At 35.9% G+C, this 72,089-nt stretch overlaps 4 protein-coding genes and 1 long non-coding RNA gene across 12 annotated transcripts; 2 read left to right on the top strand and 3 right to left on the bottom strand.

Annotated features, from left to right (window-relative positions):
* Positions 1–7,461: 7,461 nt before the first annotated feature.
* On the top strand, positions 7,462–9,843 carry LOC116164665 (probable phosphoserine aminotransferase). Its single transcript, XM_031478865.1, has 8 exons — positions 7,462–7,702; positions 8,356–8,486; positions 8,539–8,654; positions 8,704–8,865; positions 8,914–9,008; positions 9,056–9,225; positions 9,279–9,545; positions 9,593–9,843. The coding sequence occupies exons 1-8, from the start codon at positions 7,625–7,627 to the stop codon at positions 9,723–9,725; spliced, it is 1,152 nt and encodes a 383-aa protein (XP_031334725.1). The 5' UTR covers positions 7,462–7,624; the 3' UTR covers positions 9,726–9,843.
* A 3,278-nt stretch (positions 9,844–13,121) lies between these two features.
* On the bottom strand, positions 13,122–18,901 carry LOC116162928 (pyruvate kinase-like). Its single transcript, XM_031476701.1, has 8 exons — positions 18,765–18,901; positions 18,554–18,716; positions 18,264–18,487; positions 18,025–18,211; positions 17,754–17,963; positions 17,519–17,700; positions 13,453–13,924; positions 13,122–13,402 (listed from the first exon to the last, which is right to left on the bottom strand). Exons 1-8 carry the CDS (start codon positions 18,798–18,800, stop codon positions 13,212–13,214), a joined length of 1,665 nt encoding a protein of 554 aa, XP_031332561.1. The 5' UTR covers positions 18,801–18,901; the 3' UTR covers positions 13,122–13,211.
* Positions 18,902–20,599: 1,698 nt separating this feature from the next.
* On the bottom strand, positions 20,600–46,581 carry LOC116162926 (pyruvate kinase-like). Of its 7 annotated transcripts, XM_031476694.1 has the most exons (7): positions 30,348–30,485; positions 30,142–30,274; positions 24,533–24,756; positions 23,655–24,479; positions 21,823–22,045; positions 21,613–21,769; positions 20,600–20,875 (listed from the first exon to the last, which is right to left on the bottom strand). In XM_031476694.1, exons 1-7 carry the CDS (start codon positions 30,387–30,389, stop codon positions 20,863–20,865), a joined length of 1,617 nt encoding a protein of 538 aa, XP_031332554.1. In that variant the 5' UTR covers positions 30,390–30,485; the 3' UTR covers positions 20,600–20,862. The 7 variants fall into 7 exon arrangements, with proteins under 7 accessions (XP_031332554.1, XP_031332556.1, XP_031332555.1 ...); XM_031476696.1 differs by lacking the exons at positions 20,600–20,875; positions 30,348–30,485 and adding an exon at positions 46,455–46,581 and having other exon boundaries at positions 21,499–21,769; XM_031476695.1 differs by lacking the exons at positions 20,600–20,875; positions 30,348–30,485 and adding an exon at positions 39,943–40,104 and having other exon boundaries at positions 21,499–21,769.
* Positions 31,063–31,729, top strand: LOC116162929. The gene is made up of 2 exons (XR_004143650.1): positions 31,063–31,483; positions 31,538–31,729. It is a non-coding gene; the product is annotated as an uncharacterized LOC116162929 (long non-coding RNA).
* Positions 46,582–58,343: 11,762 nt separating the features above from the next.
* Positions 58,344–70,671, bottom strand: LOC116164226 (tumor necrosis factor alpha-induced protein 8-like protein). Of its 2 annotated transcripts, none has more exons than XM_031478369.1 (4): positions 70,531–70,671; positions 66,278–66,432; positions 65,809–66,226; positions 58,344–59,405 (listed from the first exon to the last, which is right to left on the bottom strand). In XM_031478369.1, the coding sequence occupies exons 1-3, from the start codon at positions 70,604–70,606 to the stop codon at positions 65,813–65,815; spliced, it is 645 nt and encodes a 214-aa protein (XP_031334229.1). In that variant the 5' UTR covers positions 70,607–70,671; the 3' UTR covers positions 58,344–59,405; positions 65,809–65,812. The 2 variants fall into 2 exon arrangements, with proteins under 2 accessions (XP_031334229.1, XP_031334230.1); XM_031478370.1 differs by lacking the exon at positions 70,531–70,671 and adding an exon at positions 66,686–66,852 and having other exon boundaries at positions 58,696–59,405.
* Positions 70,672–72,089: the final 1,418 nt, after the last annotated feature.

Below are 72,089 nucleotides of genomic sequence, written 5' to 3'. Positions count from 1 at the left end.
TCTCGTATACCTACCTAAATTAGTAACTGGTATGTGTAACAACTTGATTACAAAACCATACTTCAAGTTGACGCACGTAAATAGAGGACAGACGAATTGTTTAAGAATAAACCGATAATACAACGAAATATCGAAGGATCCTCAGTATTACAATGACTTTTAGAGACTATTTATTTTAATCTTACAAAATACATTTTATAGTGGGCATTCAGATAATGCTCTTAATCGTATTCCCTAATGATCTTGGTACATGAATAACGATTTTGACATGTTTTGATCAAAATCCATGTGGTCGCCAAAAATAGATGAAATTCATGTTTTGGTCATTGAAATAATGCTCTTGGTTTTTTTCCCAACGATCTTGGTGCATATAAATAACGATTTTGACATGTTTTAATCAAAATTCATGTGGTCTCCAAAAATGCATCAAATTTATGTCTTTGGCATTGAGATTATGCTCTTAGTTCTTTCCCAACGATCTTGGTACATAAATAACGATTTTGACATGTTTTGATCAAAATCCATGTTGCCTCGGAAGAAGAGTTTAACATCTCTGAGTCATACACACACGGATATCATATGTGTATGTGATGTGCTCTTTTACCATCGAGATAATGCATTTGAAAGCGGGCATTAGAGTCATAGGGAATACCGAATAATCTAGCGAAAGTCCGAACTCGATACATGACCTATAATAGGGAATGAAATATGTTGATTTCTATTATATTGAGCTCGCAGTTTTTCCTGTTCCCGATTCACTCGAAGTCCTATAACTTTTGTTTCTATTGAACCAGCTTCCTGAAAATCAATCCTTAATGTCCAAAGTACCCGCACACCAAATTTCAACACAATCGGCCAGTTTTAAAAAGAGTAAAAGAGCACACACGGACGGACGGACAGACGGACGGACGACAATACAAAACTATCTCTGAGGATCCTTAATAAATACAGAAGTGAGGGATAGCAGCAATCTTACAAATGTTGACAAGGTCACTCTGACCAGTAACAATGTTAAGAGTTATGAATTCTCCACACGACAAAAGACACAATAAATCCAGGCAAATTCGCTTTCCGCCAACCAACCAAAATGATGACGGACGGACGGACCCACGGGCGGGCGCAAAAAGTGGCTACAATAACACATTTCTTATTTTTGTGGAAATGCGCTAAGACTTTGGCTCTGCGTACGCGCAATCCATTTTATGTTGTAAGAAGTCTCTTCTGTTAAAATTTCAGAATATGAAAGAACCTCGGAAAGAACTGACGCGTTCGGACTGCTTGGACCCGTGCCGCCGCACCCACGATGTCGGGATGACGTCACATGTTCTGTCTTTCAAACTTTCATCGTTAATAATTTGAAAACTACTCATCGTAGAAAACTCCGGTTTGAAATTTTGTTCTTAGATTTTCTTCTACAATTTTTTTTATTTTGGGTATACTACCCCTTTAAGATACGCGTTTTGACAAAATGATGATTCATGCAGAATACATTTTAGGTTACTTCTGAAAACTACCTAACTTCATGAATGCCATAGGCGTAAGTATTTTAAATCTACACTCAACACTGCTGCCCAATTTTCCGATGACGAATCTCCGGGTGCAAGTCCTTGGAGCAAAGTATTTGGGCGGTGCCTATTCCGCGCTTCAATTCTACATGGAGGACAAATCTTCCGGTGCTTCCGAGTATGAATTTTGCTGAGGCGAACGGGTTGGAATTTACAAACTCAAGTTTTCCGGGGCGAATTTGCCACACACGATTGGTATTGAAAGTAGTAAAATCTTTCCCAACCAATATGCAAGATGTTGGAATTTGAAATTATATCTGCGACAGGCTAATGCCCGCTAATCCATCTACGCTCAAATGTGAAGTATTCGTAGAACAAGTAAAGAGTAATGATAGTTTATTGGAATACTTTATTATTTAAGAAAACGGAAAATGCATGTTTGTAAACATTTAAAACGTTATAATAGTTATTTATGTCTTACTAACCTATAATAGCACATTTTATATCTGTGATACGCGGGCATAAAGTACCACTTTATGCCCTAGCTAGGGCATTAAGTATCACCATAGTAACTCATTTATACTTAATGACAAAACGAACAAATATTTGCTGGTCATTGAAAATTAGAAACGTCAATTATTAATTGTCATTACCTACTAAATCACAAGATTGACCTTATTTCGAATAGTTTCTGGAACTTCTTGCTCATTCACGATAAATTGAATTATTTAAAATTACGTTTGACGTTTGGATGGTTTCAATCACATTAACAAATTCGAAGCACGCATACTCGATCAAACATAATGAATTATTTTGTAAACGAATTTTGACGAAGAAAACTATCGGGCGATCAAAAATGAGTGACTGTCGAGTCGCCTTTGAAAGTTGAAGTTAAGTACGATTTCCCATGTAAACAAAAATTCCAAAGGTGATTCGACGGTCACTCATTTTTGATCGCAATGTATTTGTAAAACATAAAATTGTGTATGTACCACGGGCATAAACTGATGTTTATACTCTCGGGCGACTAAAAAGCTCTCGGGCCGTCGCCCTCGAGAATATAAACATCACTATTATGCCCTTAATACATAAATAACTATTATGCATCAAGGGCATTAAGGCGATATTTATGCCGAGGGCGACAGAGCCCGAGGGCCTCCGGCCCGAGGGATTGTAAGTCGCCCGAGGGTTAAATATTGAGTAATGCCTGAGGTGCATACAACATTTTATTTTTCATCATTCCAAAGAATGCATTTCCAATATACAAATGTCATGATTATTGTTTGCCCAACATTAAAGTGCTCCATACGAATCAAGTTGCATCTTTTTTATGACATAATATAACTCCGTCAATCAATTTGACAGGCCATTTGAGGGCATAATGAGATGACAATCCATTATGCCCTCTCATTATGCCCTTGCGGGCGTAATAGACTGCTTCATATATCACATATGACAGATATAATTGACATATAATAGGCAAATGAAAAATAAAAGTTTATACAAACTCGTATAGGATATGGAAGTAGTGAATTTACATATCCTATCCGATTTCGTGATTGTGATCAATTATGTGTAATGTGAACATTGCACTATCCTCATTTCCATTTTCAAAACATTGGAACCAAGTAATAAAGGGAATTTTGGATACAAACAAAAAATAATGAAAAGTATGAAATATTTTACGATTTTTTTGGATCTTGGTAATTCCGTTGGACAATCCAGTTTGATTTTGTAACTTTTGAATAATCTTTGATCCAGTTAACTGCATCTACTTCGCAAAATTCGGGTCTAAATTTTGTTCGCAGTTCTACATTTTTCTATTTGCGTCTTCTTTACTGCACTTCTTTTATAACTTGACACTGTTTATCAAATATGCTATATGCCGCTAGCAAATCACGAAATCGGATAGGATATGTAAAAACATTCACTGCTTCCATATCCTATAAGAGTTCGTGCAACCGATCACCATCTTGTATAGGGAACGGAAATTTGCTATCGGGACGTGTATACCCACAGCGAAGTACATCAATGCTCGCATTAGTTGTCTGTAAGGATTTTCCTCTTCGGTATTTTTCTCCTTCGATTTTAAGAGTTGCCATCCACGAGCCATAGACGTGTCATTTGGTTTGCAATTTAACATGTCGAACTTGTGTAATAGTTCTTGTATATAACCGCTCTGAGAAAGTTGAATGTGATTCGCTTGCTGCTGTATTTCAATTCCCAGGCAGTACCTTGCAAGTCCCAGCGTTTTTTAGGTTGATGCAACGATTTCTTCATCAAGGGTTTCCATAAATTTGTGTGAGAGTTAATTTTTAGGCTATTATCCCTCAGGTGGCAGAATGTTTTTTTATTTAATGGTATAGGTATTATAGCAATGCAATGCAACTGACACCATCGTAGTATAGGTATGCAATCTGATGTAGAATATGAGGTGCACGTTTGAAGTTCTTGGTAACTTTCTCGTGAAATAAAATCTGGTAGATTCCGTGACGCTGACGTTATGGAATCGTCATACTTTTATCGACTTGCTAGGTCAACAACAGAAAGAAACCGGGTTCATAAAACTCGCTAATCTATCACATAAGTAAATTTCCTCATTGTGCTCCAATTCTATGTCATAGATATCATTCGACAACAAAATCATTTATTATGCTATTTTCTTTCGCAACTATAAAATAGAAATTTGTATATTCCACTTTCATGGGAATCATTCCACTGGCGTCATTTGGTTGTACACTACCTACTAATGATAAATAGTTTTCGAATATAAAGGTTTACTTTTGATAGAATTAATTATTTAGTATAATGCAGGATTATAAATTATTCTAAAAATAAGCGAACAATTAATGAGCACGAGACTGAATCTGATATGATTACTCGTTTGAAAAATTTCCAAGTACCTACCTACATAGCACGTCATAACATCATTTTCATAATCCTGTAGTGTAGATACTTTGGTCATTAGTGGATTGCTTGTTCTTTTCTACATTTCTTCAGTTTGTTGCGCACCATCGATCATGATACCTATTGATAATCTTCCTCTTCTTCCTTTGAATTTCCTGGAGAAGTTTTATGTGTTGTGGTTGTGGTGATAGTCATTTGGGTATTCTCTGGCACAGCTTTTTCCTTCCATAAAATAATCTTTTTTGGTTCGATCTTCTTCTCGAAGACGGCATCGCACATCTTTTTGGTGCATTTTTAAGAATTAGAAAAAATGTGCTATTTTTACGTTTTGTCTGTTCGTCCATCCGTCCGTCCGGACTCACTTCTGCTGTTTCGAACTACTTCTAGGGGAATGGAATGGTCCTAGAGTCCTGGAATTGTTTGCAGTATAAGCCTATACCTTGAAGGTGTGCCAGACGGCTATCAAATTTCGCTGTCTAAAAGGGGAGCCCTCCCCCCACGAATTATTTCCTGAGATGCTGTTTTTGAAAGTGAAACGTCTAATGAAAGGTCTCATCGAAATAAATTGGTTTGTACAAAAACTATAAGTTTCCCGTGCGACTCTTTTTCGAGAAGAGGGAGCGACGGGGCTGAAGGGGGGGGGGTGAAAAATTAATTTTATCTCTCATTGTATTCTAATTACCTAAAGGTCTCAACGAAAGGAACCGTTTTCTACCAACTACTGCCCTTATTTCTGTCCTCTTATCAAACTACGAGGTAGAGGGGGAGGGGGGGAGTGGAACTAGTTTTATCCTTCATGGTACTCTACTGAAAGGTTTCAACGAGAGGAATTAATTTCTACCAACCATAGCCCTCCTCCTCGACTTCTTATCGTGATCGGGTATATTCCCTTATAACCTCAAGAATGGATTGTGGGAAGAGGGTACCACAAAGGGCGATTGACTATTGAGACGTCTGCAAGAAATATATCCATTGGTGATGTCAAAACAAAAGCTATTTCGGTTTAAAAAATGTGCTTTATCTGCACAAGAGTTGTGCACAATTTATATTTGTAGCTGGAACGGCATCGATAACCAAAATCGCGTGCCGCCTGGGCCCTTTCGCACGATCCGTTTTTTTAGGGGACCGGTAAACTGACGGACCGGTGAAATCACCGGACGCAAAACGGATAATCCTTCACACGTTTTCGGTGAATTTGTTTTCAAATCTAGTTGAACAGTTGTAATCAGCCGTTGAGGGCATCCATAAATAAATTATGTGCATATGTATCAAATTTCATTTAAATAGTGAGTTGGATTGTCTATCTGCTCAAATTAACATGCATGCAGGTGATCATAAATTACCAATTCAAAGATCTGCAAATAATTGCGATTTATCAAAATCCACTTGGCCTCAGAAAAATAATTTAACATCTTGGAATCACACACATGCGGTTATCAAATGTGCACGTGATGTACTCCTTCAGGATCAAGATAATGCGTTTGCAAGCTTTTACAACTCCAAATTCATGTGTAAAGAATAATTTTGGGTACATTTTGCTCTAAAACTTTTGACCTAGACCACATAGAAGAGTATATTGAATTGTTACACTTCTAAGAGTCATAGGGAATAATCTAGCGAAAGTCCGAACTCGATACATGACCTAGGGAATGAAATAAGTTGATTTCTATTATATTGAGCCCGCAGTTTTTCCTGTTCCCGATTCACTCGAAGTCGTATAACTTTTGTTTCTGTTGAACCAGCTTCCTGAAAATCAATAACGTCCGTCCTTAATATCCAAAGTACCCGTACACCAAATTTCAACACAATCGGCCACTTTTAAAAAGAGTTAGAGCGCACACGGACGGACGGCAGACGACAATACAAAACTATAAGAGATCTGAGGATTCTTAATAAATAACCGCGAATTCGGCTTCCGGTTTCACAAACGAAACTTTTTCAATCTTTAAACTCACATTGAACGAAAACTTTCAATGCTGGCTGTGGCTTCAAATGAGTACTAACTGGCCATAAATCAACGATGGAATTTGCAAGGAGCGAAATAAATTCTCCAACAAAACGTAACTCGATGCTGAACGTAGCAAAAAGCTGATTTAAAATTTTCCACGAGATGTAACTCTGCTCTGATTGTGGCTAAAAGCCTATTTTCAATGAAACGTAATTCTTCGTTGACTGTGGCTAAAAGCGACGCTTTTCTTGTTAACGTCCTATTTACGGCGAAACCCTTCTTCCGAAAATCAAAATTATATCAACTCATCATACACAGTTGACAACAAAGACTATCCCCTCAACGTACTTTAATAGACCAAAAAGTAGCGGTCGAATAATTTTTATAAGTCAATTTGTTATCAGACATTAAGAGATAAATCCAAACTTAAATTCTAGGAAAAATAAAATTTCATCTCTTTTAACTGCACAGAAAAAACGATAAATCACATCCACCTGTCAATTAAATTAAGCATTTACAATTGATAAAATATAAAGGCCCAGCAACACCCAGAAATTCTACGTTAAATTAAATAAAAATGTAAACAAAAACAACCTTGACCGATTTCTCTTATGACATTTATGACACAATAATCCCTATGCCGTTACATAGACCAACGACAAAGTAATAAAATGTAACTACTTACGAATGTTAATTACACAAAAAAAGGGACCGCCCTTGTCCATCTTAATTAAGATTTCCTAAAAATTTCTTCCTGCCAGACGAAATAAACACAGCAACATCTAAATACCAAATTTCATTAAATCCCGAAATTTTGTCCCCTGTCTCTTGGGGGGGATTTGCTAATTGGATTTATTGCGTAATTTTTGATAAAGTAAAATAGGTACCTATAAAAGGCATTGAAAATAATAAGCATATGATACGATTAACTAATGATCACTTTTATTTGAATAAATCTAGGAATAAATCATGCTTTCGGAATAATATAAAAAAAGAAGTATACGCCAGTCTCGTGTAAGGTCGAGATATCATTTTAACAATAATAAACATGTATCTATTTCAGATTATCGGGGCTCATAAGTTTGATTGACTTCATCAATCAATGCTGATGCAAGAACACCCCACTTTAAATTCAACGTTTTAATCAAACCCAACCGGACTTATATAAGTATAGGTAATCAAACTTCACAAGTGCTTAGTTTGGTGTACCTTTGAGTCGATACCAAATACGTGATACGTTTTGTGTAATTTGTGACAAGTAGAAATGGGGGCCGGAAGTGCGACAACAACCAGCAACAGATCGTTAAATTTTGGAGCGGGTCCTGCAAAATTACCTTTGGAGGTATGTAGGGTTACAAAAGTCATGAGCGCCTTTATTTGATATTGTGTCAATTTCTTATATATGGGGTTTTGCAAGAGTTTAAACGTCGGATATACCTACCGGTCTCACGCGTTAGGCCAAAGTCCTGAATCCATTTTTCTAAAAGAAATAAAAAATATAAATTTAATTATTTTTTATGAGCTTAACTCTTAGACATTTTCTGGCATTATTGAATGATTTCAAATTGATGCAAACAAGCTAAACGTCATTTGCTCATTCGAGATGATATTTAATCTAGTGGGACCTTTGTATGTTTATCTAAATTAAAAATTAATTAAACACACTCTTTTATCTGGCGCGTTCACGGACAGGCACGGATTGTGCTATCGTGACATTCAAAATGTAGAGCATTTACAAAATCTTACCATAGACGCTTATCTTATTATGTTAAATGTTGTGTTGTATCTAAAACAGTCTTTCGAGATCGGAAATATTAACTATTGTTTAAAAAAGTAGATCTGATACTGATCACATTGTGCATGCATTAGTTGCCTTTCTTTATGCACTGCACCTTTCTTGGTTTGGCTTAGGGCGTCACTTGTACTTTATATCTCGTTTCACTAGTTAATACACATATTACGTTGGTATTTTATGAACAAAAACTTCTTCAACAGGTTTTGGAGGAAGTGCAAAATGAGCTATTATCCTACGAGGGGTCAGGAATGAGCATAATGGAGATGAGTCATAGATCTAAAGAATATGGGAAAATAAACAGGGACGCTCAAACTGCTGTTCGGGAGCTACTGTACGTTGCGTTTATATCAACTGACGATCAATTCACAACTTCTAATTTTTAGAAATGTACCGGACAATTACAAAATACTGTTCATTCAAGGTGGGGGTACCGGTGCGTTCGCCGCCGTCGCTATGAATTTGTTAAATAGAACCGGAACGGCCGATTACTGCGTTACGGGTAAATTAACTGCAGAGTGATCAATTGGACACTTCTTTTCATCTTATAGGAACTTGGTCATCGAAAGCTGCTAAAGAAGCGGAGAAGTATGGCGAGGTTAGACTAGCATTTCCTGTTCCAAAAAAATTAGGAAAGATTCCAGATCAATCGACTTGGACTTTAAATCCTGACGCTTCTTACGTCTATTATTGCGCAAACGAAACGGTCGACGGTAAGCTATTTCAAAATTTAAAGGGATCTTATAAAGAGCGATTTTCAGGTGTCCAGTTTCACTTTATCCCAGAAACGAATGGAGTTCCTCTTGTAACGGACATGTCGTCGTGTATTATGACAGAACAAGTAGATGTTTCCAAGGTATTCAAATCGCAACGTTAAATGGTTCACATTCACATTACTTTTAGTTTGGATGTATTTTCGGCGGTGCCCAGAAGAACATTGGTCCTGCAGGAGTAACGGTGGTTATTATGAGAGAAGATTTACTAGGAAATCCCATGAAAATATGTCCTTCAGTATTTGACTTCACAAATGTTAACAAAGAAAATTCAATTCATAACACGCCCGCTACCTTTTCGTATGTATCCACCATATAGTTACGTTTAAACTATTAAGTTACCGGAAATATAGGGTATACGTTATGGAGCGCGTTTTCCAATGGATTCAGAGGAATGGGGGCATTATTGCAATGGAAGAGCAGGCAATCGCAAAGAGTAGTCTGTTATATAGTACAATTGAAAACTCCAATAATTTCTATAGTTGCCCCATTGATAGAATTGCTCGCAGCAAAATGAACATTCCCTTTAGAGTAGGGGGTGAAAATGGTGATGAGAGGTTAGAAAAACTATTCCTAAAAGAAACAGAGGAATTGAGGATGTTTCAACTCCAAGGCCACAGGTTCTAGATTTGTTACAATTTTAACACTTTTAACTGTTTTTTTTCAGATCGGTAGGTGGAATGCGAGCTTCGCTGTATAATGCTGTTACATACGAAGATGTGCAAACGTTAGTAAATTACATGAAAGAATTTCAACGAAGACATGAGCATATATCGACAATGCAAATTAGAAATAGTTAATTTGGTACGGTTAAGGCAGGTACCTATATTGTTGAATAGTTAAGTAAATTATTACATTTTTAATTAATTTAAGTAAATGGAAATAGATTTAATTAATAAATGATTTATTACAAATTTACATCAATTCTTTATGGATTTGGTAGCTATCGTCCTATATCAACACAGACGAATCTACCCACATACCTACTTCTTTTCAGGAAACTACCAGTAGGTACTTCAATGCCTAGTGCTAGAAAAGTATTAGGTAATTACTTGTAAGTTGTGAGTAGACGTTATTTACTCAAATCATGTATACGGTGGTAGGAACTTCCACAATCCACCCAAAGATCAGCCTCGGTATATGGGATAATCATCCGTTTGTGTCCTTGATTTCAAACGACCGCTTCAGTGGAGCAATCGTCCGTTCCTCCATTTTCTTGCACGCGCTGTAAGCCTTTGCAGGAATTAATTGTCCTATATAAGGCTGAAAATAAGCTGAAATGTTCACAGCACATTCTTCATTACCAAATGAAGCCTGTGATGATTAATCATTAATATACAAAAGATATTTTGAAAATGTTGTTTTTTTTATATAATTGGAAAGGGTAAAATTTTCGTGAACCATCCGGGAAATAGAGACTGAAAATGGACCACTTCCTGCAAAACGAGAAGTATTTCCAATTTTTTTGTCATGAAAGAATGTCTGGTGGTTAAGAATCCAAGTTTCGACCTCCCACCCCTGTGCTTCCCCCGTACCACCCTTAAAACCAAAGAAATTTGGTTGGTTTTTTAGTTTTTTAATCATATATCTTTTTATAGGTTCGCTTTACAAAAGCATATTTTTATTAAAAAATACGTTATTGGTACTTTCAAAGCAAGCAAAAAATATCATAAAGAATAAATTTTTTTCATAAATCAATATTTAAAAGAAAATTCCCTCTTGTATACCCCATCGCTTTACACACTGTATATTTAGAATTCTAAAATTTGTACCTATCTAGATGTTTTAATCAAATTTTATACTTTATCTCTATAATTAAGAGTTTTATGAGAAAATAACTTGAATTTATCGTGGTATAAATACCCCTACCCTGCACCCTTACCAAAGGGGATGTATAATAATTCAACTATCAACCCTTGCTAGTGGGGATATTTGAATCACTGTGAGATTGTAGCGCTTTCTAATGTACGTTTGAAATTAAGAAATTGGCCCGTATGAATAAAAGAAAGCATATGCTTATACTTGCAAATTTCAAAGTAAATACTCGTAACTGCCCCTTCATACTGGCATGTTTAGCATGATTTAGCAGCGCTGCACTGCATCCTGTCCTGCTGCTCAGCAGCGCTGTTAAGTCGCCCAGTGTGAAGGAGCCACGAACTTATAAATTAAGATGGACTGCTAATGCTGAATTGACAAATGACACCTACATGGGGGCAGCCATGATGTGCACTCACTTGGCGCGAATTTCAAATCAACTAATAAACAAGCATTGATCATTAAGCTGGATTCACATGCATACGAAACCCGACGATACTGTAATCCGAAAGGCGTGATTGGCCAACAATTTCGAATTTGCTTGACATTTGAAATTGTTGACCAATCATACGCCTTTCGGATTACAGTATCGTTGTATTTCCTATGCATGTGAATCCAGATTTAACCTCACGTTTTCTAAATAAATTACTGTAACACATGTCACTTTCCAAGGCTGCAATAGTCTCAAAACTTGAGCACTAGGAAAATTCCCCTACAAAATAACTAAAAAGTGCATATCATGGTGTCCATCTTAATTTATAAGTTCGTGGAATGAGCACTTCCGAGTATTTACTTTGAATTTTGCAAGTATAAGCATACGCTCCCTTTTATTCATATGGGCCATTGTCTCACTTCAGTTCAGCTTCATCCTTCCACCCCCCTAAGTCTTTTCTATGACAGTCTCAAATCATGTCTAATCGGACAACTTCGGACAGGCTCGTTTACCCTGAAACTCACATACCCAAGCGATGACCTTGACCATATTGTAGTTACAATTAGCACTCCATATGGGCTATATGGACTATATGGTCTAAGTAGGGTTGTCAGATACCCTATATTTAATATGAGTCTCATATATTATGAAGAAGTTTCCTATCTCATATTGAGAGTTTTAATATGAGACAAAAACTCATATTTTTACCCAATTCTGTTTTGCTATATAATTTTATTCAAAATTCAAACTAACTCTGCATGGTGCATGGTACTTAGCAAAGCAAGGCGCACACGTTTTATCGGATATAGTACGTAGCTCTTGCTCGTCCGTGACGTTCGGAAGGAGTCCGCGCTGATCCCTAATTCATAACTGATTATTTCTGAATTTGAATTTTATGTTCCTAATTCCTATATTATAATAGTCTTTAAACTATGTTTGTTTCTCTTTTCATAATAAAATTTCATATATATTTTTTGAAACTCATTGTACAGAGTTCCCTATATTGAGTTGAAAGAAATCTGGCAACCCAGGGCTAAGTGAATGTCATCAAAGACTATCATCATAGTTCATAAACACATAAAACTCTTTCCTTCTCTAAGGTCATAAAAACAAATATTTTTTCAATTGCGCCAACCCAACAGGGCAACCAACATTAATTATTTATTTTCTTTTTACTAGCAACTTACTTAAACCGTACGTAACTTGGAAAAATTTTCAATTTTTGCGACTATGCGCAAGACTTGTATATTGCTTACGTATACGTACGTAAAAATTACGTTCATGAACACCTTCGTATGTTTCTATAGTTCAACTTTGCGAAATTTTTAAGTTCTATGTATTTCTTACGTATACGTTCACTGTAAACAAGCACTAATATGAAAACTAGATTACATTTGTGCAAATTGCACAAAGTTATTTTGGTTGCATAAAATTAGGTGCGTTTCAGAAGACTTTATCATTTGAAAATAGGCATAAGAAATTCCTATAGGAAATCCCTATGTCTACTTGTAACATGAATATCACTGTTAGCTTTGCTATGTGGGATGTAAACACAAACAGGATTCATTTCCACTATCGGAATTCACGTCCGAGATAAAATATGTCGTACCGGTCATACACAGTATTTCCTATCGTTAGGGTTAAAAATTTGGATGTAAACGTTTCAAAGCCTCGGTGTGGTCAAAATTTCAAATGTGTTGAAAAAAGATACTCAAAGACAGATTAGGAAGGTAAGTAGGTATAGGCAAAGTAAATGATAGTTGTGCTATCGCTAGTTACACCAACTCAGTCACACCGACTTCGACTTTATCGACTTTTGTATAGTAAAAAGGTATAGGTATTCATTTATTTAAAAAAACAGTTTAGTACGAGTATATTCAAACCATAAGTAATTTCGGTTGAGAAAGCAAAAGCGATGCTTATGCTTTCACAAATAAACTATTTTTAATGTAGTACCTACCTATAAATTGGTCCGCTAGACAGTTTAATTATGTTTTAATAGGCTACACAAATTGGGTGTTTATTTGAACGTCAAATCCTAACTGGGTATGGTATCAAATTCAGATGCGTATATTACTTGGATAAAGTTCGTAAACCCAACACCTGGTCTTGCAGCCGCTAATATTACAATGGCGTCTCCTACACGTATAAAACCATTCACTTTTCCCCAGGTAATTCCATACTGCATACGGTCATCTGCATCCCTGCACCAACAGAAGTGTGTTGGTTCTGCGGAAAAATCATGTAGAATTAAAGTTTAGCAAATAAACAATATTCACTTATGTACTGCAAAGGGTCTATCCCGCGATACAAATGCAATTGTCTTGCAACATGTCCCAAGCGAGTAATGGCAATCACGGGACAGCGTGGCCTAAATCTGGTTATAATTTTTGCTGAGCGACCACTCGTCGTTAGAACGACGATGGCGGCTGCATTGCATTTCTGGGATACTTGCACCGCCGATATCGCCAGCGAATAAATGGGTTCCAAAGGAACTACCGCCGTATCGGATAATTCCGAAAATACTTGCTTTTGGTAAACAGCGGCCTCAGCTTCTCGACATATGGAACTTAATTTTGATATTGCTTGAACAGGATCCTCGCCCATTGAGATTTCTCGTGACAGTAAAAAACCGTCGATGCCATCTATAACAGCATTAGCGATATCACAAATTTCTGAGCTCGATGGTTGCGCTCCGGATGTTATCAATGATTCCAAAATCTGTGATGAACATATTACTGGTTTACCTACCTGCAAAAAAATGGTACATTTATACATTTTGAAAGTATGCGTGGCCAATGCCAAATAGAAATCTGGACGATAACACCATAACACCATTGCGATCGTAAGAGGCTAGATCAAGATGATGGATGGTAATATAAGAACGGGCTAAATTCATTAAAAAAAGGCATATATGGCAGAGGAAATTAAAAACAAGCGGTTTATGCTGCCATTGTTTGGTGGGTCAAACCGTAGCCGACCGGTCCTTCACCTCGTGGAAATTTTACATGCATATTGTGCTCGAGCCTCGAGGAGTGCGAACTATTGGTGTTCGTGAAAAAAGCGGCTTGTTCGATGGAGCGGATATAATACAGTAGAGGTGAAGCATGAAAAACAAGTGGAAGGTGATAAACGAGCGAAGAAAGAGAGAAAATGGAAATCGTTGTTGATCTTTCGTATATATATAGGTAGGGACATAGAATTACCAAGTGATTATAATTCTATGGGTAGGGACATGACTCACAGTACTTATACCGGGTGGTGACTTGAACAACGCACCATATGAATTTCAATAGCATTTTTTTCATTTCCGATTATTGGCTTCCTTAATTATTTTAGAACTAAAGTCGATTTAGGTTTTTTGTAGAGAAAAAAATTACGAATCCGTGCATACTACAGCTTTTAATGTTTTGAACTTTGAAACCAAGAAATTGGATAACTCAAAACTGGCGCTTAGCAGTTTAATCAAACACAGCTCTTACTTAAGGGTACCTCTCACTATACTGCCCTCCTAAGACAAAACGTCGTATCTGCAAAAATATCGATTTTGAGTGAAATGCATATATTATCGTCTGGTAAGCTCAAAAGTCGTATCATCATAATAAGTACGGTATAATTCACTAAAAACTTTTGTTGTATCTGCATTACCTGTATCACTTCCTAAGACTAAAAGTCGTATCTGACATTAACTTAAGCTGAAACGTCGTATCTGCGCAAATACAGGCAGATACGACTTTTGCACAAATTGTTCAATATCCCAAAATTGCAGTTTTGCAGATGCGACTTTTTGTCTTAGGACGGCAGTATAAAAGCGGAACGGATTTTATTTAAAACATAGTTTTAAATGAGAGTGCACACACTTGTCGGAAGAGCAGCGATGGACAGCGCAACTAAGCGGCCTTTTTCTATTTCTTCGCATAAAGCGGAAATTATAAACACATCTTCCTCATCAGATCTATGTGCGTGTAAGCACTGAAATGCGTTCCACTGCGCTGCCGTGCGCTTCGCTCTACTGAGCTGTACTCTTTATAGTAAGTAATAAACGTAAAACTAATGGCAAATGCAGGCCCTTTTCTTTGATTTCATAATTCCATATATTCCATATCGACTTTATAAACACGACAGTTTTCTTATGTACGGATTCGTAATTGTTTTCTCTACAAAAAGACCTAAATAAACTTCTAAACTAATAAGAAAACCAATAATAGGAAATAAAAAAATTGCAATTGAAATTCCTATGGTACGTTCGTCAAGTCACCACTCCGTATACATCTTTATAGGTATATACAACTCTACTGTACTGCGACTGAACACCTTCTAAACGGCTGTAAGGAGTACGATGGAATTTTTTATGTGTCTCTGTGTGTCCCCGGATAGATTAAATTCCCGATCGGATTATAGGTTTTTTAAACGTCTTTTTCGGTTGATGTCGCACTCTACTATTTCGGGTACCGATCGATACATGCGCCAAACCGCCACGTCACTTGCGTCGTACCGTGCCGTCTGCCGATGTGTTTACATTTTTATATTCTGCACGCTCGGTTTCCATTATCATATATCCGTCAAGATCGAGCGTACGAAGTCGCGGAAGAAAATCTAGTAGCGTAGTAGCTAGAGCTAGTAGAAAATGTATGATGCAGCGATTCATATATTCGAGCGAAAAAATATCGCTAATAGAAAAGAAAAATGCGTTCTTTACAGTACGAAACTGGTTCACTTCAAGACCACTTTCTTTCAGTTTGATCTACTTATTGGTGAGTATTGGCTGGTATTGGTATCGAAACACAGCAGCAGTGGTCAAAGATGTTGTGTTGATGTCCCTTGCTACATACACTTGGTTCGAATGGTAAGGGCATTAAAAACGATCACAATAGAAGGATTACCTATTACTTAAGTTTATCTACTAGCTAGTAGCTAGACGAAAAAATTAAACGAAATACATAAGCCATTCTCCGTCGACAAAGACAAGCGATTATCACCTGTGTTGGAGTAGTCCATTCTGACGTTTGTGGGTCGGTATTTTGTTACTTTTATAGACTACTAGCATTGTATATAGGTACTACACATGCTACTAATCACATTTTGTGATGATCTTTCCGTTGGACACCAAATACTGAAGCGATAGAATGACTTCCAAATTGTGATTGTGAAAATAACGCAGTCAAATTTTATTTTAAAAAAATCTAGTTATAATAGTGACATTTACATTTTTGAAATTAGAAAAAAATGCTTTATCAAATTACACAAAAACTAAAATGACTTCCGCAAGAAAAATAAACAAGGTTGATGATGTTGGTTATCCAGAGACAAATCGTCAGACTTAAAATTTAAAACTAGCATCTTGTAGAGGGAAAAAAGTGGCCATAATAATGTGTCATTTATTTTGAAATATCTTTTTAAATTTCGGTAAAAAATAAAAACGATTTTGCAAAATTCCGTTTTTTCAAGATCAGGATTTCCGAAAGTAGTCGTCACATAATATGACATCACATGATGAACTACATCAAACATTGTATTTTGTATGTAAACTTAAAAAAAACATGCGTTTGCAACGCTCAAGTATGACGACCATCAAAAGGTATCAACGTGCAACTCCTCGTGTCATTGCGGTTATCTTGTCATCCTGCGCAGCGGCAGCATGATGAGGTGGCATCCTGTTGGTGCGGCGATACCTACCGCACATATGTCACTGGTACCATTTACACTACCATGTGATATTATCACCCTGTCAAACAGGAGCGTTTTAGCTGGAGCTGTAAAAACGCATAGTGTGACTGTGACAGCACACTAACCCAAAAAAAAATAGTGGACGTTACGATCTGCGTCAGTGGACGATGTGATAAGCAGGCAACGATGGAAGTCGTGACTAAAAGACGAAGAAATCTGTACCGCCAACGGCACGGCGTGGGGGACTTGAACAGTAGCCGTCGGTACATGACCAGAGATGGAGGTTGTGAGTAATCTTTGAAGAGGACGTTTTATGATTAAAAGGATTGAATAACAATGCTAAAAGTTAATGTCATGAAGTCGAAGGTGTGGTTAGTGTAAGGTGGTGGACGTTGTGACCAACAGACGTTACCTCTATATTACACCTATCTTATATCCAAGTTCAAAGTATCCATGTCAACAACCTATGGGCCTATATATACGAGTATTTAGACGATTAACAAGCATTGAAAGGCACACATTGGAAATATTCGGCAGTCGGCACAAATATTTGTTTAAATAAACAGTGGATATATACCTAGTGTATTACCGTTAATTTCTTTAGACTATGGTATTACTTAGCAAACACTACTTCCAGAAAATAGCTAAGTAACTATTTCAGAAAAATACTCAACCTACTTTATTGCAATATCCAACTATTGACTTTTGAGCTAAAAATACTTTTTCTTCTGGAAGATCAATGGCAAGTGCGATTCTATTTATGACTACGCCATCCGATTCATCCACAATACCTTGAACATTTAATAAAGCTTGAAAACTATCAATTTTTGATATGATCATGATGTGTTGCCCTTCGCTGCCTGTAATATGAACACTTTAGGTACTATTGCACAGCAATATATAGCTACAATACCTAGAAACGCTTTTAACTTTTTAACGGATTCCCTCGTTTTCATACCGGGCACAAACATAATGTCAATCTTTTCATTTATAGCGAACATTATATCTGATAGATCTTGTTCGCTTATTTCAGGAACATCTACGGGAAAATCGGGAAACCGTATATTACAATTAGATACTAATTTTCCTGAAGTTTCCACAAAACACTTTACTTCGTCCCCCACTGCAATCACCACATCAGAAATAAATAAACATTGAAATTAGTAGCCAATAATCTTGATTACCAATTTCAGTAACAGACAAGCGAATCTTTCCATTGTTGATATATATCCTGTCCTCGGGCGCAATAAGCTCAATCATATTTGGGTAATCAACATAAATCATTGTTTCTGTAACTAGCTCTTCATATCCCGGATCTACTGTAAGACTAACTGGATTTCCTTTTGTTAGTGTTATCTCTTGTGGAAAATTCTAAAACGCTTGTGATTTTGAAATGAAAATGATACATTGTATCTATCATCACCTGCTTTAAGGTGCCAATGCGAATGTCAGAACCTTTAATCTCTATACCTATGGGCAATGAGTACACACAACCAATTTTTGTACTATACTTGTCTATAGCCTCCCTAATAGTTTGTATAACATCATTACATTCAATGTGTGTCAAATCGCCAATTTTTATTCTAATGGCACACATTCCCGCCTCCATCATGCATTGAAAATTTTCTGCGCTGTGAGTGTTTCTGTCTATAAAAAGCAAACGGTTTTATTTCTACCGCCTTGCATTTAACGCGCCAGCATTAGATCACCTACCTACTGTACAGATAATTGAAGTTAACCTTTTTTTTGAAACTTTAGATCGCGTGTTTAAATTGATGCTGTGCTCTATAGATGTGGGTGCAAATGCTGCTTGAAGCTGAGAGTTAAAAATTGGATATTTCTCACGACCAGCGGCGGTAGAATGAAAATCAATCATCTAAAAGCAAATCTTCATCTTAAAAATAAAGTACGTTTTTTTTACTACCCATGGTAATTTTGGACATTTTGTGTATGTTTCCATTTTGAAAAGGTAGTGCCTGAATACTGGAAATTTAAATTGAATTATCAAATTATGTTTATTTATGTTCTGTTTGTAACGTCAGCTACTGACAGTTTTGCATGACTGACGCTCACTTACATATCATTGTATAAAAAAATTCTTACATACAGTATACAGTGTTGTAACAATACATAGCTACAGTACATAACACCGCTTTTACACGGCGATACAATCGCCCGGATATCGCAGTATCTCGGATACACCTGAAACATTGCATCTACTTATGGAGTCGTTCTCACACGCATACTTCCCGCATACAGTATCGGCGACGAAATTTCGGTATCTCACTACTAGTCCCAATCGCCCTGCGATTTTGGAGGACCGATGCTATTCGTTCATATGGAACTGTTTCCACAAGGATACTTTTTCATTAGCCCGCACTGCGAAGTATTTTCAGTGCTAATGAAAAAGTATCTTCGTTTAAAGTGTAAACATTTCCACATGACCCAATAGCCCATCAGTCCTCGCAAAATCGTAAAATCGCCAGGTTAGAAAGAAGGCGATTGCGTGCTTCGTGATTTTTTAGAAAAGGCATATTTTTAATTTTGTATTATAACACAATTAATTGATTTTATTTAACGATTCTGTTTTAAAATTAAGTACTCAGTTTTTCGACATAAGAGGGTCCATATGCTGATTTAATTCGCATAAGTGCTATGACATACTATGCTGGAAACCGCATGCGGTAAATCGCAGCCGCAAATTTGAGCGGTTCCCGCATTTTTCATTTTATGACATACCTACTATATGCGGGAACCGCATGCCGGCGCAGAAAATAGTACCTTGCTACTGCAGTTATTGAATAATTTTCGGAGAGAATGGACGCATACAAAAGCTGTATGTGCAGCGGAAGCAGAAGGGTTACTCAGCAACCCAAGGAGGAGATATTCCGTGCACCCATATCATCGACTACATCCCGATAATTTTAATACTTTTTACGCAGATATCAGAAGTTATGGTGGTTTTCAGACATTTTTCAAGACACTACTACTTGCCGGCAGAAACGTTGCGGCTAGTATGTCATCGAATATCTGTTTCTTTGTGTTCTCTCACTTACCGCAACCGCATTCCCGCCGACAAGTTGCGGCAGCATACCGCATTTATATGCGGCGACCGCAAAACGCACGTAGTATGTCTTTATGCATTTAATTATACATGACGCGGTTTTTCATTTTCCGGCATGCGGTTTTCAGCATAGTATGTCATAGCATTAAGGTCAGTCAGTATAAGCCCGTAAAGAGGACCTATTTGAAAGTGATACTTAATGCATGGAGCGATAGGGGTCAATATCTTCGACAGTAAAACAGTCAAGTTCTGCAATTCTAATTTCCCGCTCAAATGTGACGTCACACTAATAGTCTGCAGTGCGATACCTGCGCTTTAAAATATGAAAAAGACTACTTTTTGTAAGGTTCGATTAGCTCTAAAATTAATTATAATATCTAGTAATTTATTTACATACCTTGATACAATTTTAATCTATCTATAGCGTTTAAGCACTCCTAAATTTTACATACTGGTTAATTGGAAATTGAACAAAAACAGCCCTTGTAGATATTAAATACTTACTCATGAAATATAAAAATACCTTCAAAAATATGGTGCTACCCATCAAAAAGAGGTTTCAAGTAAATACAAGGGCAAAAATTGGAAGGATAACAAAGGTTAAACCATTGAATTTATAACTATTAAATTCCAATGGTAAACCATTGAATAAAATTATTCACCCAGAAGTAGAGTCCAGACATAAAAAATCAGTGTGAAATATAGTGAACTTTATTTGGAGTTAAATACATAAATACAAGTGGCAGAATAACAAATTATTGCCTTGCAATATTACTAATAATACAAAACTTGTTCTATTTTCTCAAATTTAGAACACTATTTTAAGGAATATAATACATCCACTTCTTTAGTAAAGGTCAATTAATCTAATTTTAGACCTTCCTCTATTACAAAAATAATACATGGTACCTAATAATTATTAAACACCACACTAGCACACTATCTATTGGTTATAATGTTATTCCGCATTGCTGTAAAGAAAAAAAAAGAGGATTAAAATAAAATGTGCAAAAAAATAATGGCAGCTCCCATAAAAAGAGAAAGCCAGTTGATTTTGTTTGTTAAGATTATGAAATGTGCATATTATTTTTTGACAATGAATATCTGAAACTCTATTGGAGTGCAGTAAAAAGGATTAAAACAAATTAAACTAAGATGTTTTAGTTCATTTCAAGTGAGAAATATGACTTTACAATTTCTTTAATTCAATACAAAAGCTCCAGCATACTTCATTGTTTATACTTTGTTATTACAAGCCAGTTTTCGCAAAATTGATAGCCACATTGCAACAATGAAATAATTAACTGCTGGTTAGTAGGTTACAGGTATTAGTAATTATGAAACCATCCCACAGAATCTCACTGCATATTATTTTACAATTTCTTTAATTTATCAATAATTGATACATTTCTATGGGATTGCTTTAATATCTAACATGCAATTCGGGTCCCATGATTACATCACAAATTAACACATACCTAATAAAAAGCTGTTAGTGTCATAAATTATCACTTACACTTTATTTCAATATCATTAGGTAATTCTTCCATTAGTATTTACGCAAACAGAGCTGCCATTTACAAAAATAAGGTTATATCAATCAAATAATATATTGGGAGAATTAGGATACATGCAAGGGTATAAACATAACACAATACGAGGCCGGATCATTTAAAACACCACAGGTTCCACAATATCTGATACATACACAATGCGTAAAGTATTGGTAAATCCAGAGCCTTGCTTCCAACCGGTGATCACTATGACTGGATCGCCACTCTTTATAAATCCACGTGCCTTACCAAAGGTAATCCCAAATTGAACGCGAGCATCGACATCTTTCAACCAATCGCTTAATCGCGCATCTAAATTTTAAAACAAAAGTTAATATGGATATTGTTGAATATTAAAATGATACCTTCAAATTGCAGCGGTAGAATTCCTCTGAACAGATGTGCTTGACGTGCGGTTTGGGCGTTACGCGTTACCGCAATGATCGGACACTTTGGTTTATATTTCGAAATCAAATGCGCCGATCTTCCGGACGTTGTCAAAATGACAATAGCTGCGGCCAGACATTTTGTTGAAGCTTCAACGGCAGCAATTGCAATCGTATGTGTTGCATCAATTGGCGGCGTTGTCTAAAATAAAAATTGATAAAATTAATTTTCAAAGGAAGTGAACATTTATTACAAGACACTTTTCCTGTAAATATCAATTTCAAAAAAATTTGTTCTGCTTCTTGTACAAAAAAGTAAATAGTTCTCCTTTTTTAACATAGATTTTTTTTTTATGATTTTGATTTATGGGTACATTTCTACTATGTAAAGTTTAAATATTTGATGCGTGCAAAGATGAAAGATTACAAATTTAGTTACTAGCAAGTGTAATTCTTGTGAAAGAGAAGCCGATATCTCCCTATGTTTACTAATAGTTGGTATCTGGATAAATCTGTCACAATTTAAAACGTATATTATACAAAATGTATTTATTTTCTGTTGTAAAGTAAAGAATCAAAATAAAATCCCTTAATTATCCAGAAAAACCTCAAACAAAACTTAAGTATGGCAAACTGTAGTAGGTAGGTACAATATTTTAAAAGTGCACATTTCTTACATTTATGACCAACATCACATATTATAGAAACTGTTAGGTTTTACAGAAAACCATGAGAGTGCACAAGATTTAGATTGTAACTAAAGAGACAGAGACGGACTTGCATTTTTTATTTAATATTTGGTGAATTCGAAAAGACATATCACACTTCCATGGTTACTGAACCCCCCTAAAATTGATAATAAACCAAAATTTATACAAAAACATTAGGTTGGTTGCTATGAAATAAAAGCATCTGTACAGGTCTAGACATTGAATTTTGAATGGGCAAGATAGGACAAACATATTTTTATTAATCACACAAAAGTGTGAGTAATGGTAAATTTTTGAAAATTTAATGCAAAATTAGATTTGTTTGAGTTTATTTTGGCTATTATAGGTATTTAACCTTGTTTCAAAAGCTCTTAATGCACCATAGCCAAAATATTTCAAATAATTAAGATTTCTCATTTATTTTCATTTCGATCTAGTTATCCATAAAAATGACAAAATGACGTTGTTTATTCGCATTAGTACATTGCTCCTAAATGTATCCTCCAGTATTACATATGTATATATGTCTCTTAAAACATGGAAAACACAAACTTCGAGATTATTTTAAAAGATAAACTTCTTGCTGATACACTTTGGTAAAATAAAGAGAATGTTGAAAATTATCGCAAAATAAACTTGAAGTTTGTGTTTTCCACGATTTAAGGGACACATATATCAATACTGGAGGATACATTTAGGATCAATGGACTAATGTGAACAAAGTTATTTTATCATTTTCATGGATAACTAATCAAAATAACTAAAAGATCTTGGTTATTTGAAGTATTTTTGCTATGGTGCATTAAGAACTTTTGTAATAACCTGTTGCTTGTTGTTAACTGAAAAATGTGATGTGTTTTGTTTTTTAAATTACAGATTTGGATTCAGTAGAAAAAAATCCACAATTTTGATAATGTAACAGTCTTTCTAACTCTACAATTAAGAAAGTTGGCAATCATGCCGACTTCATTTGAAACAGACTGTATACACCACCTTGCAGGTTGTACCATTGTGCATCTGTTCCAATTATGTGTATTGTATAGTTCAATGTTGTAAAATAACACAATACATTCCCAAAAACAAAACCACATATTTACTTACTTTAGTTAACAAATCGATAAAGGTTTGCTTCTGCCATACTGCAGCTTCCGCTTCCTTACATATGTTTGCCATAGTTTGCACACAGACAATTGGATAATCTCCTTTTGCTGTCTCCCCGGACAACATAACACAGTCAGCACCATCAAGAACAGCGTTGGCAACATCGGAACTCTCTGCACGTGTGGGTCTTGGTTTTTTCACCATCGACTCCAACATTTGCGTTGCACAAATCACAGGTTTTCCCTTATCATTACATCTAGCGATCATACATTTTTGTGCTAAGAATACTTTTTCGGTAGGTATTTCAATACCCAAATCTCCACGGGCTACCATAATACCGTCAGAGGCGTCGATGATGTCATTTAAATTTTGCATGCCCTGTTGATTTTCTATTTTCGATATGATTAAAATCCGTTTGCCCTCTTCACCGAGAATGTCACGAATTTCGTTGAGGGCACCACCGTTTCGTATGAATGATGCAAATATCATGTCCACCTTTTGTTCGACGCCAAATCTGAGATCAGATATGTCTTTTTCGGAAATAGCTGGTAAGTCGACGGGCACTCCCGGAAGGTTCACTCCTTTTCGACTTCCCAACATACCACCATTTTCAATGGTACAAGTTACGAAAGAACCTTGTATAGATGTTACCATTACAGAGATTAATCCATCGTCGATGTAGATGTGGTTTCCTGGTTGGACAACCTTTTGAATATTGTCATAGTCTACGTAGACAACTTGTGCATTTCCCTTATCAGCATAGGCCTTATCCGTTGTAAGTTTAATTAAATCTCCCTTTTTAAGTTCCACTTCGGCCGAACCACCCTGCACAATTTAAGTATTGGAATAACATAAACTCTCAATTTAAAAGTACTCACTCCTTCCAGAAGACCAGTACGAATTTCGGGCCCTTTCGTATCCAATGCAATGGCCAAGGGGTAAATCATACCAATTTTCTTGCTGTAATTGGCAACAGCCGTACGAATATTCTTTATCGTCTCGGCGTGATATTCATGAGATCCATGAGAAAAATTTAATCGAGCAACGTTCATGCCAATGTCCATCATTTTTTCTAATATTTCAGGTTCCCGAGATGCCGGTCCTGAAAATACAATATTACATTAAACAATTCGGTACAAGTGATTGATTTTTCGAAATACTTTCGTTAAGAATTCATAAATAGAAATTAAAAGACCAATATCTTGCACACACAAGGACTGATATATGAATCCATGTGCCTTACTACCAAAATCATTCACTACAGGTAAAGATCTCTTTGCTATAGGTATAACTTGAAATCCCATTGTACAGAAGTTCTTACTCCAAAATCAATTAACAATAGTATATTAAGATACAAGTGTATAATCAAGTCTTTAAAGCACGCGCAACGAGTTTAAGGGCACGACGCAAAGCGGAGTGCCTTTAACGTTGTAAGTGCTTTAAAGACTAATTATACACGTGTATCTTATAGTATTTTTTATTATACCTGCAGTATAATTTAAAAATAGGAAATACAATGAAGTCATATTGACGTTATACTCGAATACATGTTTAATTAAGTGGGCTGGGTGTTCGAAATTTCACGATTGCCATGGAAATGTCACTTGACGTTTGCTTATAATCATCATCTTTGTAAATAAAACGATTTCCGTTGAAAAAGATAATACATCGTCCATTAAATCGCTTGTAAAATCTAAACAAACATTGGTAGGTGTAAAATCCAAATCCAGTAAAGCCTGTTATAAAGAATATGAAAAGTTGTTTCCATGGATGAATAGGAAGTTACCTACGAATACAGTCTTAAATGCATCCATAATGCTGGCATATATGAAGGAAATGTCAAAGGTATTTACTTAAATCTTCTATATTTTGGTGCATTCATTCAAAACTTTAAAACAATGCTGCGATTAAAAAGTGGAACAGATTTGGAAGCATACCCTAAATTACGCGCGTTTGTGAAAGCTTCAACCAAAGGATAGGTACAAAAGCCAAAGAAATGTTCTGCATTTACAGAAAGCGACCTAAGAGGATTTTTTATTTCATCCAGATGACAGTTTCAAAAGTCATACTTGAAGTATCGTTACTTAGCAACTTTAAAGCACGTGTGTTTTAAAGGCCCTTTTTCGCACGCATTTGAGTGTTTAAAACGGAGATTGTGATTCAGGTATAATAAAATAGTTATTTGTGTACCAAGGCCGTAAAAGTGATCTTTTTTGGCCGAAGCTGCTGTTTGCGGCCGAGGCGGTAGCCGAGGCCGCAATTCAGATGAGGCCTAACAAATCACTTTTGGCCAAGGTGCACACAACATTTTTTAGGCGATCATCAAAAAAGAATTCAAAAATTTGCTCATAAACATATTTTTTCTGAAAATCATAGTTATCTTAGACAATTAAAAACAAAGCATTTCCTGTCATATGTAATTATAATTAGCATCTTTGCGTGTGTTTTGTGCGTATCAAAATGGGCGATAGCGACAGTTCAGATACCCCAAATGAAATTTTGGAAGCTGCAAGCGTTGCGACCCTAAGTCATATATGATATAAGAGCAGGCGTTTGAGAGTAAAAGTACAATCACAACTTCCTCCGTTGCACAAGATTTTAATAATGTCAAATGCAATAGGTCCTTCGTAACTGTGGCTTCCAAGACCTTATAGTTAACATGCTGTACAATTATTAGAAACCTGATTACCTACTTTGATGGCAGGTATAGGTAACTACTTGTGTTCTCAGTTAATTGCTGGTGATTCTTCGTATAATAATGTAAGCAATAACATCTTCCTCATGTTTTGGTTCTACACTTCAAAAAGGTCTGCAAGCAGCAAAGATTGAAACGTCAAACTATAATTTTAAATGTGAAGATTGTGATTATGCAAAATAGTGTGAAACATTCCTACAAGTCCGAAAATGAAAAAAACGCACGTGAATGGCCCAATCCTTGATGGGGCTACACCAGATAGACGCTTTGTATCAAACAGATTACTGTTTCTCACACATCAGTTTCAAATAAGTACAGTTTGACAGATGTGTACAATAAAGTAAAGTTTGACAGAAGCGTACAATAAAGTGAAACTTTATGGCCGCAAAAGCGACCATAAAATCAACGCTTTTGTGATGATAGCCTAAAAAAATATTTATACATTTATTGAATGGCTATTTTGTTTATTTATGGTTTATATACATGACAATTGTGTTTACAGTACAGCAATATCGTTTTCACGTGTAAACACCACCGATTTTCATACAAATTTGGATATATGTTCGCTTTACCCTCTTCTTCTACGTCTATCCTGTACAGTGGTACTTTTTCTCTGAGGGTTAAACGCAACCCCTTCTCAGGGTGAAAAATGTTTCATTGAAAATAAATCAGGGAATGGACTGATTGAATTGACAAATACTAAGTAACTTACAAAGCTTTTCCGGAAAGTTAATACTTTTCAACTTATTCGCGAGTGATTGTCAAGACCGCATTTTCAGCCGATTTTTTGCAATTTGCTGTGCGACCGGTAAAGTGACAGGTGCGGCCGGTAAAGTGACAGGTGCGGCCAGTAAAGTCACAAGCGGCAGGAAACGCAGTCTGCTCTGCCCTCTCATGGAAAGTAAAATTTCCAAACAGAAAGGCATGAAAATGAAGGTTTCAGGACGATTTTGGGTAAATATAGTTTATGAAAACATATTAGTTTCTTGAAGGCCTTGATAGGTAAAAACAAAAGCGAGTTATGGGTAAAAAATCAATCATATATACAGAGTGGTGACTTGCGTAACGCATCATAGGGATTTCAATGTAAAATTCAAACATGCGATTATTGGTTCCCCAAATTATTTTAGAGCAAAAATGTATCATTGTATCAAGGTTTTTTGTAGGAAAAATTTTTTTACGTCAATCAACCGTATTAAAACTAAACATCCGTCAATGGAATGTCTGCTATAAAACCAACCAAATTCTATCAAAAAGTATTATATTTAGAACAGAACAGAATTCAACATAAAAAAAGACCAAATTACAAAAAACGGTTTCCTAATATAACAATTTACAATCAATGTTCGAATTAGTCACCATTAACTGTAAGACAGTAACCAAGTTGATCATAAAATCCATTTCGAACTGTTGCTAGTTGATAACTGAATATCTTAGGACATTCTTTTGAATTTTAATTCTTAACTCTCTAACATTTTCAAAAGTTTGCCCGGAATAAATTTTTCATAACTTCTGCAGCAGCTGGAGCAATGTGTTATAGAAGCACAATTTCCCGCATAAACCATTTCACCATTTCAATTTTCTCGGATAATGAATACATTTTTATTTTATTTAACAAATTTTATAAACGTATTTTCTATTACAAGCAATAAATGTGATATCAAAAATAACAGAAGGGTTACTTTTTGTTTTAGAAACATCAGCACATTATTGAAAAAGATGCGGGTTTTATTTATCCAATTTTCCGTCTTTATATGAAAAAAATTGAAAACTAATACGGTTGACGGGTTGATTTGGCGTAAAAAATTTTTTCCTACAAAAAACTTTAATACATTTTTGTTCTAAAATAATTTGGGGAGCCAATAATCGCATGTTATGAATTTTACATTGAAATCCCTATGATGCGTTACGCAAGTCACCACCCTGTACATATACACATACATATACAGGGTGTTACATGACCACATGTAAAAAAAATTGGGTGATAAAGGGGATCAAGACAAGCACTTTTTCCAAATAAACCGATGGTCCAACGTGTTTCGTTTGAGAGCTACCCCCCAAGAAGTGGTGAAATTTGGATTTCTTCTTTAATTTTTTTAAAATGTATACAATTTTATCTACATTAATTTTGTGTACACTGATCTCTAATAGTTTCTAAATTACAAACAAACAAAAAAGTGCCCAAACGTTGGATCTTGGCTCATCTTCAATATTGGTTCAAAAAAGATTTAAAAAAACAAAAAATTGAAACATCCTTTTGAAATTTCTTGTATTTTTTTCAAATAATTTATTCTTTTTTTTAATTCGGTTTTTAATCTTTTTTGAATTACTTTGAATCTTCCAAAGGAGTTTAATATTGTATCCTTTTAGAGCAAAATATACAGGGTGTTTCATTTAAAAAGTGAGGTTAGGTCCAATCATTTTTACCTGACCACGTATACTTGTTTTGAAAACAGCATATTATTTAGCAACCATTACCTATAAAGGAAGTTTTGTAATGAACATTTTTTTTATTTCCGCCTATAAGTGGGAAAATGGGCCGCCCTGTACATTCTACACCAGCTAACTACTGGCACGTTTGTTCTTGTCGTCTTTTATTGCGTCGGTTAGTTGAAACAAAATTAAATATGAAAATCGTTCGACGTCAAACGACAATAACTTAGATGCGATGCGCTTGTAGTTTGTTAAAAGATTCCAAAGCATCACTGATTTATAAAAATGTAATTTTTTATTTTGTCGATTTCTACGGTTTTGAAAAATGGGAAATTATAACTAAAAGTATGAACAGATGCAGTATTTTTTCTCTAAAAAAACGCATTTAGACTTTTGCTCTAAAATAATTTGGGGAGCTAGTAATTGACTATAAAGAAATTACCATTGAAATCCCTATGCAGCGTCGCGCTAGGCACCACCCTGTATACAATGGTACAAGTGTACCAGTGTGCAAGTTACTAGTATGTGTATTTCTAGCTTAACGTTCTCATTTCATTATTTAACGATTAAAAAAAAAATACATTAAACATATTCATAAGCGGTGCATTAGGTACGCAATAATTATTTAGTTAAGGCCTATTTTTTGTGAGAATGGTGTGGGGGGTATGTATGAGGGCCATCCGTGAGGAAAGGAGCTCAAGTTGGCCGACGTGAAACGTATAGCAATTACAGGTAAAGTCGTGGTCAAAAATAATGTACTCTCTCAGATACCTACCTCAACTGTAGAAAAAGTACGAATATGTCAGTTCCTCCGTGATTTAGTTCAATATCATTTCAATCTTAGACTTTCCTCATTTTGAAAAGAAGGTCAAAACTCACAGGAAATCTGGTTTATTAATTATGTGCTACACTTGAGATAATCGAGGGACATTACTTCTGACCAAAACCGTACATTAGAAAAAGCAATCAAAATAAAGAGTCAGACTAGAAGTAAATAAAGATACAATATTCTACAATTGGCAACACCGTCGTCATTTTCATATACATGTTTGTTGAAAATGCAGTAATCTGTAAAAGTTCAAAATCGTCTCTCATTTGCGCAGTCAGTATTTCACGTTGTCAAGCAATACATAATAAAATTATTATTACTATACATGTAAATTATTTAGAACATACATGACTCTAAAAATGGAATAAAATGTAAATTTGACATAAAAAACAGGTGTAAGTTAGAATTTTGGAATCAACCTTTATTACATTTTTTCCTTCAATTGGTACTTTACTACAAGTTACAAATTAAAGTGACACAGCCCGAAAGTTTACGCTAAATTGCAAGAAGTAAAAAAATGGCATACTAACCAATGGTGCATATAATTCCTGTAAGTCGAACATAAGAGGCCCTGGAGCTAATATCGAGAGCACACATGTGATCCAAATATGTGGAGGCATCGCCAGCTTCCAACTGAAATGGAGGAACATTGGAGGTGTCCATCTGAAAAAAAAAATGCATTGAAATTATGTTATGTGCGTGAAGTTTAGAATTTAAAAAATGAAATGACTTCCACTATATCCACAGTCTTGGGCTTGTCAAATTCGACCCAAACCATTTTGATATTAAACAGTCCAAACTTGCGGAAATTAAACAACAATTTGCAACTATCAACTAGAATAAACGTAAAAGTACTTGAAATGCCCTTGCATCTTCTCCCACTGAAGAGAGCTCTTGTCCCCACTGCTACCATTTAGATTTAGATAGACTACTATAATTAGCGATCTGGCCACAAGTATGGTGGATTGATTAAAGAAACCTTAAATTTTGCAAATGCATACTGTTGTTTTAGGCACAGTGAGTGGTTGGTTTATTTCAGATTTTAAAATGGAATTCGACAAACTAAATTTAAACCTTCGATAGGTAACATAGAAATAGACATTAGTAATTATATTACGCAATCTTTGAGGCTAATTTTATGTTCGCTATGTTTTATACGCAGCTATTCTTAAAAAATCACTGACCTGACCACTTCCCATTATATTCGTTTAAAATTACGAAACGAATAATGCGCCTCGTCAGTGATCTGAACGGTAATATATCCAAGGCTAACAAAAAATTGGTCACCTAAGTATTACAGGTGATTTAGTATAATTTTGCATCTGTTAAACATATGCAAGCAAAAGTAAGGATTTAAACTAACAATCAGTATAGGTACTAAATAAAATGTCATTTTATTTTTAGACTAAAGTAATTATACAGAATTTAATAGCTTAGGTTTCGTCCTAGTAACAGCACTAATCGGACGTTTGTGGAGCATGTCCTAATAATTAATTTAAAAACCGTACTAAGTGCACCTCCTGCATAAGAGGTTGGCAAAGAGGTGAAACTAGCAATATAATTGTTCTAAATTTGTAAAAATAACTATAATTTTATTTTTTTATGTATATAACCGGAAGTACCGGGTCTTCATCAAATTACTGAGACCCACGTGACCAAATTTAAATTTCCCGCTTTAAATATTTTTTCTTTATGTTGGTAGACACGGACAGTTGGTTAAAACAAAATACCCAAATTGCATATTTGTTTATTTCTCCTCCTGTCAATCTTTGCTTGTGTTTACCGTTTTTTTCGAATTTCTTTAACATTATCTTAAATCAACAGCCAAAACAGTTCTTTTCAGAGCTCTTAACGCTACGAAGTTATTCTGATGTAAGTTAACAATTTTTTAAGGAGAATTGTCATTAAGTTATTCTGAATTTTTAGTGTATCGCTGTAGGAAGATGGTGTTCACACCAGAGCAAGATGCTTTTATTTTAATGGCACATTTCCGCAGTGGTAACCGAAATCCTGATGGAACTTGGAGCTATTCACTGCAATCGTGCATTGAACAGTTTTCCGAAGAGTACCCTGATGTTAATATCGACTACGATGTATTTAAGAACCACAGGTCACGTCNAAGAGCTATTGTTCTACTTTTTTCGCTATTTGGTTGGTTATGGTGTCGAGTCTTGTACCAAGGAAGGAATTTTTTCTGTACCGCTTACAAAAAAAGTTATTGTAAAAAAAACAAAAAACCGTTTTTTACATGTTCCATAATTTTACACTTTTGCCGTTTATTAACGATCCTAGAGATCGTTTATAATTTTGCATTGCTATCTGTCGCCTGCCGGTTGGTCTCTCCGTCTGTTCCTTTGTCTGTCTGTCCATCTATCTGTCCGTGTGAACGATAACTTTGTTTAGAAATGTTCGATCGCTTTTACATCTCCGTTAGTTATGAACTGAATTGCATGAAATTCAATATGGGCATAGCTTTAGCCATATAATACGCAATGCCAAAAGTTGAATCGAATCGATTCAAAATTCACAGTGCCCTTTTCGCATCTCGACCATTTATAAACCGAATTGCAACTTTTTTACTTATAAAAGTATTTGAATGAAATTTGATACATAGGCACTTGGAATAAAGGATAATCAAACGCCAATTTCAAAATTTGGTTTTGCGCATGCGCAGTGCCAACTTTTTTATTTATGGAGAATTTAAACGAAATTTGATACATAGGCACTTGGGATAAAGGAAAATCAAACGCCAATTTCAAAATTTGGTTTTGCGCATGCGCAGTGGCAACTTTTTTATTTATGGAAGAATTTAAACGAAATTTGATACATAGGCACTTGGGATAAAGGAAAATCAAACGCCAATTTCAAAATTTGGCTTTGCGCATGCGCAGTGCCAACTTTTTTATTTATGGAAGAATTTAAACGAAATTTGATACATAGGCACTTGGGATAAAGGAAAATCAAACGCCAATTTCAAAATTTGGTTTTGCGCATGCGCAGTGCCAACTTTTTTATTTATGGAAGAATTTAAACGAAATTTGATACATAGGCACTTGGGATAAAGGAAAATCAAACGCCAATTTCAAAATTTGGTTTTGCGCATGCGCAGTGCCAACTTTTTTATTTATGGAAGAATTTAAACGAAATTTGATACATAAGCACTTCGAATAAAGGAAAACAAACGCCAATTTCAAAATTTGGTTTTGCGCATGCGCAGTGCCAACTTTTTTATTTATGGAAGAATTTAAACGAAATTTGATACATAGGCACTTGGGATAAAGGAAAATCAAACGCCAATTTCAAAATTTGGTTTTGCGCATGCGCAGTGCCAACTTTTTTATTTATGGAAGAATTTAAATGAAATGTGATACATAGGCACTTGGAATAAAGGAAAATCTAGCGCCAGTTTCAAAATTTTATTTTGTGCATGCGCAGTGCCAACTTTTTTATTTATGGAAGAATTTCAATGAAATGTGGTACATAGGTGCTTGGAATAAAGGAAAATCTAGCGACAGTTTCAAAATTTTATTTTGCGCATGCGCAGTGCCAACTTTTTTATCTATGGAAGCATTTAAGTGAAATTTGATACTTAGGCGCTTGGAACTAAGGAAAATCTAACATTAGTTTTAAAATTTAGGTTTGCGCATGCGCAGTTCCAACTTTCTTATTTAGAAAAGCATTGAAATGAAATTCTTCTCATAAACTGAAATTGAAGTATCACGTCAAAAATGGATTGCCCATGTGCAACGCTATCTTTCATATTTGTGGACGGATTTGTACGATTTTAACAGAAGTTGCATTTACAAATGGGAAATGAATGCAAGTGGAAATGCGCTTTATGTAAATCGTTTACGATTACTTTTTAACTTGTTTTATAATAAAACCTGGTGCAATTTTTGTAGGTTTACACAGAAAAATAAGGTCTTTCGAATAATTTAATAAAAATTTTACGTATTTGCAAAAAAATGTTTCAAAAATCCCCCTCGTTATTTTTCGTTTCGGTATGAATTGGATTTATTGCCGAATTTTTGATAAAATAATGAGAAATACAACTGAAAATTAACTAATTCGTCTATTATTAGAGGAGAAAAAAAATGTCCCAAATTCTTGACAGAAAAGCTTCCTAGCTCAGCCCAGACCAAAAAGCGCTCTTCACCGTTTAACGTCTTCGGACGCTTTTTTTTCTACTTCTGTATGTGTTTATTACTAATACTTATTGTTATTACATTCATTTATTATCTAAAGTCAGTAAACACAAATTAAGCTCCTTATTCAATTCAATCGGTACGTAAGAATAAGAATGACATTTTACAACTTATCTCTTAAGTAGAGTTATGACTAGGCATGGGAATTTTTTTTGATATATCGAATAACAACAGGCAGAGCTAAAAAAATCGATATATCGATAACTATTGATATATCGATATGTCGATAACTATTGATATATCGATATGTCGATAACTATTGATATATCGATATGTCGATAACTATTGATATATCGATATGTCGATAACTATTGATATATCGATATGTCGATAACTATTGACATATCGATATGTCGATAACTATTGGTACGATAAGATTATGTTATTGTTGAGATTTAAACGAGCGCTACTATTTTTATTAATAAAATCCATTTTCGGGCTTACTCTCGTGTAAAGTTACCACTTTTAGTTCCTCGACGTTTCGGAAACTTAACTTTGCTCCCTTTCTCAAGAGAAGCGTTACGTCACATCATCATCCATGCCAAATCCACGCAGTAATAAAATCTTTAGAAATTATATCTTTTCGTCTTACTGACGATGGCTCAAAAAAAAGAAAAACTTCAAAAACTTGAACAAAATGTTGCATCAAAATGGCTACTCTTTAGATAAAATAAAGAAGACAATCAAAGGGTGTAATAATCTTTCAATAAAACCCACCACACCCAACTAATAACCCAAAAAATCGTTTGTCCTACCTTACATAAGAGGCATCATAGATAAAATTGCCAACACATTTCCTAAAGATAAATTTAGCGTATGTTTTAAACCTCACCGTTCTCTACAACATCTCCTTAGAAATCCCAAAGACAATATCCCAGGTAAAAACAAGGAGTTTACGAAATTCATTGTACTAATTGTATGATATCATACATAGGTCAGACTAATAGGAGACTAAATGTCAGAGTACAAGAGCAGTTGTTGGCAATTAAACATCATACTACATCTTCTTCAGCAACACACCATCTGGAGTCTGGACACTGGTCATTATTTTGAACCAAACACTATAAAAGAAACGATAGTTTCCGAATTTTGCAAATATGAAATAAAATACTTATCGATAAGTAAAATGTATCGATAGGTAAGTAGCCCATACTTCTCGATAGGTGAAAACAGTTATCGCCCATCCCTAGCGATAACTATCGACATATCGATACTTATCGATATATCGATACCTATCGATATATCGATAGTATTCATATATCGATAACTAGCGATATATCGATAACTATCGACATATCGATAACTGTCGATATACTCATACTTATCGATATATCGACAGTTATCGATATTTCGATATATCGATAACCATCGATAGGTGAAAACAGTTATCACCCATCCCTAGTTATGACCAGAGTTGGACTGGGTCAAGCATAGAGTGACCCAGTGAGTTTACTGACCCAGTGACCCAGCTTGACCCGGTGGCCCAGCTTGACCCGGTGACCCAGCTTCACCCGGTGACCCAGCTTGACCCAGTGACCCATCTTTACTCAGTGACCCGTCCTGACCCGGTAGCCCAGTAATTAAATTATTGTTAGGTATCATCCAAAACAATTTCAAGTAACTTTTAATTTAAAAAAAAAACTTCCTCAATAATATTCGGCAACAAGCACGTAGCCCAATTTCATTCAAGAGAACTAATACCTAAAAAAATCAAATGCATTTGTTTATAGTTTGTAGTCAAGTAGTCAATGAAAGTATTTAGAGAAAAGATTTATTTGGATTAAGCTAACTAGTAGAAAAAATTAAATGTGAATGAACACCTGTAAGCAAACTGGTAAGCCCTGAAGCAAAGAAATAACATTATTCTAATACAATTCGGGACATGGAATAGTTATTTACCTAACAAGTTCGGTAAGTTAATTTTCCCGTATGAGCACTTTGTTTGCAGCACGACCGTAGGGAGTGCTGCATTTAGTGCGAATGCGGGAAAATTCTTTCCGAAAGAGTTAGGTACAATATTTTTTGTAACGAATTGCGTAAAAAAAGGTCAAAATTAATAAAGTTTTGTAAATTAGCTTTTTTTTAATCATGAGTTGGTAACACAATCATGTTTGGTTGGTAACATAGTTTTGTAACTACCCACTTTTAATAATGCACTGGTCACATTTAAAACTTCCACATCTTTGGTTAATACATATTTTGCCTTTGCAATGAGTGCTACTATTGGTCACGGCATTGCATCGTTTGTACTGAATATCTTGAGTTGCGTAAATACACTCGTTACATTTAAAATCCTTGGAAGCTTTGTGTGTGTTAATATGTGCTTTCTTAAACTGCATATGCGAATAGTTGCAGAATATCACTGGTCACATTTTAAGACGTTTTAACAATAAATTTTACTTTTTCTTGAGTTCCAATTCTGAAAAATAATTTGATTGCGTTATAAGTTCTTGTTTATATATTTACGTAAAACTTAGTGTACGTCTGTTTCCGATTAATCGCACTAAATACCCTCAACCAACGGTTTAATTGATTTTACAGCAGATGACAGTTAACCATGACATGACGTTCGTCGACTTCAATAAGTACTACCAACCGAAGAACGCGCATAACCCCTTCTCTCCAGCGGAAACTAAAAAACACCGCGATGCGGGAAAGTCGTTTTCCCGTGCATCGAGGATGCTTGGAAACATTATCTTTCCATTCAATGAGTACAAAATAGTTATTTACCTAACAAGTTCGGTAAGTTAATTTTCCCGCATGAGCACTTTGTTTGCAGCACGACCGCAGGGAGTGCTGCATTTAGTGCGAATGCGGGAAAATTCTTTCCGAAAGAGTTAGGTACAATATTTTTTGTAACGAATTGCGTAAAAAAGGTCAAAATTAATAAAGTTTTGTAAATTAGTTTTTTTTTAATCATGAGTTGGTAACACAATCATATGTTTGGTTGGTAACATAATTTTGTAACTACCATTGCACTGGTCACATTTAAAACTTCCACATCTTTGGTTAATACATATTTTGCCTTTGCAATGAGTGCTACTACTGGTCACGGCATTGCATCGTTTGCACTGAATATCCTTGGAAGTCTTCAATGTTAACAAATATGCTTTGAAAAGAGTGCTCTTATTGGTCGCGTAAGTGTACTGATCGTATTTAATATTCCCAGAAGACATGTGTGAAGAAATGTGTTCTCAAATTTGATTTATCTTGAGTTGCGTAAATACACTCGTTACATTTAAAATCCTTGGAAGCTTTGTGTGTGTTAATATGTGCTTTCTTAAACTGCATATGCGAATAGTTGCAGAATATCACTGGTCACATTTTAAGACGTTTTAACAATAAATTTTACTTTTTCTTGAGTTCCAATTCTGAAAAATAATTTGATTGCGTTATAAGTTCTTGTTTATATATTTACGTAAAACTTAGTGTACGTCTGTTTCCGATTAATCGCACTAAATACCCTCAACCAACGGTTTAATTGATTTTACAGCAGATGACAGTTAACCATGACATGACGTTCGTTGACTTCAATAAGTACTACCAACCGAAGAACGCGCATAACCCCTTCTCTCCAGCGGAAACTAAAAAACACCGCGATGCGGGAAAGTCGTTTTCCCGTGCATCGAGGATGCATTGGAAACATTATCTTTCCATTCAATGAGTACAAAAAGTTTTTTACGGCAGTATTAAAGCAAACATCACAGAAATGGCAGTTGTCAAGCAATCGAGTATTATTTTCAACAAACCAGCATTTCATTTATTGCATAATCTGTACACTTGAACCGAAGGCACTGACTTAACTGCGTTATTCAATCAAACTAGGTGACTGGGTCGAATTGGGTCCCCGGGTGAAATTGCGTCGCTGGGTCAAACTGGGTCACTGGGTCAACTGGGTCTAACTGAAAAGAGTATGACGTGACCCAGTGACCCAGTTTAATTTAGTGACCCAGGTGACCCAGTTGACTCAGTGACCCAGTCCAACTCTGGTTATGACACCCTCATTAGGTTGTCAATGACCTTCTTTTTTGTCGGCGGCCTGGTGTAGATGTTATAGATGGATCAGTTTTCTTTTAATTAATTAATATTAACACAAGTTTTAGTGTTTAAATCTGTGATATTAGTCAACCATTACAAAAACTGCAGTATACAGTGAGTTTTTTTAAATGCGAACATACGCTTTTGTATGCAATGTAATTTCCCTGTTCGATTTAAAAAAAAACGCATCAATCTATGAGGTGTGCGCGGTTCACATTCCCTCCAGCAAAACGCGCAACTTGCGTGACTATGAACAGCAACGGTTTCTATGTGTAGTCTTCATGATGAAGAGTACTCGGTAAGATTTTTTTTTAAAGAAGTCATGTGAGGCCGTAGCAACTTTACTACCAATTTGATCTATTCAATACATAAATGAAGAAAATAAATAATGAAAACAACTAAAATAAATGTTCAAAGTGTCCTCTTTGACATTCTAAGCAATCGCCTAACCTAACCGATTTCGAAAAGAAATTGGACGGCGGTATTTTTCAAAATGTGTCAGCTGTCAATTTTCTCTACTACTCAATAGATTGATGTGTTTTTTTTTAAATCGAACATTAGTTATTTACATAAAAGTCAGGAAAATGACACATTACTGGCGAGGAAATATTTAAGTACTCGAACCCACTTTAATTTCCGAGTCATGTAATGAGTTTTGTATTAAGTTTTACCCGAAATCGTATTTTAACATAAAATTTCAATTTTCATATGGAACTTTTGACTAATGCCAATCTGTCAATGATGACAGGAGTCATTATAAACATTTAGCAATGTGACAGGTGCGGCAGGTAAAGTGACAAGTGTGGCCGGTAAAGTGACAGGTGCGGCCGGTAAAGTGACAGGTACGGCCGGTAAAGTGACAGGCGGCAGGAAAAGTAGTCTGGTCTGCCTCCGTCATGGAAACTAACACTTTCCTGACATAAAGAAGGCATGAAAATGAAGGTTTCTTGACGATTTTGAGTAAAGGGAGATTACATTGCATGCAAACTCCTATGTTCGCATTTAAAAAAAATTCACCGAATATGCCTGTACTTGTACACTGATATTCTAACATAGGAATTGATCTCGGGATTGATATTTGATCATTAAAACAAAAAAGAATGCAACGACCTAACTTCTGCAACCGCTGTGCCGTTGATGCGCTTAAAATTTTTTTCAAAAATCCAGCTCGCTATTTTTCGTTTCAGTATGCCTAATATTCATATCCACAATTTGATCAAACTCCGTCGAGCCGTTACTTCGGAAAATCCCCACGTACGCACAAACATACAGGCGGAAAAAAATTTTATTCTTTAAAAGTTGCTTAAAATGATCTAAAACGTCGACATTTGATGAAATTTTAACATGCCCAAAAAACGGTGATCGCAATAGTCACCTAGCTCGAGATAGAGCTAGGAAGCTAAACATCTTTCGATTGGTGTCATTATAAACCCTCTAAGTTATCATGGGGAGCAACAATATGCAAAAAACTGTTTCCCATGTTAATTCCCTATGTTCGGTGTTGGCATATTCACTTGGGTCCCGTATGATTACATATGATTTTCTTGTTTGTACGTACAAGCCTAGCGCCATCTACAATACGCATGGTATAATAAAAAACAATACGCAAAACGTTTTTCTAACATTGACACTTTGACTTTGACAGATATATGTACAGAACAGATCGGCACCGGCGAATTATTGAATTTAGATAAATACAGATACCAAAAAAGAACAATGAGTGGCATCTGTTTGAAGATCCAATTGTCTACTTTAATTTTAAGCCAGGTGTCAATGGCCGCGAATTAATTAGGAAATTTTACCTATTTCGACAACCATACAAACGCTGTAGTAGTTTGTGTTTGTGTTACCCTAGTACCTACTCTACGCTTCGCTAATGTGTAGAGTATAATTAAATTATCTATTGGTATATTTTAGTCAACGGACTTTTTAGTATTCAGTACTTACCTGTAAAAAAACACGACTAATATCGACTTACTTGTTTCACTGACAGAAATTTCACTCGGTCAGTGACAGTACAAGGAAACTGATTTTAGTAACCGTAGGTACGGACGTTGCTGTTCATTTTAAGTTACATAGAAAACATACCTTTATTATAAAATTCCAAGAACAGCACAAAAATGAACCGCTATACACGACGTACGTAATGTGATCTTGAATCGCGATGTGAGAAGGGCGTTTAAGGTCGATTTTTAGCTGACACCCAACGTCCTCTAAATAGCAGTGGCGTAGCATAGATAAGCCGCGATCTATTCTATTTCAGGCTAATAATTTTCCAGGCAACTATTTTTCTGTAATCTGTAGTAGCAATTGAAAGTTGAAACTATAACAAAGCTTGATATTATCTATATAGTGTAGGTTTGCTAAACAATTAGGTGTAATGAGATAGTGTATTACCAAACTAAACTATTGTTTGATGGCAACTGTGAAGAAACACGAACGTGTGAACAAAATCACCACGGCAAGAAAATTAATTTAATTTGCAAAAACGTAGGTACCTTCCTACAGACATTCGAAAACTACGCAGCAAGTTAAAATCGGAAGATAATCATGTAATAATTTAGAAGTCGTTGTGTTGCCTTTGTCCGTTCATCAGTCCGCTCGCCCGTCCGTACAGCTGTGCCAATATCACATTTTTATCTTAGAGCTATTGCCCTACAAAGGAAGACATTTTTTGAACGCCAGTTGCGAAAAAGGTTAAACCAAGATCCAAAAAATATATATTTTTTTTATTATAGAGTCGATATGATGGACGTCAACGACTCCTTTTTTTTTTAATTTGAAAACTGTACAACCCATACCATTGAATTTATAACTATCAGAAGCGCGGGTTAAATGGCAGGATATGTGACTGTTTTCAATAGTTTAAATTGCAAGACGTAGATGTCTCTACCATCGAGAAAGATGAATAATAATGTAAGTTTTTTACCTTTGTTAATTATTATACAGGAATCTGTAATGAACCCACTATCTCGATTTGTAATTGTTGCATACAGAATTCTAGATACTCAAGAAACGTATTTCTATTTTATAAGGCATTTATCTGGCACACAGTATGACGAAGGATAAACATTTCTTCCTTTTATGAATCGTGACCTACTTAGGAAGATTGCATTACATTTGAACAGGAAAGCAAAAAATACGTAGGCATCCTTGATCACAGTAACAGAAATTAAATGTACCGGCGATGTACCAACCGGCGTTATGCCTTGCCGGCGCTCGTTCCACCGGATGCTTTCCTATTTATGTGGGTTGGATTAATACAACGCAGAGTATCTACCTATTAAAATATTAAAAGTTACGATCAATGCCAATGCCGACAGAAAAGTTATAAAAAAAGCTGATTCGCGAAATTTAGTTACCAAATGTGAATGTGGAAATGATGTAGGTACCTAAGAGTTGTATAATTCCACTACTGTTCTGAGGTTCATTTAAATTTGCATTACCGAAAACTCGCATTTCCACAAATTAAAAGTACAAAATTTTGTAAAGGAAGTTTCCGTTAATTATTGGAAAAATTGGTTAACTACATAAACGTCAATATTTGATAGAAAGGAAATTGCATTCCTTCAAGGACAAGGACTGCACGCTTCGTTCGTCAAAATGTATTATTATTTACATTGCAAATTTAGGCAACGCTTCTTAAGGGATCTATTTTTAGAACATTCCAATCCTATTTATAAAACCATTCTGTTTATCCAATGATAACACAAAAAAAAACATCCCGAGTTCCTGACATCTAACGATTAAAAAGGAAAATATTCGAATGGTCAAAATAAATGGTTTGTAATGCTGCCATCTAATGTCTGGGAATCTAGGGACAACAATTACAGTTTCAATGTAACGTTCCACTTTCGATCGCCCACGGACTTTCAAACGATCGAACTGCTCCTAGCGGCTGAAAGTTTGCATATGGTCACAAACTGTTATATGGGATCCGCGCTTCTGATAGTTATAAATTCAATGCCCATACTAAAACTGACTTGTACACGCTGCTACGCGTCAGCAATAGCATTTTGGTTTTTATGTTCTTTGGCCATTGGATTACACAACTGCACCGGTTCGGCTTGATACAGTTCCAGAAATTCTAGTAATGTGAAAATACGCTTTTTTATAAATCCTTTACGCTCGCGTTTACGATTACTTTTGTAACATGTTTAGACCTTAGCGCGTTAAAAAAAAATGCAAAACGTTATTACAATTCCATTCCTCCGTCTGTCCGTGTGAGGGACGAGATTTCGGCACTGGAAAATCGTAGAAAGCTTATTGTTGATGTTTATTTTGATACATATCGATATCGGTCTCCCATTACTGCAGTATGAAATTTTTTTCGCAATCATTGCAGGATATGATGTCCAAATTTCTGCAAAATGTTCAATTATTCACCAATTTCATTTAGAAAACTAAAAAACACATTGCTTTTGTCCACAGGAGCTAAGTGTGTTCTCTTCCGGCCATATCCTCATTTTGGTTAAGTTGGTAGAACAACGCTTTATTTGTTCATTAAGTTCGCCGCAGAAACTGCAAAATGCTTTAATGCACAATAACTATAATATAACATGATATTATGCTTTTTCGGTCTTTGTAAAGTTTTAGGCAATTTCGTTGAAAGCATAGCGAAAAGCACTATCGCAATAGAAAGAGAAAGATGCTAATCTAAGTATGAAAAATGCTCTTTATGTACGAATATTTCGAAAACGTATAGTGTAGGCCATTGAGTTAGAAAACTAATGGAGGGAATATAATGGTAGAGGGGGTAAGAATTTTTGTAGACGGAAGTTGCCACATCATCAATTTCGATTCATTGGTCAAAATTTGATGAACGGTGGTGTGAGTCAAATTTAACGCTTCCCCGATCATTCTGACCGTCAACCGACGATCTGAACGCACAAGATCCCGGATTCTGTCGACATTTTCATCGGTTCTTGAAGATGAAGGCCTTCCGCTTCGTGGTTCATCTTCAATCGACTCTCTCCCTTCTGAACATGCCCTAAACCACAGAAAAACCTGGGCTCTTGACAAAATACTATCTCCGTAGGCCTGCTGAAGTTTAAGAAGAGTTTCCGTTGCACTGTGCCCAAGTCTGAAGCAAAACCTGATAGCACACCGTTGCTAGAAATTCATGTTATTCATTTTTAGAACACAATAGAAAAAACTGTTTCACAAAAACAATCGCTACGCACAACCAAATGACTCGAGCGAGGTCAAACTAGTACTGAAGGTGGATCACGTGCGCCTCTGCCGCCCCACCAAGCCCCGCGCTTCCAGTGTTGCCAGATCAAACGCAACGTTGCCAGTCTCATTACTTAATTTACATACCTCGTAGATCAACAATGCATGCACGTTAATATCCAAATAATCAAAAGTCCTATATTATGTAGTACATTCAACAACCACAACGTGAACTAAAACACCTTCTTTGACAGTGGCAAACCGAAAATCCTCACTTGTTTTACTTCGCAGCTGACGTCATGCGCGGCGCGGTAGAATTTGCGTTCGCCATTATGATGTGTATCGTGCCTACATCCCATAGTGCAGCGGAGAGCCGCGAAATCGTTCAAAAATTTTTTTCGGAGTAGAAAGAATTGGGACCCACACCATTTTGTTCACAAATGTTTGAACCTTCAGGATCTCGCTTTACGACATTTTCCCGTGATCCTGACAAAAGTTATAGGCCGCTAAAGTTGAACTTTACTCATTTACGCGCGCGCGACTAGACCACCGAAAGTATTTATTTTCTCAGCAACTAAGCGATATACATCAATAATTCCTTTTGTAAAATGAAAGTACTTTTATAGCAGAATCTAAAGCATTCATATTTACCTACCTTGTTATGCACAGTTTTTAGAAAAATGACCGTCAACTTCCAAAATTCGTGTAGCAGATGAAAAGTGCGCACTTTGACCTCTCATAACTTTTTATTTCACGATATCGATTTCCAATATTCATAGCTCATTCGATGCTCCAAAGCATTGTGATTATTTTATTTTCTATAACATTACCGTGAATTTTTCATAATAAAAAAGTTACGGTCATTTAAGTAAAAACCTACCGACCTCGCCGAGTCGGGAGTCGCGAGTGAGACGGAGAGGGAAGGATAGTCAGCAGCGTTCGCTAAACAAGGAGCGATGCGTAAGAGGTTCTACTTTACTAAGAAATTTCTCTCCGAATACCAAAACTAGCTATTTAGGCCGTTTAGCGTTTACAAATGCATTCCGCCGAGTTGCATTGTAAAATCTCAAACAATTCATTAACTCCATGTATCTCAGTTCTTTGGTGAAATATATAGGTACAAATAAGGTACCTTTCCCTGTAAATATCTTGAGAATGGAGTGATGAAAGTGGATAGGATACGCACATATGGAAAACAAAAAATTTGGACGATACATTTTTGTTGGTGGGACGAAAATTTCGAGTGTGATACTATCACAATGAGTCACAAAGCTGAAACGGAAGATATGGACCAGACGCATTTCTTGTTGATATCATCTAGAGAACGGGGGATGGTGCTGACAATGAAAAACAAAATGCCTTTTCGAGGCGTATCATCAAGAAATAATGATCTTGACTTGTAACTGTTAGTATTGCCAAAACTGTATTTGAAAAAAGTCGGTAAAAGATCTTTCTCTGGGTACCTACCTGAAATATTGTTGGAAGTTTTCAAAGGAACACTCATGCCACATGTAAAAACTAGCGATCTAGTATTATTAACTATGGAAGCTTACCTATAGAGTATAGGTATGTATTTTTAATAACATAGCCCATAGGTATTCACCGATTGTAAAAAAAATGTTCATTGTTCATTGGAAGGAAAAAAACCGCAAGGTGGCAAAGGGCAGAGGAACGCGTTATAATAGCCTTAGGCCGCCTTGGGTCTAATGTTCGCTGCGTCCTCTCCTGTTACTGACTTACTAGCCGAATACAATACATTTCTGATTCTAAAATCCGCCGAATTATAGGTACTTATTATTATGTTATGAGAATATCTCCATTGAAGATGCGGAATAATCTCGTTTCCTTTCGTATGGAGCTATATTATTCATGGTGTGCTAAAAGTATGAAATTGACAAAAAAAAACACAAGGTAAAAATAATTTTTCGCATTTTCAAGTTTGAGAACTTTAACTTTCATTTCTGAGCATCATGTACCACTCGAAAATAGTATCTACGCCAGGAGTCCGATTCTCGACCATTCGAACGGTATCTATATCTATAATCATACTTGCTAAAAATTTCGAAAAATCACAAATAATTTAAAAACGGATATTATATCGTTTCAAATTTAGTTTTAACATTGAATCCATCTATCATCTGAGTTCTGACCATCTCGGATTCTTATTCAAAGGATTTATATACAGGGTGGTGACTTAAGGTTTTTTGTAGAAAAAAGTTTTTACGTCAATCATTCGTATTAGTTTTCAATTTCTTGCATAAAAAAGACGGAAAATTGCAAAAATAAAACCCCCATCGTTTTCAATAATCTGTGATGCCATGGAATTTTATAATACAAAAACTACGCCAATATCCGTCATGCCTTGGAATGTCTGCTATAAAACAAATCAAATTCTATCAAAAAGTAATATATTTAGAACATCGAATTCAACATAAAGAAAGACCAAATTACTAAAAACGGTTTCCTAATATAACAATTTACAATAAATGTTCGAATAAGTTACCATTAACTGCAAGACAGTAGCCAAGTCGATCATAAAATCCATTTCGAACTGCTGCTAATTGATAACTGGATATCTTTTTGTTTTAGGAAATTCCATGGCATCGCAGATTATTGAAAAAGATGCAGGTTTTATTTTTCCAATTTTCCGTCTTTATATGAAAAAAAATTGAAAACTAATACGGTGGTTTGGCGTAAGAAAAATTTTTCTACAAAAAACTTTAATACATTTTTGCTCTAAAATAATTTGGGGAGCCAATAACCGCATCTTATGAATTTTACATTGAAATCCCTACGATGCGTTACGTAAGTCACCACCCTGTATAGTGTATAGCTCGTTGTATAGATTTTAAAATTCAGTATAAGAATTAAAATGGAGCGTCCCATTTTAAATAATGAGATGTGATCTAATTTCCCTTGTGTAGGTATCACTTTAAAATCTAGCTATTCCATATAATTGTATGAACCCATGGAGGCACGAAAAAAACTACTACCTACTCTAAAAACTTCGCATAATCGATGCGATCAGATTCGATAAGTTGGTAGGTAGTAAAATAATTAAATAACTGAAAATAACCCTGGTACTGCTGTTACAGTGAATCGCTTCGGGGAAAGTCACTTCAAGGACACGGCCTTCAAAATAAGGGGTGTGAAATTGTATTCATACAGCAGGTAGTATATAGGTATACCTACATTACACCGACTGTCCCACAATGTCATTCATTGCATTAAGTATGTACTTATATGGATTAAAAAATGGAGTATTTACTTTCCGTTTTACTACAAAATTACCGTTTTAATTAAAATTTAAATATCAATAAACACCTATTACCTATAGATAAAATGACTCAAAAGAATGCATAAGCGGTAGTATAGCGTGCTCCGTTTATAGGTACTTGCCTACTGCGCAAATAAAAATGTTAACTTACCCCATTAACGATTTTTACACGCTCAACAGCTTTCATTTTGGTATAGCGTGTTCTGAGTAACGAATACAACTTACTTTAGTCAGGGATAGAGAGAAACTGAGTTCGAGTATCGAGTTCCCTTGATTTGTGAAAACTGTCTAAACCTTTAACCTTTTTATCGAGTTCGTTATCAGTGGTTGTGAGACTACCACAACACATTTAGGCAATTATTCTCAATGACTATAAGAAAGTATGAGGATATATCGACTTGCTATCTTACTTACATTGGAAGATTGGGTAACTATACATTAGCGGGTCATCCTATAGACACGCGGAATGGCCTACACATGTTCTGGATTTCACGCTTTTTATATTTTTAGCTAAATACATTGTATACTTTTTCTGCTGCTTGATACGTAACCTTTTTATCACTTCTTTTTGATTGAAAGACAAACTATTACGTAATAATAAAATGGTTCGAAATAATTATTGTTCGTGTCACATAGGGTGGGTATATAGGTATGTACACCTACATTGCATTAAAATAAAAGATATTGATGTGAACTGTTTTGTTATTTATCCATCCTTAAGACTTATGTCTAAAGACCTCTCTCGCCTACGAGGGAGCAAACTGTATCTGCCATTTTAAAACGGCAATTTCGTTGATCAGGAGATGTTCAAACACATTAAACGTAGGTGTCATGAATTAGAAGTACGAGTACCTAGGTAATAGGTATTAGTAAATTCAATGGTATTAGTGTGAGTACACCGCTTCAAGTACCTAACTCGGAGTAGCCGAAATGAAGAGCACCAAATGGAAAACACTTTTCAACGACAGAAGCTTGAATAGCATATGTTTAAGTTACACACACTGAAATATTAATCGAGCCAATCCTGCTCTACGGTGGAGAAATCGGGACTGTAAGAACAGCCATAAAAGCTACCTACCTTTGAAACGTGGTTCTACCGAAGAATGTTGAAAATCCCGTAGACTGCCAAGATCACAAACGTGCAGGTCCTGCAGGACATGCACACGGACCGGGGCCTGCTCAAAGCCATCCTCAGTAGGAAATTCAAATACTTCGACCACATCGCTAGGAATCACCAACCGTATCAACTCATCCTGGGGGGCAAGATCGAAGGCAAGAAACATCCAGACAGACCGAAAACATCAACACAGGGCATCACATGACAATATAACCAATTCTACACACAGTGCTAAACAGAGAACAGTATCAAAAGGTACTTTTTTAAAAAATAAAATACAATGAAGAAATAGGTAGTTATTTGTACAACTAGTTTTGAAAAAATTTTCGTTAAAAAAAGTCCAATAATTTCATCACTATGTAAAAAATTAATTTTCTTTGATAAATCTTTATTATACCAAAGAATAATTATTAGTTACTCTTTGATTACACAAAAGAACCATTCTTGCTCATAATTTTTAAAGATAATTTCTTTCATATGTTGGCCATGACTAAGGTTAAGATGGGCCGCATTCTTAATAAATAAGTTCCAATTTTCGAGGACTCGTTCGAGCATTGCGGGTGGGTGTTATTTGGCCAACGACTCCTACTAATGTTGGCCTCCAATGCCTCAATCGTAGCCGGCTTATCCATGTAAACTTTAAGTAGCCCCAAAAGTCTGGGGGGTGAAGTCACATGATCTAGGCAACTAATTCACTGGTCTGAAGCTTGATATGAATTGTTCACCCAGTCGTTCTCACATAGTGGCGCAATATCCTGTTGCCGTTGGAACCAAATGTCGTCGAGATCACGTGCTTCAATTTCAGGCATCAAATATGTAGTCCGTTATCATGGCTCGATTACAAGTCGCCATTCATTAGTCTGCCTAATCGGAAAACAATTTTTTTCGAAAACAGTGGATTCTCCGCAAACTTATCAAGAGCCCAACGACTGAAACGTTGACGATTCCGGATATTGGTCAGTTTTCGTTCTTGCACTCGTTGAATTTTGTATGATTATTCTAAATCATGCTTTTGTTCACAATAAAATAACGTTTTGTCTTTCCAAAGCACTCTTCCCAAAAAATTAAAAATTGTATTTTTAGGAAAAATGTGATACTGAACCTCCTAGTGTGATATATCGTAAAGAGAAAAAAAAAACGTAATCTCAAAATGTCAAAATTCAAAATCGCGCCCATAAAAAAAACCAAACTTACCACGTGTTTCTCCGTCATCTTAAAACTTACTAAAAACGGGATGCCATATTCAAAATCTTCATTAAAAACTGTCTGAATAATGTGTTAATTAGAAATGTCTAGTACGATTAGTTTACTATAAAAAAATTAAAAACGAAAATCAGAAAGTTTCGTTTTTTGCAATATTTTCAAGACTATTGATGATATTTTAAATTTCTTTTCAAATTGTTATTCGGCACGAAATTCGCAACTTTGCCTCCATTTAACCAACTTTCTATCTCTTAAGCTAAGCGAGATCCCCATAGTGGCACTCGAAAAATGGACACCGTCTATAGTACTATAGCAGCCAGTAACAACATATCAAAAATCAACATTCGAGCACTAACCGTTGGAAATACAAAAGAAATTTTCAAACAAAAGTTATCGAGAAAAACTTAAATTAATAATAACAAAACATGTATTTTGTTCAAATTTCTAAATTTGAAGTGCGAAATTAACACGTTCATTAATATTTAGTGTTTGGTATTTAATCATACATTTAAAAATTTAAAATAAATTATTAATATAACATTTTGATTTTTCATCTACTTTGTTCGATACTCTCGGATTCATCCATGCCCACCTCTGGCGAAACAAAAAAATGAGTCAAATTCCTGACAGGAAAGCTTCCTAGCTCACATAAGACCAAAAAGCGCTCTTCGGCGTTTAACGTCTTCGCACGCTTTTTTTAAACTTTTGTTTGTGTTTATTACTAATACTTATTACCAATAATTCATTTATTATTTAGTCAGTAAACACAAAGCTCCTTATTCAATTCAATCGGCACGTAAAAATAAGAATGACTTTTTACAACTTATCCCTTAACATGGCACTACACCCTCATTAAGTTGTCAATGATCTCTTTCTTTGTCGGCGGTCTGGTGCAGATGTTATTATAGATGGGTCAGGTTCTACTTTTCTTTACGGTATATTGACTCACATTTCAGTATTTAAATCTGTGATATACAATCGCATGTATGGCGCATGCCATTCATCATGCCTAAAATTTTTTTTTTCGTAAACCATCACAGATAGCGATAATCATTAAGAGACAAAAAATGCTTGCAAGTAAACTGTCTATCAGTGTCCAAAAATTCAGAACCGTCAAAATAGTAGTTAAAAAGTTTTAGACCTCTTCAGGTGTGGATGGTCAGTATTTTACCACCTACATAGCAACTACAATCAAAACGATGATATCACAAAGACCCTTTTTACATTAGACATTCACATCCCGAATTTCATTTTAATCGGCAAAACCATTTTCCGATAAAATAAAAATAACGATTTTTTTTTTAAATCTTTGGCGGTAGATAGCGTCTTACCGAAGCACTTTTGGATAGAGGTAAGTTGGGTTAAATCGTCCTATTTTGATACCAAGAACCCCTGGTAGCGCGTTGTACAGACCTTTTAGGGACACCCTGTATATGGTAAGTATACCTATAAGGGTTGATTTAGTCCCGCTACTTCTTAGCCAGGTCTGCAATTCTGTGTTTGGGTATTATTGGAAAAGTTTTGGAGTAGTTTTCAGCGTGCCTCAAATACCTACTCAAAAATGTCTACCAGCTCTTCTACTGATACCAAAGTCCAAACTTAGGTACTACTTCGACCGAGGATATCTCACGGACGGTATTTATTATCCTTATCCCACAAACTTCGGACTTTTGTGTTTCAGTGGTTGGTCCTCTTCGTAGGCGTCCAGTTCCTTTACCAGCTCGTTCTGGTCGTCTCGCATTCTGCCGAAGGTCTTCACCGCCGCTGTGGTGATGAATTCCTTGATGGTGGACATGTCCAGATCACGATGGAGGTCTGCGTTCCGGACGACCCAAGAGGCATTTATAGCAATTTTCGGCGCCTTAATTTGGACGATCTGCATTTTTGAAATGAGTGATGCTGCGGCGTAGCTTCTAGCTTCACACTGAAGAGCAGTAGGTATGTCATCGTTGGCCGAACGATCGACGAGTACAGCCGTACCTTGTTTTCGATGCTTGTACGCTCTTCCTATTAAGAAGCTGGTACTGCACCGATGTATTGTCGTGCGGCCTTTTTGAGTGCAATATCTAACTTGGGCTCTCCACGTCAGACGTCGGTCTAGCACGACGCCAAGATATTTCGCTTCGGTCCTCCATGGAATGACATTTCTGAAGATGGTGAGGTTTCCCGCGGGGTCTCCTTTTGGTGTGTTAACGCTAGCACCACCATTGCCTCCGATCATTTCCAAAAGCAAGCGCTGTGTTCATCGAACCTAGCGCCAGCTAGCGCCACAAATTTTATAGCTAGCGCCACCCCCCAATAGTGCGGGGGAGACTTTTTCCTAGCACCACCATTTTGTTTTTTCGGGTAAAATTTTGACGTTTTGTGTTCTGCTGACCTAGCGCCAGCTAGCGCCACAATTTTAGAGCTTCCATCACACTCCAATAGTGTGGGGGGGAGCACCCCCATTTTGTCTTTTCGGGTAAAAATTTGATGTATTCTGTTCTGTAGACCTAGCGCTCAAGATAACCTAGCGCAATTATAGATTTTGCAAAGAGCCTTTAACTTTTGGGGGTGCTATATTAACGCTAACACCACCATTGTGTTCGATCACTACCAACAGCAAGCGGTGCGCTGTGTTCTTTAAACGTAGCGCCAGCTAGCGCCACAAATTGCAGAGCTGGCGTCCAATCCCCAACATTGTGGGGGGTCCTTTTTTTTATATAACCACCGGTTTGTTTTTTCGTGTACAATTTTGCTATTTTGTGTTTGCTGACATATCTCCCAGATAGAATCAAAATCTTAGGAGTTGGCGCCACACCCAAGTAGTCTGGGACAGTTTTTCCTAGCTTTATGACTTGGCGCCACTGAAATATTTTGGATTCATTTTCGAGTAAAACGAGTGGTGCAGTAGCTAAATCTGCGGCAAGTATAAAAATAACGAAATAACAGTTCAATTATAGAACAGAACCACATTTTTATACCTTTCGCTTTTCGCAGTAGAGACATTGGAACCTGGGAAAACGCATTACCAATATTACTGAGGAACCCCGAGCTACCACTTACTTACGACAAATTTAAGTATTGCCATACAACGTGCAGGTAACGCGACCGGTCAGTGTAAATGGGGACTACGATCCCCGTGGAAGAAAATTATCATTTATTATGAATTTTTAATATTACGATTTCTTGTGAAATTTTTCCGTTTTGCGCTCTACTCACTACACAATTCTTTTTGTAAATCACAGTATTAATTTCACTACCACAATATTGCGAGCTAAATCGTTTAGAACACAGCGCAGTGCAAAATTTGAAAATGTCAACGAACGTACCTACGCATAACCAGAGCTGCAGTATTCGATTTTGTAAATACTTTTTAGTATTCAAATACTTTGTAATTAAATAGTTTTATGGAAGCAGTATTTGTATTTGTAACTCAAATACTTTTGCAAATTTTTAGTATTCGAATGCTTAGCAAAGTATTTCAATACTCCGTAAAGTATTCGAATACTTCGCAAGGTATTTGAATACTTTTAAGTAATTCAAATATTTGACAACTATTTAGAAATTTTTAGAGGAAAATCAAATATAAAAATGATCAAAGTCCTCGTGTGAGATCGAAGGGACTTCAGTGCATTTTTGTGTGGCAGATCAGTGTTTTATTAGCCAATATTGACTCCACCATCAATAAGATCTTGCCGAAAGCTACCACGTTCACTTTGTCGGTACCATTTTCTCACTTACCGTGCACTCGCAATTCGCGTTTGAAGTTTTGACTCCACCATCATTAAAATCCTTTGGGGTTACCATATTCCCTTTGTCGACACCCACTTCTGATCACCCGCAACAATTCGGATTTGAAGTTTCGACTCCACCATCAGTAAGATCTCGTCGGGGGTTACCACATTCCCTTTGTCGATACACAGTTCCGACGTCCCGTTCATTCGTAATTCACATTTTGGTAGATTTCGCTAAAATCCCGGCATAAAATCGTATTCAACTTTTGGGTACTTCACATAGCTCGACCTTCTATTAGTGACACGAGAAAGAGAGACCGCGATTCGCGCTGTAAGAAACTTTTGGGCGCCCAAAGTCGTCTACCCCTCGAAGCGCGCCGCGCAAAAGGTGGTTTATGTCGCCCCTAGGAAAAAAAAACAAAATTCCGCGACGCAGGAGTTGTGCGCGTTGACAAGATCTTCCCGACGACACCAATTTGAAAACAATCGGAGAAAAACTGTAGAAGAAGATAGATAAAAACTGAAAAATCTCCAGGTTAGTATAATACGCTCGGGGATGGCGTCCAGATGTCGTCGACTCCAAATCTTGTAGCCCCATCCCTAACGTTCTTAATTACACGGCCCCGATAGTTACATGTACACTCCTTGTCTTTTTACAAGCGTTTTTCTACGGGCGCGCATTTACTGCCAGCCAGCCAGCCAGCCAGCCAAAGTGAGATTAAAAGCTACTTTTTACAAAAAAAATTTTTTGCAAAAATGCGCTAAAAATCCGATACAGCATGAATACCGAACGAGCCTGGAGTGAAACTTTTTGACCCGATAGGTACACACGGACAGACGGACGGACAAAAAAGGATCTGTTTCAAAATCGCTAGAATTAATTTCAGAAAGGTGTACGTGTCATGTGCACGACGTACGATCGCTTTGAAAACTGGTACACGTATTCTTAAGGATATAACTGGTATAAGAAAGGTCCTGGTAGGTACCTCCTATATCATAATATAATAACAATAATACGCTTTTACTCCCCTTAAATTTGTATATAACAATAGAAATATAAAAAAGCTAACCTAAGCTCAGGGAAAGGGACTACATTCAGTGCATAAAACGCTGTTCTTCCATGTTGCCTCTATACAAAGTATAACTTGACATTTTTTAAGTATTATTAAGACTTTTATCTAGTACTATTTTAAATTTTTAATGTATTTGAGTGACAAGTATTCGAATACTTTTTATAGTATTCGAATATCTTTGGTAGTATTAGAATATTTTTGAAAGTATTCGCATCAATCAGCATATTTATTTGTTAATTCTGCTAATAAACAAAGACGCAGATTCATATATATACTTATGTGTAATGTGCAAATAATAACCATAAGGCATATGTATTTTATATGATTAATACACTCCATTAATATACGACCAATCAGCTTGGTGATTGTTTCAAATTCTAACCAATCAGATGATTTTTTATCTGATTAAACGCCACGTAGCTTTTTAACAGCGATAAAAATGCGTGTAGGAATGCGTAAAATATGTAGTGGTTTAAAATTTACTGTCTTTTATTAATCTCCCTAAAATACACTCGACCTTGGTTTTAAATCAGGATAATTTTATCTTTAATTCACTCAAATTTTGTTGCCTCCTGGAAAAAACTCTCGATCAAAAGGATAATATGAATAAAATCGCTCCAGCTAAAACTGTCGCGATTTTATCACACTTTTGGTCTCGAGTTTTTTCCGTTGCAACAAAACTTTCGTGTAAAAATAAAATTATCCGATTAAAAATCAAGCTCTTGTGTATTTGGTCTCGATAAATTATATACCTAATATGTACGTCGCGTCGACTACTATCTAAAGGTGTTGTTTTTAACAATACAGATATACCAAACTTTACACAATTGACGCGCCTGTAAACCCTTGATGTGACAAATAATTTACAACTTTTGCGCATTCATAAAGGATTTAAGTAAGTTTGTACCTGCACACCTCACCGTCTGTTTACTTTGAAATGAAAGGATGTTCATATTTACAATCTTGCTACTTTACATACAAATTTTAGTATTTTTATTGGAACTTTTTTACTTTAAACAGAACGATCAATCCAAAAAAGTAAAGGATTTCAAATTAAAATAATTTGTTTGTTATTTCCGACCCTAAGAGGGACAGATTTGCACATTCGGGTTTAAAAATGGTAAAGAGTTTGACCATCCCAGATGCGGTGTCTGTTCGTCTGTCCGTTACCACAATATCTCGATAACGAATCGACCGATTACGATGAAATGTTGTAGTTGGATTCCTTATCAAATTTGTAGATCGAAGTTCGTGAATTGGTAATATAGCGCAAAAAATAAGGAAGGCCCTTTTGACATCTGCGTGAGTTTTGAACCGAATTGCATGAAATTCAATATTCGTATAGCTTTAGCTATACAGGGTGGTGACTTGCGTAACGCATCATAGGGATTTCAATGTAAAATTCATAACATGCGATTATTGGCTCCCCAAATTATTTTAGAGCAAACATGTATTAAGGTTTTTTGTAGAAAAAAAATTTTTACATCAATCAACCGTATTAGTTTTCAATTTTTGCATAATAAAGACGGAAAATTGGAAAAATAAAAACCCCATCTTTTTCAATAATCTGTGATGCCATGGAATTTTATAATACAAAAACTACGCCAGTATCCGTCATGCCATGGAATGTCTACTATAAAACAAATCAAATTCTATCAAAAAGTATTATATTTAGAACAGCGAATTCAACATAAAGAAAGACCAAATTACTAAAAACGGTTTCCTAATATAACAATTTACAATAAATGTTCGAATAAGTCACCATTAACTGCAAGACAGTAATCAAGTCGATCATAAAATCAATTTCGAACTGCTGCTAATTGATAACTGGATATCTTTTTGTTTTAGAAAATTCCATGGCATCGCAGATTATTGAAAAAGATGCGGGTTTTATTTTTCCAATTTTCCGTCTTTATTATGCAAAAAATTGAAAACTAATACGGTTGATTGACGTAAAAAAATTGTTTTCTGCAAAAAAGCTTTATACATTTTTGCTCTAAAATAATCGCCAATAATCGCATGTTATGAATTTTACATTGAAATCCCTATGATGCGTTACGCAAGTCACCATCCCTGTATAATACGCAGTTCCAAAAGTTGAGCCTAATCGATCAACAACATTGACAGTGCCCTTTTCGCATCGACGTGTAAATAAATATAGAAAACGAGCTCCTGGGTATGGCTACAGCATGTGCAAAACTAAATTTTGAACTTGGTGTTAGTTTGCTTTTATTTAAAGTGTATATGTATGAAATTTCATTTAATTGCTGCTGTGTATTTTAAAGACCATTTATTTAAGAACGTGGACGTGACATGACATTGTACATTACAGTTTCAAAACTAGCCGACACTTGAACCACAACACAGTGTTGCCGGTTTTACAAAATCTTAAACACTACAATTGCTTCCATAAATAAGAAAATTGGCACCGCACATCATGCACAAAACCAAATTTTGAAACTGGCGTTAAATTTGCTTTTATTCCAAGTGGCTATGTATCAAATTTCTTTTAAATGCTTCCATAAATAAGAAAGTTTTCAATCCGGTTTGTAAATGGCCGAGATGCGAAAAGGGCACTGTGAATGTTGATCGATTAGGCTCAACTTTTGGAATTGCGTTTTATATGGCTAAAGCTATACGCATATTTAATTTCATACAATTCGGTTCATAACTCACAGAGATGTCAAAGGGGCCTTCCTTATTTTTTGGGCTATATTGCCAATTCACGAACTCCGATCTACAAATTTGATAAAGAATCCATCTACAAAATTTCACCGTAATCGGTCAATTCGTTATCGAGATATCGTGCTCACGGACAGACGGACAGACACCGCAAAATTATAAAATTAGCTCTAAAATTAGTGGCGCTAGGTCAGCAGAGCACCAAACGTAAAAATTTTACCCGAAAAGACAAAATGGTGGTGCTAGGAAAAATTGCCCCCCACCCTATTGGGGGGTGGCGCTAGCTCTAAAATTTGTGGCCCTAGCTGGCGCTAGGTCTGACGAACACAGCGCTTGCTTTTGGAAGTGATCGGACGCAATGGTGGTGCTAGCGTTAACATAGCACCCCCCGAAAGTCAAGGGCTTTTCTGCAAAATCTATAATGGCGCTAGCTATAGAGATTCTAGCGCAATCTATCTTTAGTCAGAAATTTGAAATGGTGGTGCTAAGTTAACGGAGTCATTTGAACAATACCTCTACTTACATTTTATCTGCTTTGCATTTCATTGTAATGTTTTTGTGCGAGCTTGCATTTGTGTATGTAATTATTATATACTCAAATAAACCTAAAATTCGCCGACAGATACACAAATAATAGTGCGTTTCCCTATGCATTTGTATACGCGCGCCGGAGTTTGTAACGTGATTGACGTCATACGGCGTGGGGAAAGGGGACACGATGCGCGTTACGATACCGTTTTTATTCTACCATGATTCACATGCAATAGAAGATGTGTTAGTCGCTTTTGAATGATTTATCTACTCATTCTTAGAGGGGGCGCGGCCCCCCTTGTGTAAAAACTCTGACCCATACTTCCGGCGTCGCTGTATTGCTGCTTCCTTTTCAAAATTTTTATCAACTCTTCTAATATAATAATTCTTCGAAAGTCTTTTTTTATTTCTTTTCCATGCAGTACGTCTCCCGCGCTTTCGCCAATGATTTATGACAGCTTTTTATTTTATTTATTTATTTTTCCTTTTTAGGTATTGCAGTCAATTTTGTCAGTCTTATATTCTTAAGTATGACTTTGTGTACGGAAGGGTTGATTCTCTCCTTTAATAATTTTGTCACTTCTCCAACCGATACACGTTTTGAAACTATCTAATTTTAAAATGTTGAGATATAGGTATGTTATTTGTGTTTGAAGTGTTCATAACGTTTCCCCACCATATTTAGGGCGGACGTTTTCATTAATAATTCATTTCGCGAAATTTCAGATTAAGCAGCGCATCACCATCGTTTAGTCGTGGAACGATCTCTACATATATCTCAAGCAATGTTTGTGTGTCTGTAGGTGTAGGCGCCTAAAGAATTGTAGGTAAACACGCGTTATTCAACAGTCCGCACGGCTCCTAAGAGACCTAAATGGTCACTCCTTAGGAGGTGAATTACTACTGTACTGCCCCCATTACAACACTTAAATACTTCTCGTGGTCACCCTGTAATTTCAAGAAACAAAAGTATTTATTGTTTAAAAAACAAGGTGCGCTAATAAATATCCAGGAGTATACGCACCCTATTCTTGATTTCAAATGAAGTTTCAAGTCACAGTTTGAAAGATTTGTTGTCAAAGTATTTTGATCTAGGCTCCAAAAAGAATTAGAAAATGCAATGAAGTATAATTTCTGTAATGTATTAAACTTATATTACACTTACGTAAGGAATTTAGGTGAAGTCAGAACATGATAAAAGAAAAAGATCCACATTTCTCAATGTGGTTTGCTTAAATTGCTTCACAAGCTCACTCTACCAATGTTTCACTTCGTCTTATAGGAAACTACTATAAGTTTAATATTTCAAAGTACATATTATGTTTTACTATCATAGTGCTAGTACTTTTTTAATAAATATCTCATTTGCTTGATATCGTTAAACCTGTGTTGGATCTGTTGCAATTTAATTTAGTTTTAAATGGGCACTGCATATACTTTGTGACGTTTATACAATGTATCTATGTAGGCAGGTATAAGTACTATCCATTTACTTTACTTCGATTAAACAAGCATAGTATAATTGATTAACCAAGCAATCAAATGGTATATCCTAATCAGGTTAATCGATTTTAAACAAAATAAAATTTTGTCACAAAGCATTAGTGCACAAATTAACTTATTAAAAAAAAGAAGATCCAGTACAATAAATATTTAATGTTCCATCTGTTCATTTGATCAGGCAGTGTTCACTAAAATATAGAGCGAAATAAAATTAATAAAATGGACATTATTTAATAAATAAAACATAAAATTGGATATAACAAATGTTGTAACAAATACATGTAATAATGCTACTCCACACTACAAAGATAGATAAATTATAACAAGACAATGATTAGTAAATTTGACCAGTGTTTCTATATGTCACTAAAGGATTAAAATAAATTATTATAGGTACTCTAAAAAATAATGTAATAATAATAGCAGTAAAAATTAAAATAAATATTTGTAAATTTAAATAATGTACAAAAAAATATTTGGTATCAAATTATGAGTATGGTTACAGATAGACCTTAAATTATTTGGTTAGTTGATCCCATTTTGATAAATCTTCAAAATTCGTATTGCTATCAAACATAAATATCACTAAATCATTTCTTGCCAATGACTAGGAAATGGAACCAGAAAATAATGTACTAAAATTTTATTGTCGTACACTATTGCCTGTTTGACGAATGGCAAGATATAAAAATATCATTTAACAATAAGGGGATATGTTTACAGCATCTGGATATGACGAAAGAGTTAAAACATAGTAACATACATTAACATCCCTCATGTAACAATACAGTTTCATATAATGACTACCATCTTAAACAAATAGGCGTTAATATTTAATATAACATCGACACTCCTGCAGTAATTTTAATATATTCTCTTTTAAAGTGCGCTGAAGTCACAAGGTGTTAATCAACAATAAATAACCATGGCAAATACCCTTTAAATTAATGTAGTGCTCGTATTAAACCGACTATTAATATCCATTTGACTACTGTAATACTTTCAACGCACGTTTCCTTACTACATTACATTTAGGTATTTTTCAAAGTCGCACACTAATTATTATTATAAGTACAAAAAATAATGAGACACAATATTGGACTATAAAAGCAGTGAGTCATAAAATATTTTAAAATTAATATATACAGATTGTGTAAGGTATAGGTGTTTTAAATGTGCCACGCATTGTGTAATTCATTTACAAAAAATTATTGTGAGCATTCTCGACCATACAGCTACTGGTCCAGTTAGTTGTCCAACGGTATGGGTCTACCAAGCTGCAAAATAAAAGCAAACATTTTAAACATGTAGTTGTAGAATTTGAAAGAGAGATTTAACTGAAACCCTGCCAACTTAAGTACCTACCTACAATAGCATCTAATGTCGCGGCCGGCAAGTTAACATTTTGTTTTATTTCATTTACATTAAATTATATACGGTAAGTTAGGAATTGTCTTTTTAATGCATTTTTGCAAATTTATTAAATTATTATTTATGAAAAAGGTAGCTTTTAATCTCATTTTGACCGGCTAGCTGGCTGCCAACAAACGCGGGTTCGTAGAAGAACGCTTGTAGAAAGAGCAGGACTGTAAATGTGCCTAGACGGGCCGTGTAATTTACAACTTTAGGGACGGGGTCGGCGACATCTGGGCGCCATCGCCGAGCGCGTTATATTAATGGTTGATTTTTCAGTGATTTCCTATCCTCTTCTCCAGTTTAGGTCGGATTGTTTTTAAATTGGTGTGGTCAGAAAGATCTTGTAAACGGGCATAAGTCGTGTGCGTCGGAATTTTGTTTTTTCGTGGGTGAGGGATGAAATTAACCACCTTCTCTAAGGCGTGCGTCTCGAGGGATAGTCGTCAAATTTTAGCGCCCAAAAGTTTTTTTATCACGATCTATCTTTCTCGTGTCGCCAATAGAAACAAGAACTTATAAGAAGTGCCCCAAAAAATGGAGTCCTATTTGTGGAGGGTTTTTTGCGAAATTAACAAAAATGCGAATTGTGGGTGAGTAGGACGTCGGAAGTGAGCACCGACAAAGGAAATGTGGTAGCCTCCAACAAGATCTTACTGATGATGGAGTCAAAACTTCCAACGCGAATTGCGGGTGAACGATGTCAGAAGTGGGTATCGACAACGGGACTTCGACAAGATCTTATTCATGGTGGAGTAAAAACTGGATAATAGAATTCTGATCTGCCACACCAAAATACGCTGAAGACTTTCATAATTTTTTTAAATTTTAAATTAAAATATTTGTACACAAATATTGTAGGTATACTGTAACTACATGTCACCCAAGTAAGTGCTGCCCGCTCTAATCTCCGTGTAAAAGATTTGCCCCTTCTACAACAAAAGGTTGCTGACCCCTGATCTAATGCATTAAGGGATTAAAAAAAGCATAATCCTGGAGTGGTGTTGCATTCCCTGAGCCTGAGGGAATTAGGCTCTGTGTAATCTCACAGTGATATAAACCAATCACACTTTGGGTGTGAAATTTTTCATCAATATCAATATTTTAGAAATCGCATACTTAAGGCGTTAAGTACCAGACTATTATTAATTGCTTTTGTTAAGTTTATAATTTGTTAGTAATAAATTGTTTAAATTTTAACGTTTATGCAGAACCGAGATCAAAACTTAACAAAGGATTGCTGTATATACACCAAGACTGCTTCTGTGAATAACATTACCTGAAATAGTGGCTGCAAAAGTGGTAAAAAAGAGAGACACCCTACAACAAGTTAAAAAGTAATCGTAAACGATTTACATAAAGCGCATTTCCACTTGCATTCATTTCCTATTTGTAAGATGCAACTTTTGTTAAAATTGTAAAAATCCGGCCACAAATATGAAAGATAGCGTTGCACATGTGCAATCCATTTTTGACGTGCTACTTCAATTTCAGTTTATAAGAAGTTTCATTTCAATGCTTTTCTAAATAAGAAAGTTGGAACTGCGCATGCGTAAACCTAAATTTTGAAGCTACCGTTAGATTTTCCTTTGTTCCAAGTGGCTATGTAACGAATTTCATTTAAATCCCTCCATAAATAAGAAAGTTGGCACTGCGCATGCGCAACACCAAATTTTGAAATTGGCGTTAAATTTGCTTTTATTCCAAGTGGCTATGTATCAAATTTCATTTAAATCCCTCCATAAATAAGAAAGTTGGCACTGCGCATGCGCAAAACTAAATTTTGAAATTGGCGTTAATTTGCTTTTATTCCAAGTGGCTATGTATCAAATTTCATTTAAATCCCTCCATAAATAAGAAAGTTGGCACTGCGCATGCGCAAAACCAAATTTTGAAATTGGCGTTAAATTTGCTTTTATTCCAAGTGGCTATGTATCAAATTTCATTTAAATCCCTCCATAAATAAGAAAGTTGGCACTGCGCATGCGCAAAACCAAATTTTGAAATTGGCGTTATTTGCTTTTATTCCAAGTGGCTATGTATCAAATTTCATTTAAATCCCTCCATAAATAAGAAAGTGGCACTGCGCATGCGCAAAACCAATTTTTCAAATTGGGCTTAAATTTGCTTTTATTCCAAGTGGCTATGTATCAAATTTCATTTAAATCCCTCCATAAATAAGAAAGTTGGCACTGCGCATGCGCAAAACCAAATTTTGAAATTGGCGTTAAATTTGCTTTTATTCCAAGTGCCTATGTATCAAATTTCATTTAAATCCCTCCATAAATAAGAAAGTTGGCACTGCGCATGGGCAAAACCAAATTTTGAAATTGGCGTTAAATTTGCTTTTATTCCAAGTGGCTATGTATCAAATTCCATTTAAATACTTTTATAATCAAAAAAGTTTGCAATTCGGTTTATAAATTGTCGAGATGCTAAAAGGGCACTGTGAATTTTGAATCGATTCGACTCAACTTTTGGCATTGCGTATTATATGGCTAAAGCTATGCTCATATTGAATTTCATGCAATTCAGTTAATAACTAACGGAGATGTAAAAGCGATCAGACATTTCTAAACAAAGTTATCGTCCACACGGACAGATAGAGGGACAGACAGACAAACGAACAGACCAACAGGCAGACGACAGACAGCAATGCATTATAAACGATCTCTAGGATCGTTAATAAACTGCAAAAGTGTAAAATTATGGAACATGTAAAAAACGGTTTTTTGTTTTTTTTACAATAACTTTTTTTGTAAGTGGTACAGAAAAAATTCCTTCCTTGGTGCAAGACTCGACACCATAACGAACCAAATAGCGAAAAAAGTAGAACAATAGCTCTTAAGATAAAAAACTAGTAGCGTCTCAAAACGAGCGGACGGACGGACAAAGTGGCCACAATAGCGCATTTTTTTTTTATTTTTGTGGAAATGCGCTAAAAAGATATACATATATCCCCTTCTCAAATTCAATACATTTTTTCCTTAACCCCTATAGTTACTCTCCTATAGTTACTGGACAGAAAGTTATAACAAGTTAGGTTTTAGAAGTTTACATTAATGTGCCAAGATAAACAATTATTATAAATTCAGTTAAGATTAAACATAAATTATTTTTAAATTATACAAACAAATTTGAGTAGATATAGCACTTGTAAAACAGGTCTCGAAAAAAAAAACTAAAAATATATTATAAAAGAATTGCACAGTAGGCATGGCGTGACTACTGATTGCATCTAGTTGACAATTCGCACTCCGAATAAAATCTTTAGCGCTGGTGAAAATCTGGGCAATAATTCAAAAGGCCAACATTATTATCGATGGCTATTTTATTAGGCACTTGATAACTAATTTCGCGTTTTTACATTGTTTCAATTCCTAAAATTGAAAACTGAAAACCATTCAACGGCTTCATCGATTCATCATCGAACGCATGCCATTTGAAACAAGCTATGGTTGTAGAATCATACATAAAGAAATTCGCAAAAACTATACAGGGTGTCCCAGATCAAGTGACTTTGTTATTATTAAGGATAGTGATTATGTTGTATTATGTGTTGACTGAAATCGGATTAAAAAAATTTAAGAAACTAGACCGGACTAAAATATTGATATTTGATACCCATATTTAATATCTGGATTTGACGTAGCAGAGGCTGGCTAAAGTTCAGAACTGACATACGCAGAGACATATAAACCTCTCGCCAGGAAAAATTGCCGGTCACAGAATACCTGATCCCGGTCTACAATCTGTGTTTTTCTAAAAATGTGAGCGACCTCCGGGATAGGATCGTGCCAGTGTTGAACGAAAAGTCTTTTCTGGACATCTTAAAAACTATTAAATCGGTACACAACAAAACACAGCAACACCAAAAGAATCGCTGAAGTACTGCGGAGATAAAATTAATGCCTGAAATATTATTTTATCTAGCGAATAATACACCCATTTGAATAATATTTTCAATGAAAAATAAAAGCTTCATTGGTTTTGTTTCAAATGTCATCAATCTGAGACGTACTGTTTCATCGGTCTAAACAAAGAGATTCATTTGTAACGTTTGTCGTAGTATTGAACATTTTAATTGCTACTGGCGCACACTAGTGTCCGTATCAAAAAGCTTCATATTATTTGTGTACATTGTTGAGCTGTCTATTGAGGAGGCTAGCCTTTGGCTTAAGAGAAGCTTTAAATCCATGTCGCAATAATCGTTGCCATGGATTTTAACTCAGATTTTAAGTTACGCTTAACCTAAGCTGCGCTTAAAGTTGTCGTTGCAAACAGCCATAAAAATTACAGGTATAAAAGTATCGAAATTGGAACACTCTGTACACATACAGACTCGCCTGTCTGGGAGTCACTGGAGCCCTAAAAACCACGCCAACCTTGGCCATGGAGGCACTTCTGGGCCTAGAGCCTTTACACTTAGCTGTGGAGGCAGAGGCTCGGAAGGCTTCCATACGGCTAAACGATTGGGATGAATGGAAGGATCGAGGCAGCCTTGGGCACGGGCGGATCTGGGAGGAAACCCTCAGGACCGATCCCCTCCTCGCAAGGAGGGACGTGATCCGGGCTATCTTGCTAAGACCAAAGCGTTATAAAGTCATTCTCCCGGATAGGGAGCAGTGGCTGAACTCGGATTGCCCGTTCCTCAAACCTGAGGGGCTCGTGTGGTTTACAGACGGGTCCCAAACAGAAAGGGGAACGGGCATGGGTATATATGGTGATCGACCGAGAGCCAGCGTCAGCGTCTCCCTTGGTCAGCATAGCACCGTGTTTCAGGCAGAGATGTTAGCCATCATGACCTGTGCACAGGAAAACCTCCGTAGAGGTTACCGTAATAAGCATATATACATATGCAGCGATAGTCAGGCGGCGTTGAGGGCCCTGTCGGTAGACAGGTTCCGATCAGCTACGGCGCTTGATTGCAGGCGAACCCTAGATAGATTAGGTGAGTCTAATAGGGTAAGCTTGATTTGGGTGCCAGCGCACTGCGGAATAGGGGGCAACGAAAGGGCGGACGAGTTGGCTCGCGAAGGCAGTGGTGGAGTCTTCGTCGGGCCCGAGCCTACCCTAGGGATTGCTCCCTCCGTTGTTAGGGCCAGGATTAAAGATTGGTTGACCAGTCAATTCCAGGCTCAGTGGCAACAAGTAACCGGACTCCGGCAGTCCAAGGCCTTTCTAACAGGGCCCCTTGGCAAATCGGGGTCTTCTAAGCTTCTAAAACTGAATAGAAGCCAGATTAGGAAGATCACCGGTGTCCTTACGGGACACTGGATGGTCAACTATCACCTGCATAACATTGGGCTCGCGGAGGAGTCCACGTGCAGGTTCTGTGGCGAGGCAGATGAAACTACCGAGCATGTGGTCTGTCACTGTGACGCTTTGATCAGGGACAGATATCAACTCCTTGGAGACAGATACCTGGAACCGAGGAGGGTGAAGCAACTTAGGCTAAACAGGGTCCTATCCTTCATTGAGAGGAACGGGCTCTGAACTCAGTTGCGAAGAAAGGGGGTAGGCACAATGGGCCTCTGATGTGCCTAAGTATTTCCGCGGAGCACACTTTTAAAAACGCTGAGCGAATGGCGTTATTACTTCTTTTATTAAAAGAATAAGATATGGACATTGAAGCGAATTTCAAACATCTAGCCTCGCATCTAGCTGTGGTTACCTCAAGTCCTCAAAATCATACTTTCTAATTACTTCATTTTTATTTGTTTAGACTATGACCAATATTGTTCTAATAAACTCATAAATTTGTTATTAGAACACTAATTGCATACCTGGTGAGTGGTGACAGGGTCAAATATGTTGTACTTATACATGATAGCAAATTTAAGTATGTTTTTCTAATTAGGTACGTACATAGTTAAACATTTTGTTCACAAAATTGTGATTTCTTCCTACATTTTGTATTTGTTTATCCGGTTTTTCATATCACTTTAGTTTCATTCTATTCTTTAAACACAAATTGGCATAATCCCTTGGATATAGGTAATTTGTGATTTTGAATAAACAACCAAGGTAATTAAATTTTAATTACATTACATTAGGCCGATTAGAATCGTTCTTGGGAAAAATGCCTCAAATTTTGATTAAAACATTACATAGCCATAACATCAATTTCAAGTTTATAAATAAACAAGGAACATTTTATCAGCTGTTATCAATATTCAAACAGTAAACTAGTCACTGTACTAGTCATTAATAAGATATTACTATTAAAAGTAATAGCCCAATAATTTAAATTTAATTTCAACTTACCTCTTTAAAGATCTCCATTATCGATTGCTTTATTCAAATCGGACACAATCCTACTGACAACGTCTTTATACTCCGAATTTGTTTTAAAAATTGCATCCAAAAAATGATCATTTGTGAAGAAGTGAAATACGCTATCAATTCTTGCTAGTGATTTCTCTGTCAAATGTTTAGAAACGATAAATTGAAGGCACTTATGAGATTCATTTAGGGCTGATATGAGATAATTACGGTCGTAACTGAAATCTACTTCGTGAAATGATATAACGGCCATCACAGCCATGTGTAGTTTGTTTTTAACATGCTCCGAATAATTTAACTCTTCTTGTGAAAATACTCCATTACGGTGAAGCACTCCAAGTTTTATGACGATTTTTATAATATTTTTTATTAGCTTCTCTGCTTCTTTTTTGTTGTGTGACTAAAAAATAATGTAGCTACACTCATGAACATGAGACAATTTCATACTTACGTATTGCTTAGCAAGGCAGTATAGATTGTCCAGAAGGGACGCAGTAACATCATCAATGAGAGCTCTAGCCACATGTTTGCCTGCCATACGAGACAAGATTTTTTTTTGTGCTCGCAGTCCAATATCTCGTGCACGAAATCCAGTGTCACTCATAACTAGAATTAAAACAAATTTTTAAACAATCATCATACATTAGATATAAGATATAATGATAAATAATTGATTCCCATAAACACAAATCAATAGGTACATGCTTCACTTCCAACAACGGTCCCTTGACGACATCTGCTGTTTTACCTACACCTGTCTTCCCTTAAGTCTTAAGGGTAACATTATTTTCAAATAACGGAGTAACTTAGTAATTAAGTAATCAGTACTATTATTTGTTACAATAACTAGATTTCTTACCTATTCCGTTGTTAAATCAGTACTAAGACGAAAAACTAAATGAATAACAAAAATGTTCTCTCCGATTACGAACTACGAGTCACAGACTATCATTACGAGTGACAACTACGAGGTTATGTTCTTGTTTGTGTCAACTTTAGTTCAGCTGTCACGTCAAGTAAAGAAATTCAAATGACTCACTTCCCCTTCTTCAATAACACGTGAATTGATCCAGGCTAATTCGTTTCCTACATGTATTTTGGATTGCCTACGTTACATTTTACCTTACATATTGATTGAATAAATTCAATGATAAATTGATAACGTCACTCAACGCCTTCTAAAATTCAAGCAATTATGAATTAAGTCAGTTTCTAATGGAAAACCGACTATTACCGAGTAAATGAAAACATTTAAAGGCGGTAGTAGACAATGCAATGTAAGAATTGCAATGTTTATTGCGAAAGCGGATGTGACCGTTTGTATTTACGGTGGTAACAATGTGACGCATTCTCTCCGGGAAATATGACGTGTTTTGTTCGAGAACATTCCAGAATACTCGTTTGGAAGCGTTCAAAAACGTTTGAGAAACAGGGGCGTATGTTATACAGGGTGTTTAAGGTCTTCTCTGTATCCTTTTAAGGGGCGGCAGTACAGCTCAAAAGGAGTCGACAAACCCCAAAACACCTTAGTCAAAAATAATTTAAGTGGACAATGCTGATTAAGTAGTAGATTGCTAGATTTGTACACAGATTAATCGTTTAATGTAAAAAATAAAACAAATATTATCTCGCTTATTAAATAACTTTTACGAAGGTGTTTTGGGGTTTGTCGACTCCTTTTGAGCTGCACTGTCCCCCTTAAAAGGATATAGAGAAGACCGTAAACACCCTGTATAAACAAATCGAATTGTGTTTCAGTCAGTTCCAATTTCAACGCAAAAGTAGTAAATAGTTCGCACTGTTATAAATTGCGTATGTTTAAGTGATAAATAATATTTTAACTGTCATAACAATTCATTTCAGGACTGTCACAAATTTATTGTTAATTAATAGTAAATAAATAAATCACGTAATTAAATTTACGTTACCGTACGCTTTGTTTTCTATGTCAATGTATTTATTTTATTTTGTCTTGATAATTTTGTAAAAGTTGGTTTATTATTGATTACTAAAAAAATCTTGTGCGTGATATGGGGCGCAAAATCCGTTAGGGCTTAGGGCGTTGTTGAATCTTAATACGCCACTGCATGTATCTCTTGTTAAAATTGCACGTACAAGTTCTTGCTGCAAGACATTCTGCAATTTTCTTGTTTAGAACTTGTGCTATTTTTCTTGCAATTTAGTAATTATTTTAGTAACATTTAATTTTTCAATTAATTTAATTGGTAGGTATGCACTGGACATTTCCTCTCTAATAGCTATATGAGGTTTGTTATTTAAAAGTTAAAACTGAAATATCTGATTATTTATATACCTATAGACCAAGAGAACAGATAACGACATATTTTGTACGATGATTTTCAGGACAAATTATGCATCTATAAACAAACGATTGACGGAAAATTAGTTACTTATGCAACAAGTGAGTAAAGTACCTATATCTTTTTTTCACGAGAAGGAAGATCCGCCGAGTGAAAATAGTATATTAAGTAAACAAGGGATTAAAAAGAGTTTTTGTTCCTGAAAGAATGGTTTAAAGCCCGAGGCTTGCCGAGGGCTTTAATATTCTTGAGGGAACAACGACTATACTAATCAAATTTTGTTGCGAACCGCGGCATGGACCGCATCCTGTGTGACATACCAGACCGCGCGGCTGATCGCAAGCGATTGCCCGCGGCGGGCAGACCGCGTTCAGTGTGGCGACCCCTAAAGCTACGCTTTATATCGTCTGCCAGGATATATTTCAAAGTAGTGACAAAAAAAGGAATTTTTTATGTATAATTTTTATACGGTCCTCATGGTTTAGTTCAGGGGTGTTTTTCCCTACATTGAAGGGCGTCTTTCGCTACCAACGCCACACTTGAAATCATCTGGCATAGCATATTTGAAAACTATCGAAAAAATTGGATTTCTTGATACAAATCTTTTCCGTGACCCATAGTTTGGTAATTTAGTTGATCACCTAAAGAAGTCACCTATTTAGCGCCGCCCCAAGTTAATGCTGCCACTTACGACTGGCAGACGAGTGATTTTATTATTAGTTTTCAACGTACTTTCAGCCTGTATTGTCGAATATTTTGTCGCTTATGGTTTAGTTACTATGTACGCTGCCTCCCGGTCTACTAGTAGGTATTTTAGTTAATTTATTATGTCTGATAAGAATTTGTTTAGTAAAATTATTCGACCTCTATTATTTTGGTCTTTTAACGTAAGTTGAGGGGATATTTTCTGTTTCGCTTTAAATAAGATGCGGAAGAGGGAGAGCGTCGCTTTTTGCCAAGTTCAGCGCGGAACTACGTTTGATAGAAGTTTTTAAATCGGCTTTTAGCCAGTCAACGAAGAAATACGTTTGTTTGACAAGTTAAATCAGCTTTAAGCCAAGTTCATGGCTCAAGTGCGGTCAAATGAAAATTCGCTGTACGAAGTTACGTCTTGTTGAAGATTGAAATCAGCGTTTGCCACGTTCAGAGCGGAACTATACGTTCCGTTCACCGTTGTAGTTTTAAATCGTGTTTAGCGACAGTGTACGTAGAATTACGTCTCGTTGAAGAATCAGTTTTTTGCCACGAGTCACAGCCAATATTGAAAGTTTCGCCTAGTGGAAGTGTGAAGATAGAAGAAGTTCCGTTTGCGTAGCTGGAAGCCGAAATCGTGGCTAATTATTTGTTCTACGTGTTTAAAGTTTTGGCCATCAAAGGTTTTTAAGGAGAGGTGTTTGTTCGGCGCCCCCTTAAGTTGTCAACGTGACTCAGTTGGAAGTTGAGTCTTCGTCTACCCGAAAGAAGACGCTGCGATTACCCGGTCGTTATAGTGCAATTGTTTAATCGAGTGTTTGATTCAAAATTGTTTTTGTGTTTTATGTAAGGATACCATTTATTTGGAGCACATTTCTCGGATCTGTAATGTAAGTTAATTAAGTTTTAATTTTAGATTTTAGTGTCTAGTTCCGTGTTAAATAACAAAAGTAAAGAGCTAGCTAGGGTCTTGTTTAGGTGTTTTGTGTACGGTCTTTCTGACCTACGGACCAGTGCACACAGCATTATTATTTGGCGCCCAACGTGGGGCACATAGCACATATGCGCCACGGGCCACAGTTGAAAATCCAAATAAAAAGTATGTTTAAAGTAATCAATAATTATATCCATTTCTTTTTGGTCTTGATAATTTTTGCTTTCGTAAAAATAATTTAAAAAAAAAACAAGTACTCCTGAAAATTGACACGATTTTGCATACAAAATTTACCAGATCTGGATAGTAAATCCCCATATTCAGCTCGTATTCAAATTTTCATTTATGGTTATGGTTGTTTTCATTTCTTAGCCGTGCGTGACCAGTGGCGTATCTCCACTGTATTTATTGTAACTAAGAAAAATAAATATTGCATAAATATCACATCTAGAATTTGTCACTGCCAACTTAAAAAAGTCCGCCATGACGGTAAACTACACGTGTAAGACAATTTTATAATACATACATCATAGGGTGCTTGGCAGTCCATTTTTTTTTTAAAGTTCAGGCCCTCATATCAGTGGCGTATTCAAACATATGCTAACTCATACATCTTCGCCATCTTCGTATGTGCACCCTTTGTGAAATTGGGTGGTGATGTGAATAAAGCATTGCGCATTTATTTAATTATTCTTATTAATAATATATTATTATTAGTAACATACTAATATATACTAAGTATAAGCCAATACTTACAAAGACAATGATTACATTCTGAAACGATGTACTGATAAATCAACCAACTCTCCAATTCTGTTGATGTGACGGACATTTTAGATAAGGCCTAGTATGTTAGGTGTATTGTAAAAACCTTGTGCATCTGGAACAAAATGTGCAAATTAGTAAATAAATACTGACTGCATTACAGTGCGTTTAAATAGTCAATAGCCAGGTTGCGGACAGCATTTTCCGTTATGTTAGACGGCCATTTATTCTTATAACATAAGAAATATAAATTTTTGTAGAAATAATTTACGGTATGAGGGCTTTTTGTACGATATATTTATAAATAGCGGAACCAATGAAAATGAAGTTCTTATAATGTGTCACTGCGCAGTACGTAATCACTCATAAATAACATTTTCCTGCTAACCTACAATTGTGCAGTGTTTATGTTGGCGGTAGTTCTTTTCTTTTTGTCTAAGAGCATAGTAGTGAACTTTGGACATTTTAACACAATGTAAAATAAAAGTGAGGTTAAGACTCCTTCAAACTTATAAGCAAAATTGAACACGCCCAGCACACACCGCAACTTAACTTTGCTATAAAAATGTGTTATACTTATAAACTTATATTATAAGGAAAAATGGCCGTCTAACATAACGGAAAATGCTGTCCGCAACCTGGCTATTACCCGTGGCTCGTTATCTTAATGACTTGATCCGATCCTCTAACAAATAAATCGCGGTCACAGTGCTGACAATTATAAACACATAATCCCAACGTAAATAGTTTAAAAGATTTCGTAATGAATTATAACTACCGTAAGTGGTGCCCTACCATGGAGTACACTTTGTCGTGGTGTAGGGCTCAGTAGTCACATTTTTCTGTGGCACAGCTAAGTATCCCAGGCGGGTAAATCTGCTTCCAAGGATGCTGTATCATTCAAATGCTTCATGGTGTAGAGAAATCCAAAAGGGTTTTCGACGATTGCTCATTAAACGTAATATAGAAAACTATATTGACATGAGTAGCACATTTTTCACGTACGTTAACTCCTGAGGCGTGCGGTAGACGACAATTTGGACAAATTCCGAACCCGATTGAGGCATTTGCCGATAGAGTTTCGAATAATCGGACTAGATCATGACTTGTTAAACGTGATAAAGGATCGACACTAGTACTCCTTTGGACTCTGAGGGGTTGTAAAAGTAACTTGATGGTAGCGAAAAGAAAATAATTGTTTTCTTCGTCGACAACTAAGGAAACTGCATATAGCTTTGCGTGAACCGTATGTTGCGGGCAAATTTTGACTTTACTGTGAATAAGTTGCCAAAGTCTTCTGTTCGACTGCACCCAATAAGGTAGTTTCACATTTGTACACTTTTGTATTGCGCAATATTTAAACTTGCGCAACTTCGTTATTTCAGCGTGTGAACTGCGCTGCAACGTCGAAAACTTGTGCCATCTTTTAAGCTGCGTGCAATTTTCTAACTTGCATATATTTCAGAAATTGATACGTGTGACTACCCAAATGCAATAAAATGTCGTTACAACAAAGTGGACCGTTTTGTCGGTTATATAAAGTGGCGCAA

The sequence above is a fragment of the Photinus pyralis genome, unplaced genomic scaffold (genome assembly GCF_008802855.1).
Source record: "Photinus pyralis isolate 1611_PpyrPB1 unplaced genomic scaffold, Ppyr1.3 Ppyr1.4_LG2, whole genome shotgun sequence".
Classification (NCBI taxonomy): Eukaryota; Metazoa; Arthropoda; class Insecta; order Coleoptera; family Lampyridae; genus Photinus; species Photinus pyralis.
Note: the sequence above shows the minus strand (reverse complement) of the source record. Positions and strands in the feature narration are given on the sequence as shown.

Bases quoted from the DNA above. Each gene is read 5' to 3' on its own strand.
- LOC116164665 (XM_031478865.1), top strand. From the start codon at position 7,625: ATGGGGGCCGGAAGTGCGACAACAACCAGCAACAGATCGTTAAATTTT. The intron at 8,487-8,538 runs GTACGTTGCGTT...TCTAATTTTTAG, and splicing joins ACTGCTGTTCGGGAGCTACT to AAATGTACCGGACAATTACA. The intron at 9,546-9,592 runs GTTCTAGATTTG...GTTTTTTTTCAG, and splicing joins TTTCAACTCCAAGGCCACAG to ATCGGTAGGTGGAATGCGAG.
- LOC116162928 (XM_031476701.1), bottom strand. From the start codon at position 18,800: ATGGAAACATACACAAAATGTCCAAAATTACCATGG. The intron at 18,717-18,764 runs GTAGTAAAAAAA...ATTTGCTTTTAG, and splicing joins AATGTCCAAAATTACCATGG to ATGATTGATTTTCATTCTAC. The intron at 18,488-18,553 runs GTAGGTGATCTA...TGCTTTTTATAG, and splicing joins TTCAATTATCTGTACAGTAG to ACAGAAACACTCACAGCGCA.
- LOC116162926 (XM_031476695.1), bottom strand. From the start codon at position 40,089: ATGCTACGCCACTGCTATTTAGAGGACGTTGGGTGTCAGCTAAAAATC. The intron at 30,275-39,942 runs GTATGTTTTCTA...TTTTTTTTTCAG, and splicing joins CTTGGAATTTTATAATAAAG to ATGGACACCTCCAATGTTCC. The intron at 22,046-23,654 runs GTAAGTAAATAT...TTTTTATTTTAG, and splicing joins TTATCGATTTGTTAACTAAA to ACAACGCCGCCAATTGATGC.
- LOC116164226 (XM_031478369.1), bottom strand. From the start codon at position 70,606: ATGTCCGTCACATCAACAGAATTGGAGAGTTGGTTGATTTATCAGTAC. The intron at 66,433-70,530 runs GTAAGTATTGGC...TTTTAATTCTAG, and splicing joins AGAATGTAATCATTGTCTTT to TTATGAGTGACACTGGATTT. The intron at 66,227-66,277 runs GTAAGTATGAAA...ATTATTTTTTAG, and splicing joins ACTGCCTTGCTAAGCAATAC to TCACACAACAAAAAAGAAGC.